The 67,584-nt window shown below is 41.0% G+C and overlaps 2 protein-coding genes across 2 annotated transcripts; one reads left to right on the top strand and one right to left on the bottom strand.

Annotated features, from left to right (window-relative positions):
- Window positions 1-31,301: 31,301 nt before the first annotated feature.
- Window positions 31,302-43,711, bottom strand: QDPR (quinoid dihydropteridine reductase). The gene is made up of 7 exons (XM_032223787.1): window positions 43,563-43,711; window positions 43,103-43,195; window positions 41,023-41,119; window positions 39,978-40,118; window positions 37,251-37,359; window positions 36,783-36,866; window positions 31,302-32,411 (listed from the first exon to the last, which is right to left on the bottom strand). The coding sequence occupies exons 1-7, from the start codon at window positions 43,653-43,655 to the stop codon at window positions 32,306-32,308; spliced, it is 723 nt and encodes a 240-aa protein (XP_032079678.1). The 5' UTR covers window positions 43,656-43,711; the 3' UTR covers window positions 31,302-32,305.
- Window positions 43,712-43,790: 79 nt separating this feature from the next.
- On the top strand, window positions 43,791-59,327 carry CLRN2 (clarin 2). The gene is made up of 4 exons (XM_032223788.1): window positions 43,791-43,916; window positions 49,082-49,775; window positions 53,137-53,316; window positions 58,720-59,327. Exons 2-4 carry the CDS (start codon window positions 49,523-49,525, stop codon window positions 58,983-58,985), a joined length of 699 nt encoding a protein of 232 aa, XP_032079679.1. The 5' UTR covers window positions 43,791-43,916; window positions 49,082-49,522; the 3' UTR covers window positions 58,986-59,327.
- Window positions 59,328-67,584: the final 8,257 nt, after the last annotated feature.

Here is a 67,584-nt window from a genome sequence, read left to right as displayed (position 1 = left end):
ATTTCCTCTAGGGAAGACTGAAGAGAAGGTTGGTTTGGCATGACCATAGGATGGCAGTTCATGGTCTGCGCTTGAAATTTCCTTCATAACCCCAGGCGGGGAAGAGGACGATCTGTAAAAGCCATTCCAGAGTGCTGACAGCAGTTCAAAGTAAGTGAGGATTTATTACACAGAAGCTGCAGGAGTCGCGAGTGGCTTATCAGATTCCTGATCTTGGTGGAAGGTATTTTTATTCCAAAACAGCTCAAGAGATTAAGGGCTCAAAGAAGGAGTGGGGTGGTTGTTGTTGTTGTTTTCTATCCCCCACCTTTATAGCGGCGAGAGGAATACGCTGAGCTGAGCGAAGGCTGGAGACTTTTTTTCTTTTCTCTGAACTGTCTGAGGAGCTGAATCTAAACTTAATTAGTTAACACAACAAAGGGCGGCTGTAAATAATGCTGATTACATGGATGCCTTCAGGGGGAAATGAGTTAACTATTGAAGGTTTGAAGAAAGTTTAAAGAAAAAAAAAGCTGACTCATGGCAGTGCATTTTGTCAAGTCTGTATCTTGTTAGTCTGTATCTGGTTAGCTTGTGGAAGAGTGACATCTACTGGCGAAATCTGGAATTTTCCCCCCCTATGGTATACCTTAAAACAGAACTTTTGGTGACTATACCCATTGGATAACAAGAGACATGACTATTGGAGAACATTGATGTTAATCTTTGGACATTACTAAAAGAAACAATCAGAGAGAGAGAAAGAAGATTTACCAGACCGAAGAGACTCAGAATATTTCTATATAATTACTTAATTCAGGAGGGACATATGTAAGGTTGAACTTAAAGAATAGGAATTAATGTTATAATACTACTATCAAAGGAATATATTGTTATTGTCATTGGTATTGTTATTGCTATAAGATTATTAATTCCACCATTTTTGATATTATTGGCATTAGTATTGATTAATTAAGGAGATGGTTTGAATACAATATAATCAATAACTATAAGGAATTCACTCTTAGAATTTACTCTTAGGTTAATAGAATAGATTAATAGAAATATAGGAATATTATAAGTGTGATACATACATACATACATACATATTAATAAATTGATAAGTCTCTCTCATTCTCTTTCTATCCTATGATAGTTGTTTTCATATAATATACGAATCTATTGATATATAGAGTATACCACCCCTTAATACTCCTTAAAATTGATTATTGAATAGAGAAAGAGGGAAAAGGAGAGGGAAAGGGAGGGGAGGGAGAAGAAAGAAGGCAGAAAGAAAGACAGACAGACAGGAGAAAGTTACGAGGGAGAAAAGAAAGTGGGAGTTCTGGAAAATAACTAAATTAGGGATCCAATTCTTCCAAAAAATGACAAGCGCTACAAATCTAACAAAAATTGGCACGGGGAAGAAGCCAGCATCCCAGCCATCTCTAGTGGCTGTCAGCCCTTCAAACCAAAGATCTTCAGAGGATATGCTCCAGAGAGAAAGATCCAATTCAACTAAGGGGCTTCAGATGATATTACAGACTATGCAAGAGGCAATGGCTAAAAATCATGAAGAACTAAAAAAGGATATTAGAGAAATAAGAAATGATACTGGAGAACTAAAGGAGAGGATGCAGCAGATGGATGATAAATTTGAGAAGTTCCAGGAACAGATCAATAAACACAAAGAAAGAATAAATGTAATAGAAGGAAAGTTGGAGAAAGAAAGAAAAAATGGAGAAGCTGAGTTCTAGGCTGATCCAGGCAAACAAAGAACATGAGTTAATGGTCCTCGCGTTAGAATTGGAGAAAGCGGCCCAATTTTTACGGTTTCAGAATGTAAATGAAGAAAAAGGCGAGGATTTACCAGATATGATGGCAGACTTTATGGCAAAGGCTTTGCGAATAGGAAAGGATGAGATGGCAAGTGAGATCGATGAGACATATAGAATCCAGACAAACTACACAAAAAAGAACAATCTCCGGAGGGAAGTCCATATAAAGTTCGTTAAAAAATCAATACACGAGGTGCTGAATAGAACAAGAGACGATCTGATAATACACAATCAATGACAACTAACAGTCCTAAAACAGATACCAAGGAGAATCAGAGAACTAAGAAGGCCCTATCAATTTTTAACATCTGTGCTGAATAAATACAAAATTAACTTCAGATCGCTGATGCCGGAGGGCATACTGGTAACTTGGAGAGATAGAAGATTCAGAATAGACACGGTGGAACAAGTGGAAGATTTCTACAACAATCTTGTTGGGCAGGAGGATGAGGAAGACGAAGGAGAACAGTTGGGAGCAAGGATGCAAGGACTCAGTGCACAGATAAGAAGAGAAAAAGAACTAGTGGAGACAAGAAAGGAGAAAGTTGTTTTAGAGAAAAAAGGAGAAGAACCAAAAGAAGTGAGAAAGATAAGGGCAACAAGAAGCATATGACCTAAATACACATAGAATCATGTTGGGAGAAATCAAGATTCTATCATTGAATATCAATGGTCTAAACTTACCCCAGGAAAGGAAAACAACCTTTAATAAACTAAAACATTTGAATTATGATATAATTGCAATGCAAGAGGTCCATATAACTAAATGACAGATCCAGATCTTGGAATATCCTAGATTGGGTAAACTTTACATGCTGATCAAAAGAAAAGAGGAATAGCATTTTATGTTAAAGACACGATCCAGACTAAACTAATTTATCATGATGAGGAAGGGAGAATATTAATTGTAGAAATAATGTTAAACCAAAAAAAAGTGTCACTGGTTGTAATATGTGCACCTAATGAAGGTCAGGAAAATTTTTATTATAGACTACATAGCATTATTTGAGCAATGGGAAATGAAAATGTCTGTTCAATGTTAAAGTTGACCAGAAATGGGACTATAAAAGTGGAAAGAAGAGAAAAGGAGCTAGGTGAATTTTGCCCAGGTCATTCTTCTAAATGGCTGAAGAATTAAATTTCTATGATGTATGGCCAGAAAGATGTTCAGAGGGAAAGCAATATACCTTCTACTCAAATAGACATGAATCCTGGTCAAGGATAGATATGGTCTGGATGTCGATGGAGTTAATTTCGGAAGTGAAGGAGATAAACATAGAACCACAATCCCATGAGGATTATATGGAAAAAACAAAAGGGCAGTTATCGTTGGTTATTCAGTAGAACAATCCTAAAGGATCAGGAATATATTAAAAGAGTTAATCAGGAATTAAGATTTTTCTTCAAAGAAAACTGGCCAGGAGACACATTCATACAAAACCTGTGGGGATACAACTAAGGCATTTATAACAGCGGTCACAATATCAGCTACAGCTAGGAAGAAAAAAAATGAAGAATCAAAAAATAAGAAAGTTGAAAGAAAGGTATAGAAATTTAGAGAGTGAACTTCAAAAGAAACCACAAAATAGAAGTATAAAAGGAAGTATGGGATTGATTAGACATGAATTGGCTATATTTGAAAAAGCAAAATTGGCACAGTCTATAAAAAAAGCAAAACAAAATTTCTTTGAGAATGTAAATAAACCGGGGCTATCCTATAGGCTGAGGAAGCAGAAGCAAGAGAATTGGATCAATAAATTACAAGATGAAAAAGGCAAGGTCTGCTATCAATTAGAGGAAAATAAAAGGATTAACTAAGAGTTCTATGAACAATTATATAGAGAAAACCAAGACTACACAAAGGAAGGAATACTACAATATCTAGAAAAGTCAGATCTGCCAAAGATACCAGAGGAAATAAAAGATATGCTCAATGAAGAAATTAAAACATCAGAGATAATTGAGGCCATACAAAGACAAAAGAATAATAAAGCTGCAGGGCCGGATGGACTGCCAGTGGAAATATATAAAGAATTCCAGGATATGCTTGTTCCAACACTGTTGAAAATTTATAATGCTGTGTTGAAAGAGGTGAAGACACTGTTATCATGGATGGAGGCTAATATTATTACCTAAGGTGATAGACCAGATGTTTATACAAAATTACAGACCAATCTCACTGCTAAATGCAGACTACAAAATTTTTGCTCTAATAATAGCAGAACGGTTGAAAAAATTCCTTACCTCATTCATCACACAGATCAAAATGGATTCCTCCCCAGAAGACAAAAACAATATGAGAATTATGCTGAACATTCTCGAATATTATGAAGTGCATAATGAAAAACAGGCTGCACTAATTTTTCTCAATGCCCAAAAGCATTGATAATGTGAACTGGGAATTTTTGCATCAACAATTGGAACACATGGAATTTGGGGATAAATTTATAAACATGATTAGAGCAATATATACAAATCAAAAAGCCAAAGTAATAATTAATGGTGAATTAACGCAAAGTATAGCAATCCATAAGGTTCAGACAAGGTTGTCCCCTATCTCCGCTGCTGTTATATTAACCTTAGAAGTTTTAGCCAGGAACGTATGTAAAGAGGAACAGATAAAGGGACTAGAAATTAAAAAGGAACAATTTAAGTTACAGGCTTTTGCGGATGATCTAGTGTTTGTGTTAGAGGATCCTATAAAGTCTGGTATGAAACTTACTGAGGAATTGACAGAGTATGGGAAAGTAGCGGCTTTAAAGATAAATATGACAAAGACTAAAATGCTGGTTAAAAATATGACATCAAAATCAAAAGAGGAGTTAATGAAGAAATTGGATATCCAAACTGTCAAAAAAGTCAAATATCTAGGTATACATTTATATGCGAGGTGTGTGTCCATCAAAGAAGATAACTATACTAATTTGATCAATAAAACTAAGAAAGACTTAGAAAGGTGGAAAAACCTACAAGTGTCAGTGATGGGTAGGATCACAGTCATAAAAATGAATGTATTACCAAAATTTCTTTTCCTATTTCAAAATATTCCCATTAAATTAGAAAAAAGTTTTTTTAAAGGATTTGAATCATTGGTTCAAAATTTATTTGGCAGGGAAGAAACCAAGAATAAAACTCAAGGCTATGCAAGACACTAAGGAAAAGGAGGATTTGGCATACCAGAATGGGAACTTTATTATACTGCGCCACTCTAACATAGTTAAAAGAATGGATAATGTGGAAATAAAAGAGTACTCAAATTGGAAGGTCATGACCTCCAAGTAGGATGGCATGCCTTCCTTTGGTATGAAAAATGATCTGCATACAAATATTTCAATAGACACTACATCAGACAGTCCCTGTTATTAATATGGAACAAAATTAAACACGACCACTATACCAAAACACCCATTTGGCTATCTACGATGGAAGCATACATACACCCAAATTTAATTAATATGGAATTAATTGGCATCACAAGGGGTACAAGTAGAATACTTACAGATACAATCAAGGTTTGCATAGGATAGGAAGAAGGAAGGTATTGCCAAAGATTACACAATATTAAACTTTTGATACAGATAGAAAACATAAACAATTTTTATATAGAATATGGTATAAATGATCAAAGTGTTGTATAGATTTTTGTTGGAATATAAGCTAGAGGAGGAACATGCCAAAGAAACTATGGTTGCCTGGGGGAAAATTTTTAGTTATAATGTGGAATTGGCTAAGTGGGAACAACTTTGGATACTTAATCAGAAACTAACAATGGGTACAGCGTATAAAGAAAATCTTTATAAGATGTTCTACAGATGGCATCTCCCTGCAGCTGATGTCGCAATGATACGCTGTGCGATCTTGGAGTTCCAAGATCGCTGTCAATATCTCTGCCACTGGACGGTCCTTTTGTACCTAAACTGTCCCGTAGAGATGGTGATAGAGAAGGGCACATCCTGCTGATCTCAGGGACATTGCAAAGTCCCTGATTGATCCAGGAGAAACTCTTTTTTTCAATGACAGAGACGCAGCCATTGAAGCTGCTGAAGTTGGGACGGCTCCAGATTGGAAGGAAAGCAGGAAAGAAGTGTGTGTCGAATTGGTGAGGTAAATTTTATTATTGGAGAAGAGATCACCCAAAGAAAACCAAAAGTTAAATTAAAATTGAAGACAGAAGAGAGTAAGCGGCGAGATTAAGCCAGAATTAAACTTAGTGTGTTATCTTTTTTTAATTTTTTCTTTTTAAGGATGGAATTTTTACAAATGTCTCCTACTTTTTAAATTGGATTGGTTAATTTTTCTTCTATTTTTCACTCTTTTTTCATACTTATGGATTAAGAATTTCTTTTTTTTAGAACTCTTGATTGGATTGTTTTCTTTTAGGAACTTTTCTCCTTAAGTTTAGAATACAAAGAGGGATGTAAAAGCAGAGGAAAAAGAAGTAACATTGCCACTTAGAGGCTGGAGGTTTGGAAACATTGTTTTCTTCTTTTCTCTTTGAACATTTGACTTATATCTCAAGGCTTCTGAGTTTGTTTATTGAAAGTGATATTGGGAAGAGCACAGGTTGTTTATACAGGTGCTCTTCTGGAGTACTATCAGTAGCTGGATTGGAATGAAGACAAAGCCTTGACTTGAAAGATTATAATGAACTTGCTTGAAATTTAACAAAAAATGGATGTTATAGTGGCAGTGTTTATAAGTTGGAAGAATGCCGCAACATGAAAAAAAAAACAATATTACAAATGATTATGCTAGAAATTCAAAAATACTAGTAACAACAGAGAATATTGGGAAGAGAATGGAGAATATATAACACAGAACAGGAAAAATAGATGGAAAAATTGAGGATACTTATCAAACGATTGATGAAAGTTGAGGACAGAGATCTAAAACTGAAGAAAAGATGAACAAAGAGAAGAAAATTTTTGATATTGACAGTAAACTGAGTGTGGTTGGAAATGGCAAGAGTGGAATATGGAAAGGAGAGATCAATAGATTGGAACTCTATCTCAGACCTCAAATATATAAAAAGAAAAGGGAGAAAATTGATAGAAGTAATGAGAGAAATTTTGGTAGAAGCATCGGTGATAATGAAAGGCAAGCTGATGGAAGGAACAGATGGAGGGTTTCGAGTTTTTACAAGATACGTAATGAGCAACAAATTTCTAAGAGAAGTCCATATAATACTTATCAAGAAAGCAATCAGAACACTAATACTGCAAATGGCAAGAGATATAAGATTGCACTACTATTGGAAGGACACAGGATGATATAATGAAAGGTCATAATAAAAATTAAGTTAAATTTAGTTAAATTTAGAGTATTATGTATAAAATGGAGTGATAATAGTTATAGTCAAATAAATGAGTAATAATGATAATAATGCATATATATACACCAGATTGGTAAACTTTATACAAATTGTAAATGAGGACTATGGAAAGGATGTTTAAAAACCTTGTTATTAAATATAAACAATTTTTATATAGAATATGGTATAAAGATATAATATTATTAGATGATTTTAGGAGGATGTAATGAAATGCCATAATATAGATTTACTTTAAATTTAGAATATTTTATATAAAAGGATGTAATAATAGTTATAGTCAAATGAATGTTTAATAATCATATTAATTGTGTGTGTGTGTATATATATATATATATATATATATATATATATATATGTGTGTGTGTGTGTGTGTGTGCGTGCGTGCGTGCATATATATATATATATACATATATATATATATGATTGATGATATGAGAATTTGTGTAAATTGCAAGCGGGGACTACTGTGAGGAAGCACAAAGCTTTGTAACCAATTGACATACTGTATGTAACTGGAGCAGGGGTGTGTTCCTGCCACTTCTAACCTCTTCTATAGAAGAGGTTCCACAAATCTACAGTGCTGTTTAGAACCAGTTCCAGCTCCCTCCCCCCGCCCGTCTGCACATCATCAAGATGAAGAGCGAGAGGAATTCTGGGAGTTGAAGTCCACAAGTCTTAAAGCTGTCAAGTTTGAACACCCCTGGGGTTTTTTCTAAAGGGTTAGGGGTGCAAGGGTCTTGTAACTTGACAGCTTTAAGATTTGCGTGCTTCAAATGCCAGAATTTCTGAGCCAACATTTTAGTTGCTAAGCAAGAGCATTGTTAAGTGAGTTTCACCACATTTTACAAGTTGGTTACGCCCACCCAGTCACATGGCTGGCAAGCTACTCCCACTCGGTCACATGGTTGGCAAGCCACTCCCACTCGGTCACATGGTTGGCAAGCTACTCCCACAAAGTAAGCCACACCTACAGAAGAGGTTCTAAAAAAATTGAAACCCATCACTGAACTGGAGGATGATTTTTATGTATTGTGTGTGTCTATGTGTTTGTTTTATGTTTGTTTAAAAATAATTTTTTTAAAAAAAAAAAGGCACTCACCCCCCCAAAAAGAATGGGAAAACCACAAAATTAATTCCACAATGGTAATCCACACCTCATTGCACGAGGTAAAAAAAAGAGATGAAAAAGAAGGAAAGAAGGAAAAAGATAAAAATTGGCTAGGTAAAAAATGACCCAAAGTAGCCAAATGAACAGAAGGGGGGGAACTTTAGTACGAGTTGCCTTGGTTATCCAAATTTCTTCTCCCCGTAGGGGGAAAAAAGTGGGGGGGACATACTATTAGGAAGATATTCTCAACAGTCCATTATAATGTAGCAAGGGAGGGCAAGGCAATGTTTACACAGCTGGTCTTATTTCTTTCTTCTTGAGGACTTTTATCAGTTCATTGTTGTCAACAATGTTTCAAGGTCAACTCTTCATAGGCAGCTTTTACCAGGCACTATTTACTACTAGACAGCAATGCAGACAATTAATTCAACATATTTTCTTTTAAGTTCCTGGCTTCGAAAGCAAATCTCAGAGATTCTCAAAAGTTACCGAGAAAATCAAAGGCATAGAGTGAAAGTTAAACATTGAAGATTCCGATTTACTTTCTAACATCCTTAAGCAATTCTCAAAATCTATCACTTCCTTTCTTCTAGCTAACAGCTCCGTCCGTTTGCTGCTGGCCCGAGGGTGGGAGAGGTTTATAACGTCCGCTCACCTCTTTCTTCTGCCACTGTCTCTTTAAAAAGCTTTAACCGGAGATTAAAAAGTTAATTTACAGGAATGTTGCACTTTCAAGCACACTTAATATCTCACCCAGACTCTCCCCACACTGATTTCAGTGTTTTGTCTGGCCTTCCAGCTTCGCATTGGCTACCTTTCCTGCTTTGGGTCCGGAGGCAAATGCAGGCGTTTTAGGGGAATTGCGGGTTCCCCAACCACACCTACACCCCCCCCTTCTTCACTGTCCCCCTCAGGACAGCTATGGTAGGATTAAAAATTAACCCCTCCCCGATACAGCAGGAATCTGACGGTTCTTCAGAGAGCCGTCCAGAGAACACGTCCTGTTGCTGAGATTCAGGCCACACCCCTCTAGTTTTTAGCTGTTTTTATGTTTTTAGATTTGTGCAGCTTTCTGAGATTCTGTGTGTTTCTATTGTGTTTCACACTTACTACACAAACACACAAAATCACACCAAGCTGTATGTGACATTTTGTGCTTGTGATAATTTGTTTTGTGAGTTCTCTGTCACTGTGAGTTTCCTGCTTGTTGTTGCAGGGGGCATTTTGTGTGCTTTTACATTGTGTGAGAGTTGTACAATTGCATTGTGCTTTTGTTAAGTGTGAAAGTTGGTTTTTGTGGCTCTGTGAGTTTCCTGCTTGTAGCAGGGGCCATTTTGTATGGTTTTGCAATTCTGCTTAGGCAGGGATTGGATTAGAAGAACTGCAAGGTCCCTTCCAACTCTGTTAATCTGTTAAATCTGTTGCAGGGGCCATTTTGTGTGAGGTACAGCAGCTGCTTTTGCATTGTGTGTGAGTTGCACAATGTTGTGAGTCAGTTGTGTTGCTTTTGTGTTGTTTTTGTGTAAAGTGTGAAAACTGGTTTTTGAGTTCTTTGTGGCTCTGTGAGTTTCCTGCTTGTGGCAGGGGCCATTTTGTGTGAAGTGCAGCTGCTTCTGCATTTTGTGTGAGCCAGTTGTGTTGCTTTTGTGTTGTTTTTGTGTTTTGTATGCTTTTGCATTGCTCCCATCACTAGTCCTCGGCTAACAAAGCTCTTTTTTTTCCTTTTGCAGTAGGAGCTTTTTCCTTGCAAGGATGAAAAGGCAACAAACTTTGGTCAGTTTCTTGGCCAAGAAACCAAAACTGTCACAACAACCATCAAAATTGACGTTGGATGATCCAAAACCATCCAAAGCACCACAAGTACCATCACTTTCACCACTTGAACTTGGACTCAGAGAAAGCAGCAAGCCAAGTATTGAGTCAAAATTGAAATCATTCTCTCTGACTGTTGGACATTGCAACAGTGCAGCAACTTCCAGGAAAAGTATCCGGGATTGGATGTGTCAAACAAGAAACTAGGTTGCAAGTACAGCAGTGGTGGGATTCAAATAATTTAACAACCGGTTCTCTGTCCTAATGACCAGGTGGGGGCTTAGTGGTCATGTGACTGTGTGGGTATGGCCAACTCAACATTACTCAGGTCGATGGGAACTTTGCCTTAGCTGTTACAATGTAATAAGGGTTAACCGGAGAGGCAGTTTCTGTAAGCAGGGCAATAAAGATTAAGCTAGAAACAACACCAGAATGTTCCCTTCCTGCCTTCCTTACAGGATTAGCCCTGTAAAGCAGAAAAAAACCAAAAGAAGATTTCTTCCAACAACCGGTTCTCTGAACCTCTTAGGAAGTTAAGAACCGGTTCTCCCGAATAGGTGCTTGCTGGCTGAATCCCACCACTGAAGTACAGTGAGAAACATGACTTCACAATAGAGAGTGGTATGCATGTGTCCAAAGAATGGAAGCATTTCAAAATTGAGCCAGCTGAGGAAAATAAGGAAGTGCAGCAGGCATCTATATGGAAGAAAATAAGAGAATATTTCACATTGAAATCGCACACTATTTGTAGAGACAATGTCAAACAACGGGAGCAGGATGCCATAACAAAGGCAATGGAGAAGATATCTGGAAAGCATTTAGACACTACTTCTAAAATGTTCAAAACTGTTTACATTCTGGCAAAAGCATGTAGACCAATTTCAAGCATAAAAGAATTGATAGAGTTGCAAACTGAAAATGGAGTAGATCTGGGAATAGGATTGCATTCAAGGCCAACAGTTGTGAAAATAGTTGAGTGCATTGCTAGCAAAATGAAAACCGAGATGTTTTCCAGCATCATTGCACAGACCCTGAAAATATATTTGATCATTAACAAACCCTCAATGGTATCCTGCAAACCAGCTTTGATAGCTTTTGTGAACGTTGAGGACTCAGAGAAGCCAACAACAATTTTTGTCAAGCTTGTTGAATTGAGGAAACAAGATGCAGAGACAATATGTTCTGCCGTTCTGGAAAGTTTACATAAGGATGGGTTTACCCAGAACTACCTACAAAATAGTGGTTTGCTCTGATGGTGCCAGCATTATACTTGGGAGAAAATCTGGAGTGAGCACTAGGAGAGCAAAAGAGTTTCCAAACATCATTATATGGCACTGTTTGAACCATCGGAAAGGGTCCATATGAAAGAAAAGTTGATGGACTAATTATTTCAAAAACATAAACTTTATGGAAAATCAGCAATTTGTTGGACTTCATTTGGAAAGACTTTTAAGAAGCATCATAACAAATTTGCAGAAAAGACTAATGGACTGTGAACATTTAAAAACAGGGAGCCAATTGCAAGACACGAATAAATTATAATTTCTACATTTTATGGTGCCATAGTACTGGGAATTTTCAGAAGTAGTAGTTCCGTGTTCAGCAGCTGAGGAACAATTGCATACATTTGGTGACATTTTCAGTTACAACATTAGCATTAATGACTACAGATATTTTTTTGGAGAATGTATTAAAAAATTCAAAGAACTATGCAATTCCTGACAGTACAATATTAAAAAAGCAAAAGATTGTCAGAAGAATTGCAGTAAGTTCTGCAAAAGCGGAAAGGGTTTTTTTGAAAATGACCTTCATATGTTCAGAGAGCAGAAGTCATCTTGCCATTTCTAATTTAACCAACCTCATGACCATCAATATTACTGGCCTACCTCTGTAAGTATTTGTGTACTTCTTTTATTGTTTTTGTACTTCTTTTAGTCTTATTTAAGTATTAAATTGTTACATTTGTATATCATGGTATATCTTCTTTTTGTACATCATTATTATCATTGGTGCATCGAAGACAACACTTTTATTGCTCTTATGTAAGTATTCTTACTTATGTATTCTTCATTGTTCTTATTTAAGTATTAAATGCATGAAAAAATTGGTATTTTCTTTCATAAGGGCATAGTCACATGACCACCAAACTGGTACCCATGCCCACAGAACTGGTAGGGAATTTTTTTTGATTTTACCACTGCCATTAATCCTTGATTGTCCAATCATATTCAAACTAGATGTTGTTGGAACAGTTATCCTTAGTATGTAGCTACATTCCTTCATGAGTTTTTGTCCTTGAATTCAAATCTCCAGTGGTACAGTGAACTGTGGGATCCTCCTTCCCCCCTCCTGTTTGGCTGCCACCTTCCCATAACTGGCATCAAAGCAAAGGTGTAAGGTGAATGTGAAGTGGCAGTTCTGATATTCTTCCCCCCCCCTTAAGAAAAAGGCTAGACCTGGGGAGAGAAAAGAGAGAAAGTTAATTAGCAAGGCTTCTCAGGATAATTGACATAAAACATATTGCCTTTGGCTTAGAGACATAATCTTCGCTTCTATTGAAACAGATTCTACCTTTTACTTCTTGGGATCTTCTGGAAAAGTGAAGGAGACTTTCCTTCCATCAGCTAAGCTCCATTTTGTTCTCAAATGACTGCAGAGAATTGCAAACAAGATTAAAAAATAATAGTAGCATTGGATTATGCTAAGGTAATGGGGATTTAATAGCTGCTAGCTGATGAAAGGTTGCGCACGGCACTGGGTGAACAGTGGGCAACACAGTGGTGGGATTCAAATAATTTAACAACTGGTTCTCTGATGTAATGATCAGCTGGGTAGGTGTGGCTCGGTGGTCATGTCACTGGGTGGGCGTGGCCAACTCAATGTCACTCACATCGATAGGCGCTTCGCCTTAGCTGTTACAATGTAATAAGGGTTAACAGGAGAGGCAGTTTCTGTAAGCAGGGCACTAAAATTAAGCTAGAAACAACACCAGAATGTTTCCTTCCTGCCTCCCTTACAGGATTAGCCCTGTAAAGTGGAAAAAAACAAACTGGGATTTCTTCCAACAACTGGTTCTCCGAACTGCTTAGAAAGTTAACAACTGGTTCTCCCGAATAGGTGCGAACTGGCTGAATCCCGCCACTGTGGCAACAGCAGCACCATTGGCCATGATATGGGGTGGGTCGGTGTCTCGTATAGAGAGCAGGTCGCGTGTCTCCCCAAGTGACTGAGGCACACCTAGCAGCAACAAGGGACAGAAGAAGCCACCCACCATGTCCTGCTGCAATCTGTTGGGTAGCAAGACCAAGCAATAGATGAAATACTGGAAAATCAGCCCCAGCTGCTTCTCTCCGGTGCAGTGACTCCTGGACGCAGTTTACAGCTCTGAGTCCAAAACAGTGGGAGGTGAGGGCTGCCTTGGTTGCCACCAGCTGGTGCAAATATACTGTGATGAAGGAGGAATGTTGTTGCCGCACAAAGGCAAGTACAGGGGTGCTTCGCTCTCACACACTAAGTCTCTAGCCACTGCCACTATAGCTTCAGTCCACCTGTGCCATCCCACCTTGCTGTAACAGCACCATTACCTTTTTCTGGATGAGGAGGGCTGTACTACTCCTTTTACCATTTCTTGTACGAGCCTCTATGTTGGAGATTTCCAGCCCCACTATGAGCTGCCCAATCGCTCCGCATGGGCAGCAGGGGTGGGTTTCAACCGGTTTGCGGCGGTCCCTGCGAACCGGTTGGTCGCCAAACCCGGAAGTAAGTAACTTCCGGGAATGGCGAAGGGCCCGCCCGCGCGCCCGCACCCGCTCCTTACCTGTTTTTGATGAATTCTGCGCTTCCACGCATGCGCAGGACGCATACAGCGCCTGCGCGATCCTCCAGGAGCAGCTGGAGCAGGACGCCGCCGGCCTCGTTCCAACCGAACCGGTTGGAACGGGGCAAGAAACCCACCCCTAATGGGCAGGTACATCCAGGTGGAGAAGCTGCTTTGGGATGACCAATGGGCCAGTCGAATGGGCCAGGGGTGGGGTGGAGCCAGCCAGTGGTGGGATCAGCTGGTTCACCAAACTGCACAAAAAGTTAGCTACCGGTTTGGCTTAACTGGTGCGAACTGGCTGAATCCAACTACTGACCACAGCCCAAGGTTTGGGGACCCTGGTATATAGAATGGTGCCTTCATGCAGTATCCTTGCCGCAGTATTTCTCCAAAAGGTGGGAAATGTTGTGCTGGTACTGTTTTCTACTGTTAATAATGAACTTACATAGTTGTTTCTCATTTGTGCTTCAGACTAGTAACAATTCCTATAGAAAGATAGAATTAAATGTTGAACAAAATTAGCAATAGCACTTAGACATATACCGCTTCGCAGTGCTTTACAGCCCACTCTACACAGTTTTACAGAGTCAGCATATTGCCCCCAACAATCTGGGTCCTCATTTTACTGACCTTGGAAGGATGGAAGGCTGAGTCAACCTTGAGCCTGGTGAGATTCGATCTGCCAAATTGCTGGCAGCTGGTGATAAGCAGAAGTAGTTTGCAGTACTGCACTCTAACTACTGCACCACTGCAGCTCAAAACAAATCAAAATAACTAGGAAGAAAAGGGAAGGATGGATATTCTGCAGAGCAGAATAAGGCAAATGGATAATTTTCTTCAGGTTCACTTTTTGGAGCAAATGGAAAAACTCTTTGGTAGGATTCAGATTTCAAAGATAAACAGAAAAAGATAAATAGCTAAATGCTTATTAAAGAGATGCTGCCTGTTCCCCACACACTTCCAGGAAAGATAATTATTCTTCGAAACCCAAGAAGATGTAATGCAACACTTTGTTTCTATCTGTTCATAACTCTTAGCAAAGCATGAAGTCAACCATTGACTCACAGCCCCTCTCTAGTACTTCATATTCACCATTGTATCATGGCTGAGGCTGAAGCTGTCATTTAATTTTTACGCTTAAATAAGTTAATGAATGTCTACACCACCATGATCATAAGATTATTGGCACTGGCAAGATGAAAGCAACATAAAATATTCATAGTAAAAATAACAAAAACTTCTGTAAAACTATGATTATTTAAAAAAAAACTTTCAGTCAACATGAAATATTCGGAATAAGCTAAAAATTTAGCTAAAAAGACCGGTTGGGTGAGGCTCGATTAGCCAGCTCCAGAGGCCAATTAATGTTGGGGTGAGTTTTAACTGTTAGAAGAGAATGTTTATCTAACTATTGGGAGGTTATATAGATCAAAGTAGAAAATGTTCTCTTGTCTGCTTACTTTTCTATCTGTAAAGCCATTTGAAAGTGTTCATCCCTCTGTACCATATTGAAAGTATTACATAAATGGGACCATTATTCAAAATGAGATCCTTCTTCCCTAACAACTTCACTGTTGTTAGATCATGAAACAAAACAAATGACTCCCAAATGTAACTAAATGCAAAAATAAAAAGTAACCACTCAACTTTAATAGTTTTTTTTAATGCTATTAAACATAATGGCTCTTTGAAATTCAAACAGCTCTGCATTTAAAGTGATTTTCATTTTTAGAGCATACTATTTTATTTACATTTTAAATACTGATAGCGTGTAACATTGTACTCACATAGCAAAATGATAGCCAAAAGTATTTAATATGACTACAGTTCCAAGTTAGAATCTTTCTGCTCCCAGTTCTGGGGAGATGTCAAATAAATACAAAACATTTCCCTTTATTTCAGATAAAGTAAAGAGTAGAAGACAATATGAATGAGCATTTTGATGTCTTCCTATGGGAGAATTATAAACTTCTACTTAATATAATTAATATTTATTTAGATTTCAGGTTTTTTTAAAAACCTTAGCAAGTTGGCCAAAATTTACTCGATGATTTTAGAAAACAATTTTATAATGTCATTTTTTTTATCTTTTCCAGATTTTTCAGTAAATTATAATATATAAGATAAAACAGTAGGAGGAGAGGTGGAGTGGGAAAGATAAGTCATACAAAAAGAAAAAAAACTGGAGAAAGGAAAAGGAGAGAAAGATTGGAGAAATTGAGAGAGAGAGAGAGAAGCCCATCTGCACCTGGGAGGCCTGAGTGAAGCCTATCTATACCCAAGAGACCAGAGACCTATTTAAGAGAAGTGAGCAGAGAGGAAAACCGAGAATACTGCATCCAGTTTTGGTCACTACACTATAAGAAGATGTTGTGACCCTAGAAAAAGTGCAAAGAAGAGCAAGAGGCTTGCAAAAATGATCCATACCCAACATTGTGTCTGCCAGGATGCATTGTTTAAGTGGGGTCTTGTCTCTACCCCCACCCACAGTGTGACTGTGGTGCTCCTAGACAAAATATCCACCACATTGTGTCCAAATGTCCATCAAGAGCTTACACTGGCCCAATGTCTGATTTTTCTCAACATAGACCACCCTGTACTGGAATGGCTGGGTGGACTAGACATTACTATTAACATAACTACTATAAGTTCATGTATTTGCCATACGCTAAATAAATAAATTGGTAAGTTCCCCTTTTACTTCCTCATCTAAGTCATTTATGAAGATATTAAAGAATACTGGGCTTAAGACAGAATTTTGTGGTACATGGCAAGGTTTGGCCGACTTTTGAGCCTGGCTCTCGCCATCCTTCCAGTGGCATGCCACCTGCTCACTCTTCACCACAGGTCAGGGCCCAGGGGATGCGCCAGTCCCTGGCTCTGGCCTTCCCCTGGGGCCTCTGCCTGCATGCTGCCCACTCACAATTTGTCTCAGGTCAAGGGATGTGCCAGACTTGGATCTGGCCCTCCCTGAGGCTTCTGCCTGCATGCTACCCGCACTCCACCCTCTGACCTCAAACTATGCCCCCCGGGCCAAAGCAATTTATCCTGCCTGTGGCCTGCCACACTCAGCCAAAGGGCCAAAGGGGCGAAGAAATCCCATTTGGAAAGCACAGCAGCAGAGAGAAGCAGCTGGGTTGACTCTTCCATGTCTCTGAGTTCTTGCAGTCACTTCTTCCATCCCTTGGTATTGGGCAAGCCCCAGTTGCCCGTGGAGCCACTCCATGTGCTCTCTGGGTCAGCAGCTGCTTCTCTCCACCGCTGCTCTTGCTGGGGAGTGCAGCACAGTGAAATTTAACAGCCGTGAACCACTGTTTTGGGTCCTATAAGAAATACTATCTGGAAAAGTGCTGAGACAGAGAGAAACAGCATTCAACCCGGCTGCTTCTCTCCACCACAGCGCTTTCTAGATGGGACTTAGAGGAAAGAAGCGGCTCACAGCTGCTAAATTTTGCTGTGCTGCACAAGACGCTCTCCCAGCAAGAGCTGCTCTTTCTATTCCTGCGGCAAGTAAGTATCCTAATGGCTGTCAGTGTTGAGTTGGCCATGCCCACCCAGTCACATGACCACCCAGCCACACCCACTCAGCCAATCATTAGGGCAGAGAACCAGTTGTTAAAAAATTTGCAGCCCACTACTGGTTTAGCTGCATGTCAAGTAATGTGTAGTGAGGACAGAACAGTGTTGTTGTATGCAATTTCAGAATAAAAAAATAGTAAGAAGAATATGTAGAAAAAGTTTGGCACTCTTTCAGTTCAATTCCTACTTTGGGAATGTTGGAAGAAATGTCCTTCTGGGTTCAGTTCCAAGTGGGGAAAAAGACACTGGAAACATGGAGGCTGTTTAGAAAGATGGTTTAATGGTGGACAGGACCACATGGCTTGAGATCCTGGGGAAAAAAGTGATCACATGCTTCCAGGTGTTGGGTGAAGAAGAAGAGAGCGAGAGGAGGGGCTTGCTGGGTTTTTAATACTCTGTTCGCCCCCACCTCTCTGTTTCCTGTTCCTGTCTAAGAAATGTATTCTGATTGGTTGTCAGACTTCCATGGGGCCATGCAGGGGCAACTCTCTAGGCTGAGTCCAGGTTTGGTTGCGTTCTCAGATGCCATGTAGTGAGTTGGGTAAAGGGCTAAAACTATCTTGCCTTAATCCCATCACCCTGGAGCTGAAGGGGAGAACTCTTTATTATGTATAGACTGGCTTGGACATCTTAATGGCCCATTGACAAAGCGGGATGGGCAGGAAGCTGCAGGCAGCTACTTTGTCTTTAAAACATGTTTCTCTCTTTTCACATTCAGGGAAATATAATATTCTGCCTTTTCAATATTTCCTAGGATTTCATTTTTCTAGGAGACGGCTGGGTGCTAATTTCCTACAGGAGAAATAACGGCCAAGCATTTACTGTAGTCATCTAAAAGTCTTAAAACATCATTTTAGAAGAAACAGGAAGGGACAAGAAAAGGGGGACTGCATAGGCCCACCAAATGGGAAATTGGATATGAAAACTGGCCTTAGGACAATGACATCCAAAACACAGAATGAAGGGGTAACATTCCCTAACAGCAGAAGGTCCTACCCAAAACCTGGAAATTAAAATGATTCCAGGTAGCTCTACTGGAAGGAAAATGTCTGAAAGTCGCATGATTGTTTAAAGGTTATTTTCAGTGCAACGTTGGAAAACTTCTTATGTACTTTCATTGCTCAGGATATCTAGAAAATTGAGTGTTATCCATGTCATTTATTTTAGATTCCACTGAGGGTGAGTATAATGTTTAAAGGTGTCCAGTATGATCAATGATCATAATGAGTGTACATGGACAATCTAAAATTAATAGCACAATACTCCTGAAAGTTATGGTTTAGTAGTAACTAAAACAGCCTTCCTTCCTTCCTTCCTTCCTTCCTTCCTTCCTTCCTTCCTTCCTTCCTTCCTTCCTTTATTGTATGCAACTTGTTTTTTTAGAAATAGCTTTCTCACTTAATGTAACCTGATTCCAGGAAGTCCCATTGCAAACTCCTTTTGCTAAGTATGTGTGAGTTCAGTGCTGTGAAAGTCCTGTGCACTCAGTTGCCATCTAATTGCTTAATTATCTACTTCTTTCCTTCTTCAGAGAACTGTGAATTCCCCAGAAAATAAAATAAAATAAGATAGATGCCATTTACCTAATGCCATTTGCTTTCAGTTTTTAAAAAGACTGTTTGCTTTTAGTTGCATATAATAGCCCATAGAAATGGAATTTGAAAAAAACTGAAAACTTTTAGAATCGATAGATTATAAAATCTGTAGCTTGTATTTATTTGTGTATTTCTTTATTTTACAGTACATATAAATTGCCCCGATCTTAAGGACTTTCTGCTGTATTCATCAAGCAAAGAAGAAAACAATTAAGATATGATGAGGTTGATGATGACTCGCCGCGCGAGTGATTGTGGGTGCACCTCGGTTCACCCGCATAACACCTATCCTCCGCGAGCTGCGCTGGCTACCTGTCGATCTCCGGATGCGCTTCAAGGTGCTATTAGTCACCCATAAAGCCCTACATGGCAGTGGATCTGGAAACTTGAGAGACCGCCTTCTGCCAATTACATCCCTGCGACCAATAAGATCACATAGATTAGGCCTCCTCCGTATACCATCGGCCAGCCAGTGTCGGCTGGCAACTACAAGGAGGAGGGCCTTCTCAGTAGTAGCCCCGACCCTTTGGAACGAGCTCCCCGTAGAGATTCGCACCCTCGCCACCGTCCAGGCCTTCCGCACAGCCTTGAAGAACTGGCTCGCCCTTCAGGCCTGGGGACAAGGATAATTCCCCTCCCGAATGATGAATGTATGTTGTTTATTATTTTATTATATGTCTTATCTTAATGTCTGTATCTCCCCTTCCCCTATTTTATGTGAGCCGCCCTGAGTCCCCTCAGGGAAAAGGGCGGCCTACAAATATTAATAAATCTCTAAATCTCTAAATGATGATATCATCAAAAAAAGGTTATAGAAAAGTTATAACCTTGGCATAAGGCTATTAAAATGTGGATTCTTTGGTGCTCTCAAAGCTTAGATGGTTTTTGTGCATACATTTCATTACTCAACTAGGTAACATCATCAATGCTAGACGGAAATGGGATTTGTGCTCCCTGTCTCTGTCTCTCTTGTATACTAATGGCTTGCCCTGACATTGTTGGTGGGAGTGTTCTTGGTGGTTCCTTAATTAATCTGTTCTTTACTGCTAAGTTGTTTGTCTGAGTTGGTAGTTCCTTGATTGAGGTATTGTTTACTTCTTGACTGTTGTTCTAGTATTAATCTTGGTGTTATAATCTCTGTTTATCTGGTTGTTGATTGCTGATGACGTGTTTTGGTTTATTTTGTGTCTTTTTTCACTTTTTAATTGTCTCTTTTGAATGGTATTGTAGAAAGTTAGCACCCACCCCTTTCTTAGAAGAATAAAATATTTTACGAAACATTAAAAAGAGGGAAAAAGGGAGAAATATGTTCTTGGATACAGAAAGCAACCCTCACCTGGGCAATCTTTGGAAAGGAGATGAATTGCCTATAGAAGTTTGCAAACCCTAGTAAGCTTTGTAGCTGTCAGCAGGTGCGAGGGGGTTGCCAGGCTAGGATGGCTTGTACTTTGGCCGGGTCCATCTCTATTCCCTCATTTGACACTCAGTAACCCAGGTGGTCCAGCTGTGCACAGTGGAATTCACATTTTGATAGCTTGACGTACAGGTTGGCTGCCAGATTTTTTTCCAGTACCTGTCAGATCAGGGGTATGTGGTCGTTCATGGTCTCTGTGTAGATGAGGATATCATTCAGGTAGACGAGGACCCCCTTGTAGAGGTGCTTGTGCAGCACCTCATTTATTAACTGCATGAACACCGTTGGGACTCCCTGCAGTCCGAAAGGCATCACTTGTCAACTTGTAAAGCGTTACCATGGCTATTATCAAGTTGACATTGGAGGGAGGATTCCATGCATACCTTTGGCCAGAGTCGGATCTCATATTTCTACAGCTGGTGTATGGGGGGGTGCAAAGTTCACAGCAGGCTAGCATCTCGTTGGTGGATATGATTTATGACATGGACTGAGGGAGGGGAGAGAAAAGGGTAAAGTGCAAAGACCATTAACCGGAAATCAGTTTCGGCTCCGCAGAAGAACATGCCAAAATATTGATCTTAATAAATGACTGGATTTCTTTTGAACTTTGTCTTGAGGCTCGTAAATTAATTAGGTCATCTTTTGGAAACTTCACATCACTTTGAATTGGAAGCTCCCTAGGGGGCAGTTGAATGCTGTTTTCCACTCATCTCACAATTTCCCATTAAGGTTTGCTATGCCATCACCATCAATAAGACACAGGGACAGACTTTGAAAGTGGCTGGTGTGCATCTGACAAGTGACTGTTTCTCCCATGGCCAGTTGTATGTGGCATGCTCCAGAGTCAGTTCACCTGACAGCCTGGTCATCCTCCAGCCAGAGAGCAAAACCAGGAATGTTGTTTACAGGCAGGTCCTGAGCAATTCATCTGAGGGACGAATTGAAAGTCTGTGCTATGCAACTTATTAGCCTGGCTACATACACAAAACAGCTACGGTTGCTGCTGGCATTAAAGGCTTAAACCCATCTATTTCATAGTTGTTACACTTACAGTAATGTCTTCATCTGTAACAGAAACCTAGTTTACTGTCTCTAATGAAACAATACAATCATTTTTTTAAACTACTCATTAATTTTCCAGCTTTAAGTGTCAATTTATCAAGCCCCGTCACATAGTTTCGTAGCGAAGCACAAGTATCCAGCTAGTTAATTAATATAAAACTCTTCATCCCATAACTTGTCTCTTAACAATAGGCAAATCCAATAAGTAACATGTTCTCCAGTTCAGTTGTCAGCAAAAAGTCCAATCAGATCTTTAAAATAATAACATCAATTAAAATATATAAAATGCAGCATTCCACATATCTGTAAGCATAACCACATTTAAAGGGCATTAAATAGTCACTATTCTAGTATAAACCAAAACCCCAAAACATAACAAAGAGGGGACATTTCACCTTTTAAAAAGACAGAACATTTTTCCATTGCAAATGCCAACAAGTAGAAAGACAGATACAGAGCCAGCTTAAAGTCTACAAAATAGGATACATAAGTAATTACAAAGGGAAAAGCTTAAACACCATATTAAATGTAAGCAAATCCAACATGCCACATTTATCCAGTCGAGATATCACCGTCCAAAAAATTTAAATACACACATTTGGATTATTGCATCCAATTTTGGTCACTACAATACAAAAAAGATGTTGAGTTTCTAAAACAGATACCGTATGTCAAATTCAAGGCCCACGGGTGAGATCCGGCCCACAATGTGATTAGTTAGATCTGGCCCGCTGGGCTGCCCTGGAGACAGCAAGGGGCTGACTCTCACTGCCTCGGCCCTCGCCCACTCCAGCCCAAGCGGGCACTCCACCTGGGCACAGAGACAGGATGCAGCGAGAGTACAAGGGCTAGCATCCCCGGTGAAAAAGAACAGCTTGTGAGCTGCGGGGCCAGCTGCGAGTGGGCCATGGAGGTGGCAGAGGCGCTAGTCACAGGCATGGTGCTGCTGCTGGGGCTCTTGCACACTGATTTACAACTTTGTAGTGGCCACCTGGGCTGGAATGTGGTCAGCCTATGCTTCCCTTTCACCAGGACGGCTTCCGTCACCATGTGGGAAAGCCATGGCCACCAACAGCACTGCCAATCTTTTCCCCTCCCCTCGTCCATTCCTGGATGCCGATAGAGGGAGGGAGGAAAAGAGGGAGGGAGGGAGGGAGGAAGGAAGGAGGGAGTTTGGAATGAGAGGGAGGGAGAGTTTGAGGGAAGTCCTGCCTTAGCACTTGGCCAGACTTTAATTCACCAAGGCACATGCTGGCCTTTTGTTGAAGGTCTCTTAGGGGACACGTTTGAGGAAGCTGTCTGAGAAGATCTTCCGTGACTTCATTTTGCATTTCCTTTGTCAGTCTGGATGGTTCCATGTGTCTCAAAGCTGCCCCTTAAATAATTAAGTAAGTAATTGAGTGGGGAGTGGGTAGCAGTGGCTGACATCTTAACCAAGTTCTATTGTCAGGTTTCAGCTGTCTCTGTGCACTTCCAGTTTAAAAGTTCTTTATAGGCAAACCATAATACATAGGATCCAAATATTTGTGGATTTCTTTGGGGGATAGCAAAATTAGAATTATGCAAATTCCAATGGTTCTGAATGCGGAAATTAGCAAGCCAATTCAAAACATACATCAAGGAGTAAAACATAGACTATTGACTGCAACATCAAGCTTTTACAATAGGATTGGTTTAACTGGCAGATATAAACGATGTTTCAAGCTCTAAGGCAGTGGTTCTCAACCTTCCCAATGCCGCGACCCTTTAATACAGTTCCTCATGTTGTGGTGACCCCCAACCATAAAATTGGTGTCTCAATTCCTAAGACCATCGAAAATATGTGTTTTCTGATGGTCTTAGGCGACCCCTGTGAAAGGGTTGTTCGACCCCCAAAGGGTCCTGACCCACAGGTTGAGAACCACTGCTCTAGGGGGACAGGATTTATCTGAGGAAAATTTACTTTAGGCCAGTTGGGGTATTGAGGATTGTCAAATAACTGTTGGATGAAGAAAATAATTTTGGAGATTTCTGTTGCCAGGCAACATTATGAATGTGTGCTGGGGTGGGGAGGGAGAGTGGAGGAATGTCATAGCAACTGTAATGACTCCTCTCCTAACTTGAGAAAGTAAAGACCCTTGAAACGGATTATTTCAAAAGAAACCTTTAATCAGGCAGGATGGAAACCATTAGAGGCAAAGCAGCATCTGAAAACCTTTAGATGCAAATGGGATTAAGCTGATAATGACCCCTCTCCTTTGTCTGAATGCAGATTCTGACCAATACACAAGTGTGAAGATGCTTCCTTAACTCTTCTGCCCTGGGAGTCAATAAAGCACTGGTTCCCATGGCTATCTCTAGTTAGACATCAAAGTAATATATCCCACATGGCTATCATAAACATCCCGCCAGAAATGTTGGGAGCTTCAGTTTTCCGGTGACAGGAAACCACAGTTGTAAAGTTGTAAAACTCAGTTGTTACCGATGTAGCTAATGATTTAACTCCAAGGCTCCCCTCCTCCCAATTGAATGGCAGTATCACTTTTAGGGATCTGACAGCAACAGAAAAGAGAAGGTGGAAGAGTGAAAGGAGGAGACCCCTGGAAGCTGCGTTTCAGAAGAATTCAATATTCAGAGATTGTGAAATATCAGTAAATTCTAGATCTTGGCTCCATCTGTACACAGTAGAATATACAACAATTGCACACATGAAGGGCTCAGCTCATGTCAATAGGACTAATCAGTAACTGTTGGGGCACAATTGATTGAGTTTCACTGAACAAAACAAGGAAGATCTTGAAAATATATCTCAGGGTGGGGAGAAGTAGAAAATAAAATCAAATCATTATGCCCTAATATGAAACTTTCATCTTGATTTACTATTTAATTTAGAAAGTCTAGGGTGATTGGATTAGCCCATGACTAGGCGATTCTACTATGACCAATCAGACTATTTTAGAATTCATATTACACAGATCCAATCAATGTTTGCTTTTTTCCTCTCAGCATAAAAGCACATTTTAACATTGCTCTAAGAATCAGAAGAGCAAGGTTAGACTTTTTAAAAATGCATAAGAAAAACCAGTATCAACAGCCTGTTAAATTTTTGTGGTGTTGTCTTCCAGAATCAAATGAAGGGAAAATTACTATTCTGATGGAGACTTCACACATTGATGAAGCCAGGTACTTCTGCATACCTACAGAATACATCTTAAAATCAGGGTAGGATGTGCAGGGAGAGATGTTATTTTTGACAGCGACATACAAAAACCCAATTTTTCAGAACCAAAAATATTCAAGGTAGCAGAGTATACCTCAACTGCAAAATATTGCTCTTTCCTTGTTCACTTTGTGGTATATAAAGTTTGGTAAAACCTTCTGGAGAACTTGAAAGTCTGCGATTTTGTGACCTGGATATGACTTAAGACCATGATGGCGAACCTGTTGCATGGGGAGCCATTTGTCAGAGCATGCAAGGTGTTGCCCTGTCAGCTGGCCAGCACGCCGCTGACCGAAATGGCCTTCTTTTGAGGCCATTTTTCGCCCTCCAGAGGGTTCAGGAGCTTCCCTGAAGCCTCTGGAGCCCAAAAAACCAGACCTACGGGCAAACCAGAAGTTCAGGAACTTACTTCCGGTTTGCTCGTAGGGCTGGTTTTAGACCTCCGGAGCCTTCAGGGAAGCTTCCTGAAGGCCACTGAACGTTCCAGAGGGCTACGAGGAAACCGGAAGTCGGTTCCCAAACTTCCAGTTTGCCCTTAGGGCCTGTTTTTCACGCTCCGGGGGCTTCAGGGAAGCTCCTGAAGCCTCCAGAGGTCCTGGGGGGGGGCAGGGAGGCTGTTTTTGCTCTCCCCAGGCTCCTATAAAGCCTCTGGAGCCTGGGGAAGGCAAAAAAAGCACACCAAAAATGGAGGGGAGAGCTGGTCATGCACACATGCACGCTGGGGTCATGCACATAGCATTATGGGTGTGGGGCGCCTGCGCTCCCTCCGCTTTTGGCACATGAGCCATAAAAGGTTCGCCATCCCTGACCTAAGATCTTGATTTAGTATTGATTTCAAAATACAAATAAGACTGTTATTTAAAATGTGATATTTTACATGAAATATACACCACTCTCATTCCATAGGAAGAATTTTCTTTAATAACTAGGACAAAGCAAAACCATTAACTATGCATTGCTATGCATGTTTGTATTATACATTATAGTGTTAATATTTTGTGTACTTTCCAGCAACAGTGTTTAATGATTGATCATTGGTAAAAATGAAAAAGTGCTTTGTTCTTGATCCGGAGAAGGAAAAGAAAGAAAAACTAAAACTCTAGTTATGCAAAATAGGTCATAATAAATACAAACAAAGAAGCATTATGGAAATGCATTGGATGCAGAGAAAAAGCTAAAATAGGGATTAAAATCTGCTTCAAATCAAGCTTGATTTAAGTACATGGATTCATCTGTAAACATTGGTAAAAAAATGAAAAAGTGTTCCTTTTCTTCTGGGTTGTTTTTCAATCTCTCTAATAGCTCTGAAATTTTGTATATAGTGCCGTTGCCATAACAGCCTATTAGGGTATCCAGAAGAATACTGTTGCAATTTGCAACTTTCTCCTAGAATGGTAGAATGTTGTTAGTATAGGGAGAAGATAACTCTTGAAGCACATTTGATTAAAGACAAGGATTATTTTGAAAAAATCTCAGTATGGAAAGAAGATCAGTTGAAAAGTCTGTAGAGATTCTCAATCATCCAGATCATGGTTGTCCCAAAGGTGTTTTTTTAGGAGGCAACTGGACTTTCTTGTTTTTTCTTTGAGGATGTTTCACTTCTCATCCAAGAAGCTTCTTCAGTTCTGACAGGATACTAGAGGAGTAGGAATGGATTTCCAGAGAAAAAATTGCAGACGTCAGGAACCAGAAGCATTACTCAAGTGACCCTGAGGACACAGATAAACCTTCAAGTGCTTCAACAACCCTCTAAAAGGATGCAAATGATCACCTGTCTGCAAGGAATATAAATCCTTCCATTCCCCCACTATCCTGGCAGAGCGGAAGAAGCTTTTTGGATGAGAAGCGAAATATCCTCAGAGTTGCTTCCTTAATAAAGCACCTTTGGGATGACCAGTTGAAAAGAAAATTAGTATTTAAAAGTATTCTATGAGATCTTTTTAAAATTGACCACTGGGCTTGGAAACTAGTGCTAGTCTCCATTCTTCCTGGAGCCTACAAGATTGCCTAATATCCTATTCCTCCTATCTTTATTTTGCAAGCTCCAAGGTTATCCAGAAGGTAGCTGGGCCTGGCCTGCTCCCCACATGAGGGGTTGCCCCCAACCTGCTCACCAGCAGCGTCCACCTCTTGCTCCACTTCTTCGTGCCGCCGCAGCCGAGTCTCCATCCCCTGGAGCGTAGGACTCTACGAGCTGAGTTCCCAGAGTAGCACTGGTGGTCAGACCACGGAGCTGATCTGCAAAGAGAGCAGGCAGGTGGCCAGGTGGGAAGCCAGTGGGCTGCTTCAGAGCCCGAAGCCCTGCAAAGCCGGCACAAAAGGCACACGGGCCAGATGGAAAGCAGCCTTTTCTGCAGCATCCCCTTCCCCTCTTTGGATCACTCTGCAGCAGGGGGGGCTCTGCCTTCCCAAAATGGAGCAGGCGCATGTGCAGCAGTCCCAGGATATCTGCTTGCCCTCCTGCAGCATTGCTGCCGCCACCACCGCCACTTTCAGCCCCAGCAGTGTCTGCATTTCCACCAAGGGTTGCCCACCCACCCACTGGACACCAACCTCAGAAGGCAAGCGGGGATGGGGGACCACCAGGAGGCCACATAAAAGGCAGGGAAGCATGGCAGGGCCGCGGGGAAGGAGGCAGGGGCAGCTAGCTAAGCTGTGACTCGCAGGCTTACCTGGCAGACAGATCAGGGGTGCAGCGCGCTTCAGGCAGGTAAGCTGCAGAGCAGAGACTGGGAAGGACAAGCAGCAACCAGGGGACCGATTCAAGAGTGTGGCCAGCCAGCAGTCACTATTGGTTCTGCAACCCAGGCCAACATATCACTACCGATTTGGCCGAACTGGTCCAAACGCATAGGAACCAACCTCTGCCCATAGTGATTTACAGCACTCTCTAGGCAGTTTACAATGTCAGTGTATTTCACCCAGCAATCTGGGTCCTCATCCTCAGAAGACTGAGTCAATCTCAAGCCCCATCAGGATCAAACTTCAGGCTGTGGACACAATTAGCCTGCAATTATGCATTCTAACAACTGCTCCACCAAGGCTCATAAAAGATCACAAAAGACCAAGAAAAATCACAAAAGGCCACTTAGACTTTCTCCTGTTAAATATATTTATTCCATACACATTGTACATGGAGATAACAATATTTTGACTATTTCACTCTTTTAAGGCTCAATGAGCAGCTAAAAGTAGAAACTACTGAATCTACAAGACACTTTAGGCTTGTCAATGTTGGAGGTTTACAATGCCAAGATACCATATGCTTGGATGGAAGCAAACTTCACTTTAATAACAAAATAAGATTCAGACTTAACACAGATAAAAAATTATAGGCCAATATCATTATTAAATGTAGACTATAAAATATATGTTTCAATAGTAGCAGAGAGACTAAAAATATTCTTGAATGAATTTATACTCAGACCTGAATGGATTTTTATCTAAAAGCCAAATTAAAAATACTGTATTTTTGGAGTATAAGATGCACCTTAGTTTTTGGGGAGGAAAATAACACGAAAAAAATGCTGTCATTGCCTACCAGCATCCATGGTATTCAGCTGACACATGGTAACAAGGTCAGCCAATGAATAGGCATAGCAAGTAAGTCAGCCAATGAGGGCTATTTGGACTCTGAAATTTGCTGTGTGAGCAAGAAGGAGACAGGAAGGAGCCTGGCGTAGCCAAAAACTGAAAGTGAATCTGCTTGTGTTTTGCTTGTATTTACTGCTACCTTGAAAACCCGATTTTGGTAATGTATTGTATATTATTATTATTTTGAATCCTGCTGAATCAGTTACTGCGATTTCTGAATGTGATTGCTGCTGCAAACTCTGATCAGCCAGGTCAGCTTCAGCACTTATTGCAGCCTGATTCAGCACAGCTGATTGGCGAGTGGATTGGACTGCTGGAATACACCCACTGCTACAATAGATGTATAAGACACACTCAATTTTTCACCCTCTTTTAGGGGGGAAAGGTGAGTCTGAAAAATATGGTAATATGAGAATTATCTTGAATACATTGGAGTATTAGGAGTACATTCCTAAAATCAAATGGTGTTTATTTTGTTAGATGCACAGAAAACATCTGACAATGTGATTTGGCAATTTTGGTTACTACAATTAAAGTATATGGACTTTGGTGAAAAATGTACTAATATGATTAAGGCAATATATTCTAAACAAACTGTAAAGGTGATGGTTAATGGGGACATGACAGAGAACTTTAATATAAGAAAAGGCAAAGACAAGGATGCCCTTTGTCCCCTTTACTATTTACAGGTAAACTCGAAAAATTAGCCATAATCATCACACTTATGACAAATCACAGCTTGAACTATCTTGGTTTGCATGTAATGAGTCTATCTCATATATTAGTTTCACCTTTTAAGTTGCATTACTGAAATAAATGAACTTTTGCATGATGTTCTAATTTTTCGAATTTCACCTGTATATTTAACACTGAAAGTGTTAAACAGAAACATTAGATAAGATCCAGAAATAAAAGGTATGGAAATTACAAAAGAAAAATACAAATTACAGGCATTTGCAGATGCTCTGGTATTTATTCTAAAAGAAATGCAAGAAACTGGACCCAAATTAATAAAAAAATAGAAGAATATGGTGAAGTTGCAGGATTGAAAATAAATGAAGAAAAAACCAAGATATTAGTAAAAATTCTTTGGAGACAAAAAAAAATTGAGAAGACAAATATTCAGATGGTTAGGAAAGTAAAATACTTAGCAATTTTATTAACAGCAAGATGTGCAACCATTAAAGAAGATACTTATATTAAGCTGTTACAACAAATTAAACTAAATCCGGAGAAATGGAAAAACTTGCAATTATCGATGATAGTAAGAATAGCTACAATAAAACCGAATATCTTGGCAAGGTTATTTTTGTTCTGAACAATTCCGATAAAGTTAGAAAATAAACAATTTGAGGAGCTATATAAAATGTCAAAATACATTTGGCAAGGGAAAAGAGCAAGATTAAGACTGAAAATGTTACAAGACTCTAAAAACAGGGGGTTTGGGGCTGCCAGATTGGGAGTTATATTACCAGGCCTCTGCACTTACATGGGTGAAAGGCTGTGTTTTAGGCCCAGTACTCTTCAACATCTTCACCAATTATTTGGACGAGGGGATAGATGGAGAACTCATCGAATTTGCAGATGACACCAAGCTAACATGAATAGCCAATACTCCATAAGATAGGTTTTAGATACAGAAGGATCTTGACAGACTAGAACATTGAGTACTATCTAAGAAAATGAAATTCAATGATGAAAAAAGTAAGGTTCTACATTTAGGCAAGAAAAACAAAATGCACAAGGACAGTATATGTCAGTGATGGCAAACCATTTTGTAAATGCGTGCCAAAATTGTGCATGAGTGATAGCGCACGCCCCACACCTTCAATGCAATAGGCTGCACCTATCTGCACATTCATGCATGACCCCCCCCCCCGGTGCAGGAGGGGGGAGTTTTCACCCTCCCCAGGCTTCAGGAAAGCCTCCGGAGCCTGGGGAGGGCGAAAAAGGGACTTCATGGGCCAACTGGAAGGTCGGAAACAATCCATTTCCAGCTTCCGGAGGGCCTCCAGGGGGCTGGGGGACCCCCGTTTTGTCCTCCCCAGGCTTCAAGAAAGCCTCTGGAGCTTGGGGAAGGCGAAAAATGGGCCCAACTTGAAGTTCAGAAACCAACTTCTGTTGGGCTCGTTTTTTGCCCTCCCCAAGCTCCGGAGGCTTTCCTGAAGCCTGGGGAGGGAAAAAATGGCTTCCCCTGGCACTCCAAAAGGCTGGAACGTGCTTGCATGCTGGAGTTGATTGCTTGCGTGCCAGCAGATATGGCTCTGCGTGTGACACGCGTGCCATAGGTTCATCATCATGAGTATATGTGGTACCTAGCTCAATAGTAGTAACTGTGAGAGGGAGTCCTAGTGGACAATCATTTAAATATGAGCCAGCAATCTGCTGCAGCTGTCAAAAAAGTCAATACAGTTCTAGGCTGCATAAACAGAGGGAAGTGACAATACTATTTTATAATGCCTTGCTAAGGCCACACTTGGAATACTGCATCCTTTTTGGTTGCTACGATGTAAAAAAGATGTTGAGACTCTAGAAAGAGTGCAGAGAAGAGCATCAAAATTAATTAGGGGACTAGAGTATGGTTGCTGGAACTGTGTATGTCTAGTTTGATGAAAAGAAGGGCTAGGGGTGACAATATCTCAGGGGCTTTCAAAAAGAAGATGGAGTCAAGTTATTCTCCAAAACACCTGAGGGTAAGACAAGAAGCAATGCATGGAAACTAGACAAGGAGAGAAGCAACTTAGAACTAAAGAGAAATTTCCTGACAGAATAATTAATCAGTGGAACAACCTGCCTCCAGAAGTTGTAAATGCTCCAACACTGGAAGTTTTTAAGAAGAGATTGGATAACCATTTGTCTGAAATGGTACAGGGTTTCCTGCCTAAGCAGGGGGTTGGACTAGAAGACCTCCAAGGTCCTTCAAACTCTATTATTCTATTCTATTTTCTATTCTATTTTCTATTCTATTCTATATTCTTCTCCCCTGAATCAAGAATGGTAGGGAACATGTAGACTTAAAAACTCTTAGCTACAACTTAGCAATATCACTAGTGTGGGTTGAAGAATTCATCTCAAGGATTACTCTCTCTCTCTCTAGAGAAAAAATAAAGTCAACAGCCTTCTTTATGCACATAATAGCAGGAATATGCCAGATATACCACCCCTGAAAACTGGCACTCTGCACTGACAATTTTTCATTGCTTTTAAGGCAAATGACAGCAACTATAATGTCCATGTTAAATGGACTCTTCTAAATATTCCCTTCTTTCTGCATTTGTAAAGAAACTTCAGAAAATACTTGGGAATGAAGAATTCAGTGGCAGCACTCACATTTTCTAGGTTTTATTTAGGGCATTTTTGTGAACTGGGAAGGTAGAATACATATTCTTGTTTTTTTCTTGGTCTTTGTGGAACCTCTTGACGTAGTCTTATTTATTCAAAGGCAGTGGCAGTATTGCATCTTTGGTCAGAATTAATATATGATAACTAAGCACAACATCTACCTGGGTAACGTTCAAAATGGCCATTCACAGAAATACAAGTATTCTACAAGATGACGATTTTCCATTCACAACAGCATCCTCACCTATAAATGAGGACAGGGATGTCCCAATGCAAGCCTCATTCTTATGTACTTGCACACCAAGATCAGATGCAAATACATAAGCTGTGGGATTTGCCACATGAACCATGTTTTATTATTTGCTTCCTATTTGCTCTGCCTCCCTAGTTTTCACTCTGCAAAATTAACCTATTAATCCGTTTTGAAACTCATTTCTTCTATTAAATGCAAGATGCCTTGCACCTTTGGATAATTAAATGTCACTGGGTCACATTTAGCAAGACAAACCAACTGCAGATCTGGTTCCAAATAAAGCCAGATAGTGAGCAGGAACAGAAGATGATTAAATACACTAGACAGATTTTATATCTTTATGACTTTACCCCTATTTGCACAAATGTCATTCTTGGGTCAGAGGTGGGCTGGTGAAAGTTCAGATTTTCCTCCAGTTGTTACCACTTCAATCAAACTTCCAGAGTCTGGCCGGTTTTTACCGATGATCCAGTCATGAAAAATTCTGGCAGAACAGATGGAAACAAGTGCATGAGTTAGTTTCATTGGAAGTTTCACATTCCAAATGCTCATTGAGTTTCCATAGTTATTCCATAATTCCCCTATTAATACAGTTCTGAGATAACAAGCTGAAAAGCAATTTGAGTCCCCCATTCAGAGGACCTTGTAAAAGATTGCAGTGCAGAAGTTTCTATTTTAATGGGCTTGAGATGCATCTTTTTATTTTCCTGGAAAGACAAATCTACTAAATACAAGGACTTGTTAAGATGTAACATTATTTTTGTCATCCACAAGAACAACTGTTCTCAGCTTCAACAGGGCTACTACTAAAAGAAGCTAAACCACCTCCTACATACAAGCAGATAAATTATCATTATCCCCAATCTACAATTTAAAAGAGACACTATGAAGTTGAGGTTGGTTTAAGACATCTCAGCTAAGGGAGATCTCTCTTCTGTAGTTCAGTTTACCCTGCTTGCACAAGACAGAAAATATAAATAAATAGATCAGATAAACTGAAGGAACTGGTGCAAGACACTTTTCTTTTCAAGAAAAGAAAATAATCTATGTACAGTATCTGTCTGCCTATCAGCCCATCTGTCCATTTTTCCATAAACATTCCATAGTATAAGAGTTTGAGAACATGTTAAAGGTTCATACATAATACGATACCTGGAGGACCGTTAATCAATTATCCATACACGGATACCAGATCACCACCCATTACCCCACTGCAGCCTCCAAGATACAAGACTTTCCACCTATTCTTACTTAGATTACACCTTTTCCAGAGCTGATGGGTCAATGCAACAATGCACAAAGCTTAGCCAAACACCAGTTATTTTACCATAAAGTTTTTGGGGACCTGGGTGGTCTTTGATGCCACTGGAGACAATGTAAATAAGGTAATACTTGAGGCTGGTGTTTTGCTTCTCATTCTTTTAAATTATTGATTTTTAACCAAATATAAAAAACCACATGAGGAAGGGAGCCGAGCAACACCTGAGGCATACTTGAACCACAATAGAACTCCAGTTACGAAAACAATATCACATTTCCTTATATTATGTGTCTGGCTGGCAGCTTGGGATTGCATTGGGATTTACTGGTCACCCCACAGCCTAGAGCACTTTTGAGTCTTCTGAATAGCAATGCTGCAGGCATGTTGAACAAAATATCAAGACGGTGGCCTTGACTACACAATGTAAGCTTTTTTTAATTTATTAAATTTGTACGCTGCCCATCTCTTTACCAAGCATCTCTGGGTGACTTGTGCTTTTGCTACATAAAAAGCCTTCTCCTTACATTAAAGAAAAAGAGGTAGGTCTTCTCAATGCCCCTATCTAGTTCAACCCTTTTGGAACCGAGCAATCGATTTCACAGCTTCCTCCTGGAAGAAAGCATGCAGACACATAGAAAAGCTGCATCATCAAGTGCCCCTGAGAAAGGGAGAAAAATAACTTAGACTTTCCTAGGGGGAAAAAAAGGCAAGTGTTGGTTATAGGAGATTCAGTTCTCAGGGGAACAGAACCAGCCAGCTGTAAACCAGCCATTCAATCTATGGAGGTATTTATCTCCCTGGAGCAAAAAATCAAAGATGTGGCCTAGAACCTTACTAAAATAATCAAACTCATAGATTACTAGCCCCTTCTCCTTCACATAGGGAGAAATGACATGACAATGAACCTGAAAATAATATTGTGAAATTATGAGCAGTTAGGCAAGAAAGTTAAGGAGTTAGGAGCACAAGTGGCATTTTTTCATCTCGACTTCCAATAATAGGTCACTATCCAATGAGGAAACAAAGAATTTTAGAAATGAACCATTGGTTTAAGAGTTGATGCCGGCAAGAGAACTTTGAATTCCTAGAGCATGGTCTGCATTACCTATATCACTGTTGGTGAACCTTTTCAGTACTGAATGCTAAAACGGGAGTGCACATGTGGGGGAGCACCAGAAACTGGAAGAGCAGCTCCCTGGCACGCATGAATGCACCGGAACATTAAGCTTCTGGTTTTGGGCATGCGCACTGGTCACCTGGTCTTCCAGTTTCTGGCACACATGTGCACATAAAGACCAGCATGCACGCCAGGAAGCTGCTCTTCCTGTTTCTGGCATCCCCACATGCATAAAGACCAGGTGGCTGGTGTGCATGTGTGCACCAGACTCCAGAAGGACAAAGTGCAATGGCTGGCATGCCCAGAGATGGCTCTATGTGCCACTTCCAGCATGCATGTCATAGGTTCACCATCATGGGCCTACATGAAGGGCTTCTGGCAAGGGATGAGCTGCACCTCACAAGAATCAGGAAGAATGTATTTGGAAAACGACTGGCTAAATTTAGCGGAAAAGCTTTAAACTAAAATTGAGGGGGGAATGAAACCAATCCTTAGGATCTTTAGGAACTAATCCCAACCATAAATCCCAAGGCAACCAATCAAACAATGAGGCCAGGAGTAACGGGAAGGAAGAAAATCTCAGAAATAAAGTGGGAGATGTAGGAAGCATACCCAGGATCAGACATACAGGATTCAAATACCTGTGCACAAACACTCAAAAGTTTGGGGAACAAACAAGGTGAACTTGAAGTCTTAGTTCAAGAGGACAAGTATGATATACAGTAGTTGTCATTACCAAAACTTGGTGGGATGAAACTCAGCACGGGAATGTACTGATGGAAAAAATACAAATTGTTCAAAAGAAACAAACCTAAAAAAGAGGAGGTGGAGTTGCATTATATGTAAAACATCATTACATCTCTATAGAAATGCATAAAATCAATAAGCTTTCCAGAATGAATATGGGTCAATATAAAAAGAAAAAAGAATGCCATTGCCATAGGTGTATAATACACCCACACACATAACCAAGAAGAAGAAATAGGTTGTTTTAGGCCCAGTACTCTGCAATGTCTTCATAAGAGAGTTAAATGAGAAGGGGAACTCATCAAATTTGCAAATGACACTAAACTGGCAGGAATAGCCAACAGCCCAGAAGACTAAAAATCCAGATGGATCTCAACAAACTTGAACACTGGGCCCTATTTAATAAAATGAAATTCAATGTGGTCAAACTATTCTCCAAGGCACCTGAGGGTAGAACAAGAAGCAATAAGTGGAAACTAATCAAGGAGAGAAGCAACTTAGAACTGAGGAGAAATTTCCTGACAGTTAGAACAATTAATCAGTGGAACAGCTTGCCTCCAGAAGTTGTGAATGGCCCAACACTGGAAGTCTTTAAGAAGATGTTGGATAACCATTTGTCTGAAATGGTACAGGGTTTCCTGCCTAGGCAGGCAGTTGGACTAGAAGACCTCCAAGGTCCTTCGAACTTTATTATTCTATTCTATTTTCTATTCTATTTTCTATTCTATTCTATTCTATATTCTTCTCCCCTGAATCAAGAATGGTAGGGAACATGTCCCTTCCAACTCTGCTATAGTATTGCATTGCATTGCATTGTAAGGTAGAGAAAAGTAAGGTTTTATACTTAGGCAAGAAAAATCAAATGTATATGTACAGTTTAGGTTAAACTGAGCTCAATAGCAGTAATTGTGAAATAATCTTGCAGTCCTAGTGGAAGCACTTAAATATGAGCCAGCAATGTGCGGTGGCAGCCAAAAAAGCCAACGCAATCCTAGATTGCATAAATAGCAGAATATAATCAGAATGATGTGAAGTATTAGTACCGTTTTATAAAGCCTTGGTAAGACCACACTTAGAATACTGCATCCAGTTTTGGTTACTGTATTATAAAAAAGATGTAGAGACTCTGGAAAGAATGTAAAAAAGAGGAACAAGGATGATTAGGGAACTGGAACTAAAACATATGAAGAACGGTTATAGGAATATGGGTATGTCTAGTCTAGTGAAAAGAAGAACCAAGAATGACATGATAGCAGTGTTTCAATGTTTGAGGCACTGCCATAAAGAAGAGCACCAAAAATCAAGACAAGAAACAATATAGGGAAACTAATCATGGAGAGAACCAACCTAGAACTAAGGAGAAATTTCCTGACAGTGAGAACAATAAACAGTGGAATAGTTGTAGAGGCTTCATCACTAGAGGCTTTTAAGAAGAGACTGGACAGCTACTTGTCTGGAATGGTATAAGAGTTCCCTGTTTGAGCAGGGGATTGGATTGCAAGATTTCCAAGATCCCATCCAACTCTGTTTTTCTTCTGCAATCATGGCCACCATAATAACTTCCTACCCACCCACCTGTCACTGTGGACATCCAAGACTCCAAGCGTCAATTTGCAGGACACAGATTTGTGCAGAACACAGATTTTGTTATTCCACAAATCTCTGAACCAAAATTCATGGAACAGATGTTCAAGGCTTCAAACGACTGGAAAACAGTTTTGTTTGCTCACCCTGCAATAAAATCTAGTGGTGTCCAGGAGCTGAAGTCAGCCTCTGGCATGGATTTCCTGTTCATCGGAGTATCCAAGGTAACCCTGGAACAGAGAGAGAGAGAGAGAAACTCATTTGCTCACTGTCTGGTTCCTCTGATAAATCCTGCCTGCATTTCTTCTGTGCTTTAACAAAAGCAGCAGGCTCAACCCAGAATAAGAACATATTATTTTTTCAATCCAGTCTCCAGGAAAATGCACTTTCATTCATTACAATCTTCTTGATTGAAGCAGACATGCTACCCAAAATAAAATATTACGTCCAAACTTCATCAAAGGTCCAATAGTCGTGTGTCGTACCCCCCCCCCCCAAGATATGGAAATTACAATTTTACAAAGAGTCATAGGGCTAGAAGGAGATCTAACCCTAAAGCCACCCAAGGCAGTAAACCTTGTACCATATAGGTGAGTGATTCCAGAATGACTCACGGGAGGATCGCAACAGCTGCAGCGCCAGCAGGGAGTCCACTGTTTGAGCCAGAGAGACTCTGGCAGAGTTGATGGACAGCTCCTTTGGCCATGCCATATGCAATCATTCCTAGAATACAGAATAAAAGAGCTGGAAGGGACCTTGGAGGACCTACCCAAACCTCATGTTGGAGGGGGGGGGGGACCTGTGGTGGCCAAGTGCTAAGGCAGGACTTCCCTGAGACCCCCCTCTCATCACTCTCATTATAATCTCCTTCCTCCCTTCCCTTTATCCACCCCACTTCCAGCCCTCACTTTCTAAGTACTTGATAGGCTGGTGGTAAAAATAAAGTTTGACTTCCAGCTGAAGCCTGTTATGAAATGCACCTTACTGAATATAAGGCACTTCCTGGAATCCAACCACATCAGATGGCCCCTGGAAGCCTTCCTGTCATTGCATCAGTGTGGGAATATAAGAGCAAAGTCAAGAAATGACTTGCAAATATGTTAATTTTAACAATCATTTTAATATATTATGGACTGTTTCATGTTGCTCTTTTAGTGGGTTTTTGTAACCCATTAAAAAGTAGTATTTAGCATTAAATACCAATGCTTCAAATTTTGTTTTAAAAATAGTCCTTAACTTACAGCCATATTTGTTGTTAAGTAATCCAGTTGCGAAGTAAGGAATCACTTGACCCATTTTTATAACCTTTTTTGCTATAGTTGTTAAGCAAGACATTATGTTACTGCAACTTGTGATCTCCCCTGCCAGCTTCCCCATTGACTTTGCCTTGTTGGAAGGGAAGGTTGGGAAGGTCACAAATGTGATCACATGACTGCAGGATGCTGTAACTGTCATAGGTTTGCCAAGTGCTCAGTTGCAATCACATGCCTGCTGGGATGCCGCAGCAGTTAGTATGAGGATCGATCAAAAGTGATTTTTTTTTAGTGCCATTGTAACTTCAAATGGTCACTAAATGAATGGATGTAAGTTGAGGACTATCTGTATTACAAAATGAACCAACGAATTTATTAAACTATTCCATATTTATTAATTTAGATTGGAATTGCCTCCCTCCTACCTACCTACAACAAAACTGGTTTAGATATTCTGCTACTGAACCTGGATACTTTTTTTTTTCTTAAATGAAAGGAACAATGTAAATTGTAACCCAAAAAGACATCTAAATTCATTTAGTATCAAAAACCTTATTCAATTGTGGATATCCCAATAATGATGTCCTACAATATACTTCAGACACTACTCTGTTAAGGAAATAGGAATCCTTAATCCTCTGCCATCCTCTGCTACCAAATGTGATGTTCCCGTGGTTCGCTCATGAGGCCGATGTTGAGAAAAGACACGGACACGAGCTTTCTCGGGATGAGGCGACCCAGATTGGGGGTCTGGGAGCCCCTTTTATTGAGATAGGACAAAGGCAGGAGGAGCAATCAGCATGTGATTTAAGACAGCCTGTCAAACCACAATTGCTAATCTACTGCTCAGGGAAGTTCTGTCTATATATGGTCAAATCCTGGGCGTCATTGGTAAGGCACATCTAGAGTGAACTATTAGGATGTTATGATACGAACTATTAGGATGTTATGTTCTTTAGGAGTTTGTTTTTTCCTATGTGGTTCAGCGTGGCTGCGCATGCCCTGTTATGCACTAGGCCATGGGTGACCCACACCTACACAAGGAGTTATATGACAACATCCTCTATCTTTTATTTGAGCTGGAGGTCTGTATACAAAAGGAGATTCCCTGGTATGAACTAGAATCTGCCAATTCAGCAAGATGGTGAAAACTAGCATTTCAATGGTCAAAGTCTGAACTTTTTTAATTTGCTATGTTTAAAATGTTATTAACATTTATTTGATTACAGAACTCACTGTTTTCAATATGGATTCCCGTAGCAGGATGGGAATTTTACTTTTTAGCAGAAAGCACAGCATTTCTGTAGACTTTATACAGACACAAAACTAGTAATAGGGCCAGGTCTATTTTGTAAGGATTGAGTCAGAGGATTGAAGGTCATTTGTCTTTGAAGCAAGAAGATACAAAGGTTTAATCCAAAGTAAATAAGCAGAATCAGCATTAGTACTTAGGGAATAAAATATAAGCTTGGGTCTTAGTCTTTTTGCAGCTTAAGTAAAGGTAAATGTTCCCCTCACACATATGTGCTAGTCACTCCTGACTCTAGGGGGCGCTGCTCATTTCTGTTTCAAAGCCGAAGAGCCAGTGCCATCTGAAGACGTCTTTGTGGTCATGTGGCCGGCATGACTAAACACCGAAGGCACATGGAATGCTGTTACCTTCCCACCAAATGTGGTTCCTATTTTTCTACTCGCATTTTTTACATGCTTTCGAACTGCTAGGTTGGCAGAAGCTGGGACGAGTAACAGGAACTCACTCCGTTACATGGTGCTTGGGATTCGAACCGTCGAACTGCCAACCTTTCTAATCAACAAGTTCAGCATCTTAGCCACTGAGCAACTGCGTCCCTTTTGCTGCTTATATTCAAGCTAAAGCACTTTCTGTGCAAGCTAAAAAAAGCTTTCATAAACATAAGTACAATTTTTTCCCAAATATTTTCTTAATCTATACACTCAACCCTAACAGAATATTTAAGTTGTCATTGGAGGACAGAATTTATACTACTGAAATTTACAATCTGAATACTAAAGGCTAAGGGAAATGTTGACCAAAACAACATGCACACCCCAGGAACATTTCCATTTTACCTGGAGTTCCAGCTAATGCTGCTTTTGCACCTGTTAGAGTCAATAGCCCCCCTTCCTTCAGGTATTTGGTAGCCAAATGACTAGAGATGGTTGATGTCCAAACACTTTGCTTCCACATCAGGTCACTGTTTTTGTATAAAGCTAAGGGATGGACAGGAAAATATGAAAAACATTAGACATCATGAAACATATACACTTTCTGGAGAGAGCATCACCGACTGTTCCCTCTTAGCCTGATAAGGTCTTGTTCTGCAGAAGACACCTAAGAACAGCTCCCTAGCTTAGCTGCCAGGTATGAAATAGGAATTTAATTCCAACCTGCCCAGTCAGATATCTGTGAGTTTAACAATGGGATGGGCATACATTAAAAAACAACTGGTAGCATTCAGATACCTGTAGCATTTAAAGCAAGTCTCAAAACATCTAGATCACTATCCCAGTTCAAAAATAAATTGTCAAATGCAATTATTATTGCACTTATTGTGCTCATTTCTCAACACTTCTTTTTAATCTGATTTAAATCTAATGAGATATCGATGACTCAATCCTACTTCAAGTTTAGACACTTCCCTATTAACCATCTGGCTTCCAGATACGGACAGGAGTGAAGAACAGAAATACTTTCCGAATGCACTGTACAGAGTAATAAGAGTGGGATAAAAATCAAATAAGTAAAATAAAAATCCCAAAGTAGCTATCTTTGCAATTGTAGACAGTTTCAGGACAGGCTCAACTGCACAACAAAGTTTTACTGAAATGCATTTAAATTTAGAAATCTGTTATGAGGTCTTCTATTTTTCCTCAACAGGCTTTTCCCCCCCAATGCCAGCCAGTTCAGGACACCACTGGAAGAGAGGAAGCAGATGTTATCCCACAGCTTCTATTGCATCAATTGAATTTCAGGGCTGGAGACATCAGGAAGACATTAAATGGGGGAGCTATAGCATTGTTTGCTGAGCAGCTCCATCACAGACCAGAAATAGGCCATTCTGAAAGACCACGGGAAAGAGAAAGAAGAGAGCATTGTATGAATTGCCATCCTTACATTTTGCCTTGGCACTGCCTCCAGCCCATCCACCAGCCACACAGAGGATAGCATCCACTTTCTTTTCACCCAGGACTTTTCCGACGTCTTCTGTCACCTTTCAAAAAGCAGAGTTAGAAGAGCTGAGTTACAGAACAAGTACCAGTCCTTACCAAAGTAGTACACTGACTCTCTAAAACAAGACAGATAAATATTTCTGCATATGGACTCATTAGAAGCCTGGCTTTGTTGGTGGTTAAGCTTCCAGCAAATCTTAACCTGTAATCTGAAGTCATCTGGTTTTGGCACAGATTTTATTAAACTAAAGTAGCTGGGCTGCTGTTTTTCTCTCTTTCTTCTCTTACTCAGATATAAAGGAGTAGAAAGAGTTCTAGTTGCCCGATTAACAGGGAGAATTTTCCAAACCCTTTCCTTACCCGCAACAGAGCAATCTCCATGCTTTTTTCACCATTTTGCTGTTATTAACAACTTTGGGAATTAGTAAAATTACAGATATGAAAATAACAGAAAACGGCATTCTAAGGGAGGGAAACATGGTTTCTTTTCCTGGAGAGGGTTGTGGGGAAGGACAGAGGTGTCATTTTGGTATGAAAAAGATGGCTCAAAACTTTTTTGGATGAGCAAGACTGAACAAGTTACAAAACAGGTTTTGGAAAGCTACTGGGAAAAATAAGACTGACATTTTCGTGAGTGAAATATGACAGAAAGCTGCAGAGCAGATGCTAATGTAACTAATGGAATTGGGAATTTTGCAAAACTTTTCATGGTCCTTTTTCCTGAATTTTCATCTTGTTAACATGCATGAACCATACTTCCCTACCTCTAAATAGGAGCAAGAATGCAAAGCATAATGCTTAATATAAGCATGTGTTTTGTAAAGCTGGCCTGGCCCTCTTTTTCCATTCTCAGTTTTGGATCTCTCACAAGCAGTGGCTGAGTATGCACCAAAAATATTACTCCCAAGAGGACTTTCAAAAAAGTCAGGACAGTAACTTTGATGGCATCACGGGAAATCCTTTACATTTTAATAGGCACTGAAAATACAGGTAGTATTTTCGAACCCAAAATTTCTATTGCTAAGCTTACAGTTAAGTAAGCTTTGCTCCACTTTACAATCTTTCTTGCCACAGTTGTTAAGTTATGATTGCCACAGCTGTTAAGTAACATGATTGTTAAGTGAATCTGGCTTCCCCTTTGACTTTGCTTGTCAGAAAGTCACAAAAGGGATCACATGACCCCAAGACACTGTAACCGTCATAAATATGAACTAATTGCCAAGTGCCATGGGAATGCTGCAATGGTCACACGTACGAGAAACTTCCCCAGTTTTTCATTGCCATTGTAATTGAACAGTCACTAAACAAATGGCCATAACTCGAGAATTACTTGTATATCACATCTAAGGGAGGCCTATGTGACACAAGTTGGACTCTGGCATGTGGTATTATGTTTTCTCTTTTCTCCAACATACCCATCAGTGCAAAGTTCGCGGGTTACGAAAGGTCTAACTCCTGTAATGGAGCAAACAGTTGTGAAATGTTTCTGCAGGGTTTCCAACATCAGCACTGTTGTTTTAGCAGCCACACGACTGGCAAAACTTCAATTAGAATAGTGTCCACGAATCAATGCCTTCTAATTCTTATGGATATTCTGGGAGAACAGGGATATTTATGGTAATCAAAAACGAGGAGTCTCGTAATGTCCTTTCAGAAGAATTATTTTTCATTTCAATGCTTTTATATTTGTTCCTCTGAAAAGATGCTACCAGACTCCACCTGAATTTGGAAAGGTTTAGGACAGGGTTCCCCAACCTTGGCAATTTAAAGATGCACGGATTTCAATTCCCAGACAGAATGAGATTTAGGACAATTAGGAGCAGTGATTGATTGTCTGCTGTCAAGTTTGTGTCTTAACACCTACAAAGATTTTTGTTCCTTATCTGCCAGAGATGGAACACATTTGTTGACCAATCCCGAATTTTTCAAGTTTTGGATAAGAAACTGAAGTCAACATTTCTGCAGTTTTCCCTGCGCTCTTTTCCAATCAGAAAGCGTCTAAAAACTTGTGCTGGTTTTTTTACCTGCTCTGCTTGTTCCACAAACGAATCGCCCATTTGCACCACGACGTTGGTGCTTGCTTCTTGGTTTTCCGCTAAATCAATGCTGAGCACCCACTGCGGGGAGAGGGGGGGGGAGAAACACACATAGACACCAAGATTTTGTTTTGTTTTGATGTTTTCAAACGGGGCTGCATTTACCCCAAAGCTACGCGGCAAGAGGCAAAGAGCTTCGTTGCAACCGCCTGTCCCCGCCTGGCCGCTCTTTTGCTAAGGGCAGCGCGGCTTCTCTCCCGGCCATAAGCGTGCAACATCTTTGCGTGTGCGTTTCTTCCTTTGCACAGCGGCCTCCCCTCCTCCGACCCCCCCCCCCCTCCTTTGCATGCGAAGGTGCAGGAAAGCCGCCTTCTCCAAGGTTTCCTCTACCGAGCTCCACAGACCGGCTTTTGCCAACCTTTCCGCACCCCCCCCCCCAGCCCTTTACCCAGTTCTTCGCCCGCAGGTGCCGCACGCAGGCAGAGCCCAGTGCCCCTCTACCGCCGTAGACCACCACCCGGGATGCCTCTCCCGCTGCCATGACCGCTGCTCCGACAAGCAGGAACGTCCGTGGTGAAAAGGAAGCGGAAGGCGGGCACCCGAGCTCTCCGCCCCCACTAGGTGGGTTAAGTGGCGGAAAAGGAGGCACGGCCCCTGCTAGGAGATCCTGGGTTTTCTCTCCCGTACAGGGAGGGTGGTTTGTCCAGAGCTGTGCTTGTCAATCTCGGCAATTTTAAGCCAGAATCCCCCAACCGACTGCTCCAGAGAATCTGGCAGGAAGCTGTGCACAAATCCCCCAAAGGTATAAGGTTAATCCTGGCAAGAGGTTGCATCTGAGGGTAGGACAAGAAGCAATGGATGGAACATAATTAAAGAGAGATCCAGTCTAGGACGAATGCGAACAATTAAACAATGAAAACAATTAAATAGAATAGCTTGCATTACAGAGTTGTGGGTACTTCAGAGCTGGAGTTTGTTTTTTTTTAAAGTTTTTTTTTATTTTAATTGAACAAAAACACACAAAAAGAATCATCCTTCATTACATCTTGTAGAAAGTGTGTCGATTGGTTACAGATAACTTTCCTGCCTTTCTTCTACAGTCATTACTTATAGTTCATATTAGATTATACACTTTAAATCAAAAATCTTTGTATATTTTACTATCAATATATCTATATACTATATCAATATACCACAATTCTCATTTGACTACAATTATTTGAACATGCTTTTACCTCAAATCATTCATACTTGAATCATACAATTCAAGGTGCTCGTTATCACCTTTAAAGCCCTACATGGCCTAGGACCCGGATATCTACGAGACCGTCTTCTGCTGCATACCTCCCTAAGACCGATAAGATCGCACAGGATGGGCCTTCTCCAGGTGCCATCAGCTGGACAATGCTGGCTGGCGACGCCTCGGAGTAGGGACTTCTCTGTTGCCGCTCCAGCGCTATGGAACGAGCTACCCCCAGAGATCCGGACCCTACCCACTCTCATGGCCTTCCATAAAGCTATTAAAACCTGGCTTTTCCGGTAGGCCTTGGGCTGTTGACCTCTTGATTGCGGTCCAGCCCCGCTTAGACTGGGTGTATGTTGTGTTTCTTTTAATTTGTTGTGTCTTATTTGTTTTAATCCTTTTTAATATTTCTTATTCCTTATTTCTGTAAGCCACCCGGAGTCCTCCGGGATTGGGCGGCCTATAAATTCAATAAATGGAATGGAAATGGAACTTAAAGACACAACCACATAATGGCATTCATTAGCTATTTCAAAAAAATCTTCCAATAACATTACACCTTTATGACATCTTTTAAGTAAAAGTCAATTAATAAAGTTTCTAAACCTTTCCCCTCTCTTTTTCCCCCCAACTCACTGTTTAGAATTTATATCCAAGTTACTTTTGCCAATACCATAGCATGTATATGTTGTTAAACAATGTCCATTGACATTTTCTTGTTGTTATTATAGTTGGCTAAAAATAATTTACTATTTATGTCCCATCTCCTCTCATCAAACCCCCTCCCAAAAAAACCTTACACCTTTATAACAAGATCTAAATGAAAATTTGTTAATAAAATTTATAGATCTTTTTCCCAAGTCACAATTTGCAATTTATATCCAAATCTCTTTTACTAGTTTGCCAATACATGTATATATCATTATCATTTCATTATTGTTATTATAGTTAATTATTTGTTAACGAATAAACATTTAATAACAATCTAAAACAATCTAAGAATTACTAAATTCCTACTTATTGATCACCAAAATCAAGTAATTTTTTATTATCAACTTTCATTGTCAACCTGTATCTTTCCAGTCTTCTTTTATCTCCTTTATAAGGTTTTTATAGACTTCTCTCTGCACTTTGTTGCTTGAAGAATCTCTCAGGTAATCTCGTTGTCCACCAGCTGCTACTAAAATTAGCTTGTCTTTGGTTGTCAATCTTGCTTCTGAAAAAATTTCTCTTCTTAAGTCCATCATCATTACCATTTTTTTTTCTTCTGTACCCTGGAATCTGGGGTAGAGCTCCAATTCGTCGAATTCCCTTTTCCATATTCCCTTCTTTCCACTTTCACCCACATTTGCTCTATTAATAAATTCATCTATTGTCTTATCTTTATCTTCTATATTGTCATTCTCCCCTTTAATTTTTGGGGCTCCAACCCCATCATCTTTTGCTGTGAGGAAGACTAGTCTTTCCAGCTTCTTCTCAATTCTACCATATCCTTCCAATAGATTTTGAATTGGAATTTTAAGGTTTCCTCATCTGAATATTGATCCATGTTTCCAAAACAGAAGAAAGAAAGAAAAAAAACTAATAGCCACTGCCACTCTAGCCTTCCAGGCCTCTTTTATTTTTATTTTTATTTTAGATTGACTTGAACACAAGTTCTTTTATGCTCTTCAAATGAGAAGGGTTCTTTTTCCCCACTTTCTTTCCCTTGCCAAAATAGTTCTCAAAGGCACCTGTGAAAACAATTCATGCCCTTGGCTCTTTATCAGTTTCTGTAAACAAGTTGCAAACCCTTCAGCTACAAAGTCAGTGAAATCAAAGAAGGAAAGAGAAGAGATACGTTGTTTCAAAAACCCCAGCCTGTGACCTCCGAGTGGCAGTGTGCTACTTTTCACTTTCTAATATTGTGCCAGATTTTTTTCTTCTTTTTGCACACAGATGAGTATAGATGCTCCCATCAGCCATCAATAAATAAATAAAATGAAATAAATGGTCATTAAACAAACATTTGCAGCTGGCATAACTGAGGTTATTTTACATCCTGAGAATGTTGCAAGAAAAGTATGTGTTCCTGTAGAAAGGGACTGATGTTGCGACAGCACGACGTGCGATCTTGGTGCTCCGAGATCGCAGTCAATATTTCTGCCGCTGGACGGTCCATTTGGACCTAAACCGTCCCGCAGAGATGGTGATTGAGAAGGGCACGTCCTGCTGATTTCAGGGACACCGCAAAGTCCCTGGAAGATCCAGGAAAAGCCTTTTTTTCTGGTGACAGAAATGCAGCCAATGAAGCTGCTAAAGTAGGGACAGCTCCAGAACGGGAAGAAATTGAAAAGAGAAAGTGTGTCGAATTGGTGAGGAAATGTTATTATTAGACAAAGAGACTACCCCAATTAAGTTAAATTAAATTGAAGATAGAAAATTGTAAGCGGCGAAATTAATCTACATTAAACTTAGTGTGTTATCCTGTTTCTAATTTTTTTTTCATGGATGGAATTTTTGCAAAGGCTCCCTATTTTTTAAACTGAATTGATTAATTTTTTCTTTTTTCACTTTTGCTTACACCTATGGATTAAATTTTTCCTTCTTTTTTTATAATGCTTGATTGGACTGATTGGATTGTTTTTGATCTCTTTTTAAGGGTTTTTTTTTCTTTCTTAAGCTTGGAATATAAAGAAAATAATAAGGATTATAAAGAGGGTTGTAACAACAGGAGGAAAAGCAGTTACACTGCCACTTAAGGCCTGGAGGCTGGATACATTGTTTTTTCTTCTTTCTCTTTGATCACTTGAGATTCAAGGTTCTTTCAGTTTGTTTACTGACAGTGATAGTAGGAACAGCACAAGTTGTTTATACAGGTGCTTTTTGGGAGTTCTTTCACTAACTATTGGAGGGAAGACAACATTTCTGACTTGAAAGATAATAAACCTGTTTGAAGTTTATTAAAATAGCCTTGAATCCTATGGTGGCAGTGTCTGCAAAATTGGAAGAATGGCGCAACAGGAAAAAGAAACTGTAACATTGCAAATGATTATGTTTGAAATTCAAACTCTATTCGTTGTGACAGAGAGAATTGAAAAGAGATTGGAGAATATGGAATACAAAACAGGAAAATTTGATGGAAAAACTGAGGATGTTTATCAAATGAAGAATGTGGAGGACAGAGTTCAAAAAATGGAAGAAAAAAACGAGCAAAGAGATAAGAAAACTCTGGATACTGACAACAAACTGAACGTAGTTGGTAATGGCAAGAGCGGAATATGGAAAGGGGAGATAGATGGATTGGAACTCTACCCCAGACTTCAAAGCACAGAAGAAGAAAAGAGAGAAAAATTGACAGAGATAAGGAGAGAAATCTTGACAGAAGCACCAGTGATAACCAAAGATAAGCTGATGGAAAGAGCAGATGCTGGGTTTCGAGCTTTTATGAGATATGAAAGGAACAACATGTTGCGAAGAGAAGTTCATACAAGGTTATTAAGAAAGTAACTAGCATATTAATGCTACAAATGGCAAGAGATATGACTGCACTATTACTGGAAAGATACAGGTTGATGCAATGAAAATGTATAATAAAAACTAAGCTAAATTTAGTTTACTAGTAGTATGTATAAAATGAAGTGACAATAGTTATAGTTAAATAATTGTTGTGGCCCAGCAGGAGCCGTTGGAGCTGACACCAGTCTCCAACAGCGAGGGGCCCTATGAGTCGGCTCTGGAGGATCTGGACAGGGTTCTGACTCCAAGCAGGGTGCAGAGAGGCTGGTTGGCCACCAGGAGGCACCTGAGCCTTGGACCAGTGGGGAGGAGACAAGGGAGAGTGAGCCAGATGCCAGTAGTGAGTTGTTCCTGGAAGCATGACATCAAAGAGCTAATATGCGTCAGGAACAGTTGGACAGGTACAAGAGGTAATTGTGGTCATTAGGCTCCTCTCCGAACTATAAAAAGACTCCTTGTGCACACGCCTCTCTTTTCAGAAGTCAACGCAGGATTGAATGTTGGAGGACATTACTGTGAGCTTGGCAGGCTGGATTGCTGCCAAGGCTTATCTGTGCTGGATTGCTGCCCAAGCTTGTCTATGCCGGTTTGCTGCCAAGAACCTGTCTGTCTGTTAATTAAATGCCATAACCTATCTTTGGCTCGGAGTGTACTTTGGTGTGGAACAAGGGGGTCAGAACAAATAATGATTAATAATGATAATAATACATATAGATTTATTAGTTTGATAATATGAAATTTTATATAAACAAAAAAAGGAGAATATGAGAGGAGGTTTAAAAGCTTTATCTAGAATATGTTATAAAGATGTATTGCAATTGGACGATTTTAGGATGATTTAATAGAATGTTATCATATAATCCTATTCTAGATTTTGAATATTATATATAAAAGGATGTAAAAACAATTATAGTCAAATTAAGGTTGAGATATAATAATCGTGATATACATGAATATATGTGAATTTAAAATATGCGATTTGATATGAAAAGCAGGTGATGACTATGGAAGAGATGCATGGAAATACTGTAACCACTTTCTACAATTTGTAATGGAAGATTTTTTTTATGTTTGTTTGTCTTTGTTCAAAAATAAATAAAAATTGTTTTTTTTTAATAAAAAGAAAAGTATGTGTTCCTCCATGCTCCAATCAATTTGTATCTTTTTTTTTCATGGCCTGAAAATTGTGCTCGTGGTGTGCCTATTCATCTGGAAATATTATTTAGTCTTGGAAAGCAGAGTATCATCTTGAGCAAGATGGCCAGGATGACATTTAAGAAACATAAATTCTAAATGACAGCAATTTGATGTCCCAAAATCTAATAAATTCATCTGTCTTTAGCCAGAAGAGACTTACAAGCAGACTGTGAAGCTAAAACACCTTCCAGGTCAGACATTTGTGTCACTTCAATATTTAAAACCAGGGAGAAATTTGAACCTTTCAATGAAACATTAGTCATGTAATAGATCCTGGATTGTCCCTTTAACAACAAGCATCCTCTTCCTGCATAATTACGAGGCTTCTGTTGGCTGTCTCTGGATTATTGCAGATAAAAATAATCTTTCGGAGGTGCTTTAAAGGAAAAGGAAAGAGTATGCTTTCACCCATGGATTGGAAAGAGACCTTGTGGGTAGGCCTCACCATATGATTCCCACAACTGTTAGGAATGACCAGCTGCTTTCAAAAGGCTTTATTTGCTCTCAGTGCTTTGTTGAGCTTTGCCTCTTTCATCCTGATCCTCGTGGCCATGGGCAGCCAGAAATGGATGATGGGGAAAATCCTTTGCAAAACTGGCGCTGAGCTGGTCAATGCCACAGACCCCGAGTTAGTCAAATTCACGGGGAAAATTTACTATGGGCTCTTTGGCGGCCACAAAATGCGACAGTGTGGACTTGGAGGTCGCCCTTCCAGATTCAGAAGTAAGTACCTCTTTTGTTTCCATTTTTCCTGCATTTGCAAATAAACAGATTCAAGTAAGGTTCTTTGATTATTAGTGATTATTCAGGTCATTTATTTGCCCTAAAATTTTGTTTACCGGAAGTTCTGCTTGGACTGGGAGTTGGACTAGAAGATCTCCACAGTCCTTTCCAACTCTGTTATTCTGTATTCTCTTCTTCTGAAGTTTGGATTGAAAAAGGATTTTTATTTATCAATATAATTTGGCCAAAGTGGCAGCCCTGGGAACCAATAAGCTGGAAAATGATGTATTTTATTACAGAGAAGATGGCTAATTCACTTGCTGTGTTGACTAAGCAAAGGGACCACTAGAGGGCAACCAAGAGACACAGAAAACATGTCTGCTATTGTCTAGTTGTTATTGTCTATATCTTTGTTAATTGTACTTAAAATGATTATTCCCACCAAAGAACAGAACACAGGTAGTCCTTGACATGATGATAATTGGGACCAGAATTTCAATTGTTTGGAAAGACAAAGCAGTTGTTAAGTGAGCCATGTCTAGTTTTAAGATCTTTTTTGCCATGGTTATTAAGTGAATCATTGCAGTTGTTAAAGTAAAATGTGGAAATCAAGCAAATCCAGCTGCCCTCATTGACTTTGCTTGTTGGAAACCAGCTGGGAAAGTGCAAAGACCCATTACTTGACCTCAGGTTGCAAACATTGTAAATACACGCTCACTGCCAAACACCCAAAGCTTGATCACATGACCGTGGGGTTGCTGCATTGGTTACAAGTGTCAGGACCAGTCATAAATCTTTTTTTTTCAGTGCTGCTGTAATTTTGAAAAGTTGCTAAATGAATGGTTGCAAATATCCTTAATGCAACTAGAATTGTTAGTGGGAAAGGCAGTCCTCTCTGTTATGACTAAGGCCAAAATGTCGCCACATCTCCGTGAGCTGCACTGGCTACCTATTGGTCTCCGGATACGCTTCAGGGTGCTAGTTATTACTTATAAAGCCCTACATGGTATTGGACCTGGGTACTTGAGAGACCGCCTTCTGCCAATTACCTCCCACAGACCCATTCGATCCCACAGATTAGGCCTCCTCCGTATTCCATTTGCCGGCCAATGTCAGCTGGCAACTACTCGGAGGAGGGTCTTCTCTGTGGCTGCCCCGGCCCTTTGGAACGAGCTCCCCGTGGAGATTCGGACCCTCTCCACCCTTCGGGCCTTCCGGACGGCCGTGAAGATCTGGCTGTCCCAGCAAGCCTGGGGTTGAGTTCCCCCCCCCCTCGAATTTGCTGTGTCAGTTGTGCTTTTAAATTGTTCGTATTGTCCGATTGTTTTTGTCTTACTTTTTGTAATTTCCCCTCCCTTGGCTTTTGTTCAGCCGCCCTGAGTCCCTTCGGGGAATAGGGCGGCCTACAAATTGAATAAACTCCAAACTCCAAACATCTTTTGCATAATTTGATTTAGAGTTGGGTTGCTACTGCAGCTGCCACAAAAGCTGATGCAGTCCTGGGGTGCATCAACATAGGGATAATTTCAAGATCATGTACATCAGTGGTCTCCAACCTTGGCAGCTTTAAGACCTGTGGACTTCACCTCCCAGAGCTGGCTGAGGAACTCTGGGAGTTGAAGTCCACAAGTCTTAAAGTTGCCAAGGTTGGAGACCACCGATGTACAGTGTTAGTATTGCTTTATACTGTACTAGTGAGACCACATTTGGAGTACTGTGTCATCATGATAAAAAAAAGTTTTAGTCACCACAATACAAAAAGATGTTGTGACTCTAAAAAGAGTGCAGAGAAGAGCAACCAAGATGATTATGGGGCTGTAGGATGAACCATATGGTGAATGGTTGCAGGAACTGGGTATGTCTAGTCTAACGAAGAAAAGGCTAAGGGTGACATGATAGCAGTCTTCCAATTTTTGAGACACTGTCACAAGAGGTGGACAACCTATTCTCCAAAGCATCTGAGGGCAAGTAAAGGATAGAAACTTATCAAAGAGAGGTCAACCTGGAACTAAGGAGAAATTTACCGAGAGAACAATTAATGGAATGACTTGCCTCCAAAAGTTGTGGGTGCAACATCACTGGAGGTTTTCAAGAAGAGATAGGACAACCATTTGTCCAGCATGGTATAGGATCTTCTGCTTGAACAAAGAGTAGAAGACCTAAGGTCCCTTCCAACACTGTTATTTTATGTTCTATGTTCCCTGATACCAAACATGTATTGGTATCAGAGGTGGGTTCCAGTGGTGGGTTTCAAAAAATTTTCGAATCTACTCTGTGGGTGTGGCCTCCTTTGTGGAAGTGGCTTGCCAGCCATGTAACCTGGTGGGAGTGGCTTGCCGGCCATGTGTTTTGTTTTCTTTCTTTCTTTCTTTCTTTCTTTCTTTCTTTCTTTCTTTCTCTCTCTCTCTCTCTTTCCTTCCTTTTGTCTCTGTCCCTTTTTCCTTTTTTTCTTTCATCTCTCTCTCACTTTTTCTTTCTTTTTTTCTTTTTTTTTTCTTTATTTCTTCCTTCCTTTCTTCCTTTCTTTCTCTTTCTCTTTCTCTTTCTCTCTCTGTGTGAGTCTGTGTGTGTGTGTGTGTGTGTGTGTGTGTGTGTGTGTGTGTGATGGGTTTCAAAAAATTTTGGAACCTCTTCTGTAGGTATGGCCTGCTTTCCGGGTCCAGTGGTGGAACCTCTTCTAACCGGTTCGGTAGATTTGACGAACCGGTTCTACCAAATTGGTGCGAACTGGCAGGAACGTGGGTTCCTACCGGTTTGCACCAGTTCGGTAGAACCGGTTCGTCAAATCTACCACACCGGTTAGAAGAGGTTCCACCAGTGGACCCGGAAAGCAGGCCACACCTGGTCCTTGGATATGATTATTCTACACTAACATGCTCATATTTATAAAACTCAGTGCCTCTGTGAAAGGTAAGGATGACTACTGCATTTGTGGTGCAATCAGAACAGTGTGTGTGTTGAAGTTGTTTTAATGCAAACCAAAGATGCCTTTTAAAAAACAAGTTTACATCATATTCTTATGCATGCCAGTGCTGTGTGTGAGGTAATTTAAGGTGGTTCTGACAAGTGTCGTCGGCTTCTTCATATCCGGTCACATGGGTGGCAAGCCACTCCCATCCGGTCACATGGGTGACAAGCCACTCCCACAAAGGAGGCCACACCCACAGAGTAGGTTCGAACAATTTTTGAAACCCACCACTGATTGGTATGCACATGACTTCAAGGCAAAAGTAATACAAATCTGCACTGAATCCTAACGGAAAGTCTGACAATCTCTGCCCCATTTTCTGTGATACTGTTTATTTATGGGATCTGTTTACCTCCTCAATCTTTCGGGAGTTTGCTTTTTCTTCCTTTTCAGTGTTTCCACACCTGGTGAAAAAGGTGAACGCGATGCTCCATGTGACAATTATCCTCTCCTTGTCGGTGGCATTTTCCTTTGCTCTGGTCAGCTGCGGATTCTGCTTCTTGAACCTCCTAAAAGTCCCTTTTCGGGCCATTCAAGGACCTGCAGGAGTAGCTTTGTGGAACTTGGTGGCAGGTATAATGAACTTTTCTTTCTTCACAGCAGAGGTTGGTTCCTACCAGTTCGCACCTATTCGGTAGAACCGGTTCGTCAAATCTACCAAACCAGTTAGAAGAGGGTCCACCAGTGGACCCGGAAAGCAGGCCACACCTACAGAAGAGGTTCCAAAACACACACACAGACTGACAGAGAGAGAGAGAGAGAGAAAGAGAAAGAAAGGAAGAAAGAAAGAAAGAAAGAAAGAAAGAAAGAAAGAAAGAAAGAAAAAAGAAAGAAAAAGAGTGAGAGAGAGATGAAAGAAAAAAAGAAAAAAGGGACAGAGAGACAAAAGGAAGGAGAGAGAGGGAGGGAGGGAGGGAGGGAGGGAAAGAGAGAGAGAGAGAAAATACATGGCCGGCAAGCCACTCCCACCAGGTCACATGGCTGGCAAGCCATTCCCACAAAGGAGGCCACACCCACAGAGTAGGTTCCAAAAGTTTTTGAAACCCACCACTGCTTCACAGCAACAATCCTGAAATTGTGGAAAGGTGTAATGTTAGAGTCTGAGGTTTCCTTCTACAGTTCACAAATTCTGGCCATCAAGGCTATCCACAAGGTGTGGTCCAAAAAAGGCAGCCACAACACTGTAATTGGAACATGACTTTTTTATACGTATATCAATCACACTGCTGTGCTGCCATCTTGACATTTTCTGATCACACCCTGCAATTACCTCTCCTAACCATGCAGATCTCATTATTTGAGGGTGAATTTCAGCCACCCATTCCCCCCCCCCCCCGCCATCTCGCCCTTGTATATCTGGACATTAGAAACATTGCAAAAAATATTTTTAATTTTTTGTTGTCGTAATTTTCCTAATAAAAATAACGCTGGGGTTTGGTTTGAGGACTTTAATAATGAATACCTTTGGTGAACAAAGGCAAGTCCACTAGAAGCTTCTCTCACTGTGAACCATATATTTATAAGCTGTGCTAACCATGAATTTAAGTGTACATTTTAAAGTGTAAACATGCTTTTACAGATTTAGGGCTTTCATTGTAAATGGCTGGGAGGTTTGGTGATGCAAAAAATGCTACTAAATAAACTGCTGAAAAATAATCACAAAGAATTTGATGTGGTGACACTGGATCATCAGTAAAACCCACATGATGCAATTCACAAACTAACATCAGTTTCTAAAGTGTAATTTGAGGTGGTGAACTTCAAACTTCAACAGTAATAACGTATTAAAATATTTCATGCTAATAAGAGATAAATGGAATATAATTTGATTACATTTGCCCTTTGAAATTACAGAGTCCGCTAATCAATGGTCTAGGAGGTATGTAAAAAGATAAAGACAGTCTTGAGTCATGCTGAACTTCTGATGGTTTCATGGTTATCTCTGTTCCTGTTCTTTTCTTGACCACAGCATAATCTTTGGGGGAAAAAAAAACTAAAGCCACAATATTTTATTAAAGTTTCTTTAATTTTCCAAATATTTTTCAATTATATATTTTAATTTTAAATGAAACCTAAAACCTGGGAAGCCTTAACCAGCCCCAGCTCCATGCGGCTTTGGGAGGATCAGCCAAGCTTAGCATAATACTTTAGTGCAATCAAAAAGCCTAGCTCCATTCAGCTTTTTTAAGAGTGATATGGAATCGGTTTGTTTTTTTTCAGCTGAAATTTCTATACAATTCAATGAGCTTAAATTGGCTTTCAATTTAGGTAAGGGATGAATAGGCAAGTAGAAGCAAAGCATACTGCTGGTCCTCACATTTATGACCATCAGAGCTTCCCCAAAGTCATGTGATCAAAATTCAAGCACTTGCAACTGGCATGTATTTACAGTGGTTGCAATGTCCCGGGATCACAATTGCCCTGTCAAGGGACTTTGACAAGTCAATGAGGGCAGCTGTATTTGCGTAACAACCATAATGACTTCCTTAACAACTATGGAGAAAGGTCTTAAAATCAGGTGTGACTTATTTAATCACTGCATTGCTTAGCAATGGAAGTTTTGATTACAATTGTATCTACCGTGGATCTCCAAAAATAAGACCTACCCCCAAAATATCCCTAGCTTGATTTTTCATGCTGCTTTAAATATAAGCCCTACCCCTCCCCAAATTAATCCTTAGTTCAGAGCCTCATCAACAAGGGGTGGGCATAGCTACCATCATGTCAAGGAAGTGGCGAGAGCACATGTGGGGGCCGATGGTGTCCAGAAGCTGCTGCAGCCTGCACAGTGCAGTCCCTCCAAGCAGCAGGCAGGGGGGGGGAGGCACACGATCTGTCCCACTGTATTTGCTTGCAGAGTGTGTGGCGGAGCTGGAGGACAAGGTTGGATTGTGGGGGCTGAGAGTACAGGGGAGGGGCCACGGCATGATGTCATCCTCACTCCACCACTTGCCTTGCCTCACAGTGGGGGCACCGGCAGAGGCACAGGTGAAGGCACATGATCTGGCCTGCCGAACACGCCACCCACCAACTGTGTCCATCTTTGCCCACAGCTGCAATGGTGGAGGTGGCCACACAGTGTGTCCGGAGGGCTGTATCGCATTGCTCCTTGATCCCCATGTGCCTTTCCCTCTGCCTGTTGTTGGTGCTGCCACAGTGAGGTGAGGTGGGGCAGGAGAGGTGGCACACTACGGCTCCTGTGCACTCAGCCCCCACTATCCAGCCTGGTCCTCCAGCTCTACCACACCACTCTGCAAAGATAGATGAGATGGCAGCTGGGAGTGATGGTGCTTTTCAACCTTCTCCTCAGAAGCAAGGGGAAGGAGAAGGATGGAAAGGGAGAGCAGTCACTAGAGTGTTGCCTCTTGGCCGCTGCTCGCGGCTTGCTTGAGGGAACCCAGCATGGAAGGAAGGGCCTGTTTCTTACAGATTGATCCTGACCCTTCCATTCCCTTTGAACCTGGCCTCTCTTCTCAGAGGGAGATGAAGGGCTAGGCTGGGCTGAAGCAGAAAAGAAAGAGAGGGAGAGAAGCCACACAGCTAAGGACGAGGGGCTCGCACACCTCTCCACAAGACCTCTCAGGAGACATGGCAGTGGTGGGATTCAAATAATTTAACAACCGGTTCTCTGCCCTAATGATCACCTGAGTAGGCGTGGCTCATTGGTCATGTGACTGGGTGGGCATGGCCAATTCAACATCACTCACGTCAATGGACGCTTCACCTTAGCTGTTACAGTGGAATAAGGGTTAATGGGAGAGGCAGTTTCTGTAAGCAGGGCAATAAAGATTAGGCTAGAAACAAGACCAGAATGTTTCCTCCCTGCCTTCCTTACGGGATTAGCCCTGTTAAATGGGGAAAAAAACAAAATGGGATTTCTTCCAACAACCGGTTCTCCGAACTGCTTAGAAAATTAACAACCAGTTCTACCGAATAGGTGCGAACCGCCTGAATCTCACCACTGAGACATGGTGTGCAAATGTAAAAGCCACCCCTTCCAAGTCAGCAGCAGTAACTAAATCAAAAGAAAGCACCCCAAGTCCGGGTGCCTTTCCCATTTGTTCCCCCTTTTTCAGGAAGTGTTTCAATATTCAATAGCAGGTAAGTTGGAGGTTATTCAGATCATTTCCTGGACAATACAGTAACTGATGTGCATCCTCCCTTTCAAAACACGTCCGGGTGTGATCTGAATAAGACCCGGTTTGACCTGCTACCAGTATTGAAATGCTTCCCAACTCTTTCCCAAAAGGTGCTTGCAGCAGCTGCTGGGCGTAGAGTGGGCAACCCCGTGCCTCTGTCGATGCCACCCAGCAGTGGGCACATTGAAAATGAAAAGTGGGACTCGCCCATTGCACCTTGCATTGCTGAAGGCGGCCCTAATGTAGAGAAGAGCCACCATCCCTTCAGGAAAGATCCAGGAGGCATTTCAGTAGCAGGTCAGGCTGGCTCTAATTCAGATCACATCCCACTATGTTTTGGATGGGAGAAGGTGCAGAGAAGAAAGTGCAGCTATTATTGCCCATTCTGAGGTTTGTACGGTGGTGGCGAGAGACTGCAGGATTTATTTCATCTCCCTTCCAAAACATGCCATCTGAATAAGCTTGACCTGCTATTGAAACACCTCCAGGCTCTTTCCCAAAGAGAAAGTGACTCCTCTACATTTTGCCACCTTCCACAATGCAGGGGGGGGGGGTGTAAGTCCTGCTTTTCGCTTTCACTGCACTTGCCACTTCCTTGCAGCAACTGGTACAAGCGACTTGCCTGTGCTGCTGGTCCCGCGGGGACTCTTCATCCTCCTGGCAGCGCTGCTCTCGGTTGCCCTGCTAAGGATCAGATCTATGACCTCTGGAGTGCCTCCTGCCACTGCAGCCTGCTAGGTCTCCTTCACCAGCAGCCACCGGTGAAGCCACGCCACCTCGCTAGCCACTGCCTTCAGGTTGCTGAGTGCCAACCTGCAAGTCTACTTGGTGCTGCAGGAGCTGGGCTACAGGCTGAGTCTGGCGCTCTTTGAGCCCTGACCCTAGTGGGTGCTGCAGCTCTCAGGCCAGCTGTGCAAGGCAGCGCAGGCAGCACAGCTCCACCCGTGGCAGAGAGGCACTCTGGAGGTCATACTGTAGATCTGGGCTGACTTGCGTCATGCCAGTCAGAAGCAGCCCAGCAGGGTGGCCGAGAACATTGTTTCCAGGAAGGTGAAGAGCACCGCAAGGCCAGCAGCAGCACAGGCAGCTGCTCAGTGGCCAGCAGCCAAGAAGTGTCCCAGCAACAACAGAGCCAGCAGGCAAGGTGGGCGGAGGCCAGGGCATGCCGAAAGCCTGTGGCCGCAGACAAGCAGACAGTTGGACAGAAAGGGCGGGATCGGCAGTAGCGGTGCTCCCACTCCCATCAGCCCCCATGCTTGCCGCCTCTACATGAAAAAAAGACACCCCCTCCCCCGAATAAGCCCTAATGCCTAGGGCTTTATGTGACTGGGTCTTATTTTTGGAGGAAACACGGTTAATTGTACATTAAGGACTATCTCTAAGGAAAACAGAAACAACTTACAGCTCAATATCTGCAGCTAAGGTTGGTTTGTGCCTCTCCAGTGAGATAAAATCTGTGAGTTTCATGTTTTTTTGGAAGGAAACTTTTGTGCTACAGGAGATATTTGCAAGCCTTTTGAGGGGGGGGTATTAAAAGTAAAATGAACCTCTGGCCTCAGACATTTATGATCATTGAACCCCCCCCCCCCTTGCTCAAAAGGGATAGTTTAATTTTTCCAAAATCCACAGGAAAAATGGAAAGCTCAACTCTGCTTATGGGATGAGGGGGTCCTCCTTCATTTTTCATCAGCATCTTGCTTTCTGTAGCTTGGCATCTCTTGCAATCTTTGGCTAGTCAACAACTCAAACAAGAACTCCAGGGTTAGCTTAGAAATGAGTGTCATCTGCTCTGTAGGTCATGTGCACAAATGAATTTTTTTTAAACATTTATTTCTAGGCGGATGTACCGTGCTGGCTGTGACCGCTTTTGTGGCAGCTGTCAAACTGCATCGGCTTACAGAAAGAATCGCCAATTTTCGGGAAAACGGCTTCCAGTTTCTCATCCTGGAAGAAGAGTACATGCCTTCTTTCTGGCTTTGTGTAGCAAGTGCAACAATCCATGGGCTGAATTTGGTCATCATTGCCCTCAGCGCAATTCACTTCCCGACTCTGAAAATGAAGACAGAAGAAGCAAATGTTACAGCAGAAGACATCATGTACTAAGTTCTTTGTTTGCCATTTGCCTCTTCTGTATTTCCATGAGCCTTTGATCATCTGCCTACTTTAAAGCCACTGACATCAAGTAAAGTTTCTGGGTCTTAAAGGGGGAAAATTACAAACGATTGATTTCAGCAAATGCTGAGGTCCATTGACTGCTGTGTTCGTACTCTGGAAGAGGATTGTGTCTCCCTTACAGCGTTCGAAATTTTAGGAGCCTTTTCCTGCTGGTTCTAAGGTGTCATCCATAGATCTTTCAAAAGAGAAGTTTACACTACCTTTGCCCCAACCGTGACCCGTCAAAACCGCGGTCCACTAAAGCGCGCCCGATCAAAGCGCGTACGTGACGTCATCAGCAGCGCGACAAATAAAATTAAAAATAAATTAAATTAAAATTAAAATTAAATTAAAGCAAGCTGATTCACATAAAGGTAAGGGTTAGGGTTAGGGTTAGGGTTAGGTTAAGCGTTAGGGTTAGGTTTAGGGTTAGGTTAAGGGTTAGCGTTAGGTTTAGCGTTAGGTTAAGGGTTAGGTTTAGGGTTAGGTTAAGGGTTAGGCTTAGGGTTAGGTTTAGGGTTAGGTTTGGGGGGGTTAGGGTAAGGTTTTCGTGTTAATTTTAAATTTACCGCTCACAGCGTGCCGTTTTCGTCGCGCTGTGATGACGTCACGTACGCGCTTTCGTCGAGCACACTTTAGTCTACCGCGGATTTGTGGTGGAACCTGCCCCAACATTGTATATTGGAAAATGGATTCCTTTGCTTCATGAAAACTAATTCAGCATATCATTAGCCTTTGTTCAGTACCTCAAAAGCTAAACAAGTCGGTATCACTGTTTCTTTAAAGGTGACGGACTAAAGGAGAACTTTTCCTCCTGCCACATGATTATTTTTGAAGTGTATTAATTCATACTCCTATTTTACTCTTGGCAAGATACCATAAGCCTTTGCTAAAGATTTAAAAGAACTTTGCCTTTTTTGAGGAGCAACAAAAAATTAGATGAAAACTAATTTCCTATTACAGTTTTTGACTCTCTCTTGGGTGGCCTACAGTATTTGCTTTTCCAGCCAAGCATCACAAAAACTTTGGTCTAACATGCATTCAGTTCATAGCTGAGATTACAAGAAGTGCAGTAGTGTTTTGTTGGAAAGCTTGTCAGATAGCATTCCCTATCCTATTGTGCAAGGAAATGGAATCATGGAACTATTGTGAGCTGTCAAGTCATGGGACTCCATGGGAATTTGTGGATTGAAGGTCCAAATCTTCAAAATGGAAAGTGTGGCATTGTGATCCAAGTCTTGCTTGCCATCTTACATATTTTGACCATCTCTCAAATGCTGCTGTTGAGTTATTTCGATGATGTCACCCATAAGGCACTAACAGTGATGTGCGGTGAGGTTTATGACTGGTGAGGCACTGATACAGGGGTTTCAAATTTTTTTAGACTTGTGGACTTCAACTCCCAGAATTCCACAGCCAGGCATGCTCAGTTCCGATTTAAAGCGACAGCATTTTTTCTCCTTTGTGAAATAAGTTTTCCTTCATTCTTTTTCTTCTCCCTCCCCTTCCTTCCTCCCTCTCTCCCTCCCTCTCCCCTCTCTCAAACAGGCACAGAGACGTTGGATCCCCCTCTCACTCACTCACTCTCAAACAAACACAAACACAGAAGTTGGATTGGATATATTTTCCAATTAGATGAAAACTAATTGGCAGCTCCTCTGCCTTACCCCCCCGCCATTCCCCTGCTGCCTTCCGATCCGAGCCTTTGATTGCAGGTGGAGCCACGTTGCCTTTTCAAAATTGTAATCAGTGAAACTGGGCTTATATACTTTTATCCAGCTGTGTGTGAACGTGGCTCTGCATGCAATCAAACTTTGAATTCCCCCCCACACACACACCTTTTCCTGCTGTTTCAGAGAGGATTTCAACTCTGCTCTTGCCTGATCATGAAAAGAAAAAAAATGTAAAAGGAAAAAGGCATGAGCTCTGACGTCAGACTGAGCTAGCTGCTCCCAGAGCCTCTAAAAAGCCTCTAAAAAACGCCCTCTACAGGAGGCAGGAGAATCACGTGCCTCATCTACATAAGGAATTTTTCGGCTTTTAACCCTTGCTTAGCTCTGCTCGAGTGATCATAAAGTCAGACTAAATGAGGCACCTCGTTCTCCCGCCTCCTCCTATAGAGGGCACTTTCTTAGAGGCTTTTTTAAACAGTTAAGCACTAAGCAGACTCATCCACTGTGACTCTGGCAGCAACTAGATAAGCCTTTTTCCTTTTACATTTTCTTTTCTTTTCATGATGACAGTGATGGGGCCCTGCCTCCCCTGACTGCACATCCCTGGACACTAAACATGTCATCCTTCTCTTCAGAATGAAAGGAAAATGGGGCTGATGAGCTGGTGGCACATGTCCTCTATGTCTCCTTTTATTTTTATTTATTCGTTTATTATTGTATTCAATTTTATTTTGCATCATTAGCTCATTTTTACTATTTTTACTGAGCATTTTGGAATTTAATTCAAACTTCTCAGATAAACGGAATGCCAAAAAGGAAAAAGCATAATACAAAAAAGTCTAGGTTCTCTGTCTGTGCTTATCAAAGCCACCTAAAACTGACAAATATACACCAGATGAGACATGCATAAATAAAACTAGTGACAAAACAAAATTGATTTTTATTTCTCTCCTGAATGATACGTTGTGGAAAGAATAAGATAGGACTATATGTGTCCAAAGGAAAAGCCTCCAACTTCTGCAAAATTCAATGGATGAGGCAGGGAAATACTTTAATTAAGGCACTGCTTTGGATAATTCTGAACTGGGAAATTAGATATTTGTAAGTAACATATTCAGATGGTGCAATTTGTCTGTACCTGCAAGTATCAGAATTGTGCAAGCCATATTTTTCACTGTCATGCTCTTTGGAAGTGGTCTTTGAAGCAGCAGGACAGGAAGAATATTGATGCTTTTGAACTTCATTTTGGAGAAGACTCCTGAGAATACAATGGATAATCAAGAAAACAAATAAATGGATTATCAAACAAACCAACTCAAGACAAAAAATGACCAGGCTCAACTTAGGAGACCTTCTGTGAAAATCTACCATAGTTTCTGGGAAAAGTGGAAGGAAAGAGAATACAACATTCAACAGCAACTATGGATATATCATTGGAGGATCTGAAAGACCAGGTTTCAGACAATCCAACCAGGTTGGAGATTGTCCTGGAAAAGATCTATCTAAGTTGTCCCTAAGAGTTGACACCAATTTGATGGCACATAATCAGATAACAACATTCTCACCAAGGCATTCTGTTGCCCGAAATGTGAGAATGACAAAGCTGCTGTTACCGTTGATTGTACTGGGAGACTAGTTTTAAGGAATTGAAGAAAATCCAGGAGCCACAAGACTGAGATTGGCAGATATTCCAGTCCATGAAGACCTGGCCTGCCCTCATCAAATTATAACATCTCAAATCACAAAACAAAGCTGTGCTGTAATGAAAAAAAAGAAGACAATAAAACATTCTGTCTTGAGAGAGGCTGAGAGGTTGATTGAATCCTCTTCCCAAAACATTTGTAATTCTATCAATCCAGACAGTCATTTGCAATTGTCCTCTGACCTGGAACTGGCGGTGATTAAGGACAACCCATCAAAGGAAAGCTGCTCATCTTTCTCAGAACAACATCTGTTAGTTTCTGCAGCTGTAGACCTCTCAAGCCTTCAAGGGGCAACTCTTGATATCTGCTAAAGATTGTGCAGCCAATGAAATGTTGGCATCCCAACCAAAAGAAATCTCTTTGTATATGAACATGACCAGGGATAGCTGGTCTTTTGAGACATTAATAGAACCAGTAATTTATATGTAATTTATTATAAATTTGTTGTTTGGAACTCACTGGAATAAATTGCTGGAAGGAACACCAGATGGTTTGGAGTCGTAAGCAAAATCACCAATTGGGAAGGAAAAACACTTCAAAATGCTACTATAGGGAGGTCCCCCTTCCCAGAATAAAATATTCTTTATTCTTAATATTAAAAAGAGGCAGAATAGAATATTTCCCCTGAAGAAGAGGAGAAAAATCTTAAGAGGCAGAAAGCAACCCCAGTCTTTCTGCTATAGGAAAACAGCCTCAAGCAGAAACCTGAAGAGGCTAGTCTTTAGGAATGGATATTTTGTATCCATTCAGAAAGCTGGGCCAGTGGATTCATAAGCAAAGAGCAGCCAGAAACTCCAAATAGACAGTAGGCAAAGAGCCGAAGCTGACAAGATTAGCTCAAACAAAACACCTAGGATTTGCATTTCCCCTTTTGTTTGTAGAACCAGCTATGACCCTTACATGACCCCATAGGAATCTGGCATTACCTCTAGTACAGTGTTTCTCAACGTTGGCAACTTGAAGATGTCCGGACTTCAACTCCCAGAATTCCCCAGCCAGCATTCGCTGGCTGGGGAATTCTGGGAGTTGAAGTCCGGACATCTTCAAGTTGCCAACGTTGAGAAACACTGCTCTAGTATGAATGAAGAAAACTTTTTTGGGGGTGGGGGAAATAAAGGGTATTAATGAATAGCATCACAAAATTTCTTTAGTGACATTTTTACACCATCAGCTGTTAATATTAAAAAAATACTTCCTTCTTGTTTCTGCAATTCTGTCTGCTCCTTGAATCTGAAATCCTGGGATTTGCAAGCAGTTATCACTCATCGATTAACTTAGCCAAGTTTCTGTGAAGCAGAGGGCTGCCAAGTTGGAAAAGTCTGGTTTAATCCTATTTAAAAGGAGCACTTCATCTTATTTGAAAGTGAGCGAAGATTATTTAAATGGAGCAAGGGAAGAAGAGGGTTTTTTTTACCTAATGCTTTCTGAGCCTGTGGAGGATCCCAGCTTGTTTTCCCCTCTTCCTTCTTCTTTTTTTGTTTTTGTCCTGTGGTGCTTCTCCCTCAATCAAAATTTCCTCTGCATTTATAAAGTCAGGAGCAACAGTCCCAGAAATTGTCAAGCATTGTGTCTGTCTGTCTTGCCCCTTATGTGGATGAACCTCCTTACAGGGTTTCCTTGGGTCTCAAGATACTCTCCAAAAAAAGCAACAAAACACTCCATGATAGGATGTGCTTTGAAGCTGTCCTTTGACAGTGTTGGAATAAGAGATCAAATCTGTGTGTGTGATGAAAGAAATGTCCTTCTGGCTTCCGCTCCAAGTGGGGAAAAAGACACTGGAGACATGGAGGCTGCTTGGAAAGATGGTTTATTGGTGGACAGGACCACATGGCTTGAGCCCTGAACAGAAAAGGTGATCACATGCTTCAAGGTTGGTGGGGAAGAAGAGAAGGAAGGACTGAGATGCTGAGTCCCTGGTTTTATCCCCTCTCTGGCCTTTGATCTTGATCTTGTATTCTGATTGGTTGTCAGACTCCCATGTGGCCATGCAGGGACAACTCTCTAGGCTGCGTTTTGAATCGAGGTTTGGTTGAGTTCTCAGATGCCATGTGGTCAGTTGAGTAAAGGGCCAATATTATCATGTTTTAATCCCATCCTCTGGAGATGAAGTGGAGAAGTCTTTATTATGTAAAGTGGGCTAGCTTGGCCTTTTTAATGGCCCATTGACAAAGTGGGGATGGGCAGGAAGCTACAGGCAGCTATTCTGTCTTTTAAAACATGTTTCTTTCTTTTCACATCCAGAGAAATATTCTGCCTTTTCAATATTTCCTAGGATATTTCATTTTTCTGGGAGAGGGCTGGGTGATAACTTCCTACATGTGTCTGCCTGTCTGTGTCTGTCTGTCGCAGGGTTTCATATTATTTTCATTATTAGAGAGGACAACTAGAGGTTACCTTCTGTCTGACTTTTCAGACAAGCTAAAGTTTCATTGTCAATGTAGGAGCAGCCTAATTTGGTTTGTTTGCTGGAAGCAAGTGTTTTGGCAACTTTTAAGATGTGTGGACCTGAGTAGGACATGAGGTTCAACAGGGCACAGCTTTGGAAGCCAAACATGAGAAAAGTGAGAATAAGATCAAAATAGAAGGAGAATTGGAGAAGGAGAATCAAGGCACAGAGTTTTAGAAATTGTCAATCACAGGATAAAACAGGCTCAAAATATGCATTAAAGAACAAGAGACATTCTGAAAGTGAGATGGGTGATCTCTAAATTTGATTAAACAAATAAACAAGCAAGCAATCAGAGTTCAGGAGAAGAAAAGAGAAACTCAGCTTTTTGACGAAAGGGAATTTTTATTTTCCCATTCAAAAGGAAGTACATGGCTCCATGTCTCTTGAGTAGTGCCATCTGCTACCTACCACACCACAGGCTACAAAAGAGCAGAAGAGCTGAGGTGGCGCAGTGGTTAAGAGTGCAATACTGCAGGCCACTTCAGCTGTTATCTGCAGTACAGCGGTTCAAATCTCACTGGCTCAAGGTTGACTCAGCCTTCCATCCTTCTGAGGTGGGTGAAATGAGGACCCAGACTGTGGGGGAGATATGCTGACTCTGTAAACCACTTAGAGAGGGCTGAAAGCCCTATGAAGCGGTATATAAGTTTAACTGCTATTGCTATTGCTAAATGGGAAAAGTCTCAGGCTGGAAAGGTTGCAAGTCAAACTTGAGATTGTTAGTGCTTTACCTGAGGGGTGAAGAAATGCCTTTGCTCTTATTAATAGAAGTCAGTCCTGTCCAGGTCAAAGAAGGCCATGACTCTATCTTGTTCTGCATCAACTAAGCCATTTTAAGTCCAGGCCTGTGTTAGGAGTTACATACTGGAGAGGGACACAGAAGAAGCCAGAAGAGACAAACAAGCTGGACTCGAGTCCCAAGAAGCAGGTGAGCCTGTTTGTCTCAGAGAAATTGAGGGGAGATTTGATGTCAAACTTGTAATAACAGCAAGGCTATTGCTTGACAAGAGGAGGGAAGGACTGTAAATGCAAAGAAGCAGAGTCCAGTTGGACTTTTGTATGTGGGTCTGCTTTTGACAGGTAATTTTGCAGACAAGGAAAACTGCTGTTTTCTTGCTGCGTTAAAAAAAAAACAGGGCCCTTGACTGCTGCTTCTTCCTGGGCTGAGCAAAGGAGTTGTCACAGCTCCTTCACTTAATGACCAAGAAACCACTCAACTCCATTTTGCAGAATTAAGAGTACTTTTACTGATTATAAGTAATGAGAAGCTAAGCAAAGCTGGATCTGAGCAAAAGCATTAGATATCAATACATGATTCATTCCCCTCCCCTTGGTACCCCAGTCCATAGTCCAATCATATATCTCCACAGCTGTCAGGTGGGAGACATCTTCAAAAACCATCATCAGGTTGGTATGCCAGACAGTTGGCCTTGGCGGGAAACTCTCCTCCTTCCACATGCGCAAATGAATAGTGAGAACAACTCCCAATTAACAGTCCTCCTGTACAGATTATTTCCCTCACCCAAATACCATGCCCTCCCTCCCACCCTGTTTCAATGGCAGCCGAAAAGCAAACAGCAAAACAGAGGCTGACGGGTCTTGTTTAAAGTTGCCCTGCTGGCTAAGCGCCTAGGATAGGACTAGAACTCGGGGTCTCCTGGTTGGTAGAGCACTTTCCCCAACTTGGCTCTGGAGTGGAATTGGTTTTAGAGAAGAAACCCAAATAAATCCCCATTCACACTGTTGCAGAAAATGACAGGCTTTAGACTTCTCAGGATACAGGAAAAGTTTATTTGGCAGCCAGATTCAGAAGGTTAGCGAAATAGCTAACATTGCAAATTCTGAACAACCTTCATTATCGAAGCGCGCGTTCATATACATTCTCAAAAGCATTGCAACACGGAAATACTTAACACATTTCTTAGTGGTTACCTTGAGGAGAAAACCTTATAAGGAGATGAGGGTCTTACTTCTCCTTTTGTTTCAGGTATGGCTTACGTGTTATTAACGAACTTTATCTGAACCTTGTGGTTTGGACTGTTGACATAGGTTTTGACGTTGGCTTAGAACATCTTGTGGTTAGTGAATGGTGACACTTCTTTAAGCAACTTCTAACTGTCCCTGTTATTCTATGTCTTAATTCTTATATTTTTTAATCCATATTTTACTCTACTTTATCAGGCTTTAGACTTCTCAGGATTTAGGAAATGTTTATTTGGCAGCCAGGTTCAGAAAGCTACCCCATGGCTAGCATTGCAAGTTCTGAACAACCTTCATCATCAAAGCACGCATTCTTATACATTCTCAAAGGCAGCGTAACACGGGAACACTTAATTCATTTCTTAGTGGTTATCTTGAGGAGAAAGCCTTATAAGGAGATGGGGTCTTACTTCTCCTTTTGTCATAGGTACTGACTACTGTCTCTAAGCGAACTTTAGCTGACCCTTGTGATCTTGTGACACTATTTAATTCTGCGGTTAGGCACTTGCTTCCTGTTCTTTTGCAAGCTGCAACTCTGCCTATGTGGCTTTTTAATATAGAACTAAAAGGTCCCCCGAGAGGCTGTCCAGCCTGACCCAGTAGGTTTCACACTTAATGTTCAAATCTCTCTTTACGTCCTACTTTAACAGAATTTGCCTCCAGGGTCGGGGTATCCAGGTCTCTTTCCATTCCACGAGGGCCGGAATCTTAAATCCAGCAGGCTTGACTTCCGTGCAAGATGC

The sequence above is a fragment of the Thamnophis elegans genome, chromosome 9, assembly GCF_009769535.1.
Source record: "Thamnophis elegans isolate rThaEle1 chromosome 9, rThaEle1.pri, whole genome shotgun sequence".
NCBI classification, from domain to species: Eukaryota; Metazoa; Chordata; class Lepidosauria; order Squamata; family Colubridae; genus Thamnophis; species Thamnophis elegans.
Note: the sequence above shows the minus strand (reverse complement) of the source record. Positions and strands in the feature narration are given on the sequence as shown.

Coding starts and splice junctions, on each gene's coding strand:
- QDPR (XM_032223787.1), bottom strand. CDS start 43,655: ATGGCAGCGGGAGAGGCATCCCGGGTGGTGGTCTACGGCGGTAGAGGG. Junction 37,360..39,977: donor AGCATTAGCTGGAACTCCAG/GTAAAATGGAAA, acceptor TCTGTATTCTAG/GAATGATTGCATATGGCATG. Junction 36,867..37,250: donor GCAGCTGTTGCGATCCTCCC/GTGAGTCATTCT, acceptor TCTCTGTTCCAG/GGTTACCTTGGATACTCCGA.
- CLRN2 (XM_032223788.1), top strand. CDS start 49,523: ATGACCAGCTGCTTTCAAAAGGCTTTATTTGCTCTCAGTGCTTTGTTG. Junction 49,776..53,136: donor TCGCCCTTCCAGATTCAGAA/GTAAGTACCTCT, acceptor CTTCCTTTTCAG/TGTTTCCACACCTGGTGAAA. Junction 53,317..58,719: donor TTTGTGGAACTTGGTGGCAG/GTATAATGAACT, acceptor ATTTATTTCTAG/GCGGATGTACCGTGCTGGCT.